The following is a 71,632-nucleotide window of genomic DNA, read 5'->3' as shown; positions in this document are numbered from 1 at the left end:
GAGTCATCTAAACGCATAAATAGCATAAGAAATATTCACTTACCTTTAATAATCTTCATCAGAAGGCACTTCCAGGAATCCCAGGTCCACAATAAATGTTGTTTTGTTCGATAAAGTTCATAATTTATGTCCAAATAACTCCATGTTGTTTGCGCATTCAGTTGGCTACTCAAAATGTAGGGCGCACGACGAAACCTTCACGACGGAAAGTTAAAAAAAGTACTATTTACGTTCGTTCAAACATGTCAAACGTTGTATAGCATTAATCTTTAGGGCCATTTTAAGTTCAAACTTCAATAATATTCCAACCGGACCCATGCATTGTCTTGAAAAACGTTTTGGAACACTGGTCCAAACGTGAACGCGCCCTATGAACTCAAGGGATTTTCTGGTCACCTGCTTACCAGCGTTCTCCTTCGGTCTGTGTTTACCGCAAAAGGCTCAAACAACTTTCTAAGACTGTTGACATCTAGTGGAAGCCTTAGGAAGTGCTAATTGAGTCCTAACTCACTGTGAGTCAGAAAGGCAAGGACTTGAGAAAACTACAGGAACCAGATTTTCATTTCCTGGTTGGATTTCTCTCAGATTTTTGCCTGCCATATGAGTTCTGTTATACTCACAGACATCATTCAAACAGTTTTGGAAACTTTAGAGTGTTTTCTATCCAAATCTACTAATCATTTGCAAATATTTGACTCTGGGCCGGAGTATTAAGCCGTTTACTCTGGGCACGCTTTTCATCCAAAAGTGAAAATACTGCCCCCTAGCCCTAAAAGGTTAAACAACCATCACTAACATTGAGTGGCTGCTGCCAACATACTGACTCAATCTCTAGCCCCTTTAATAATACAAAATTGGATGTAATAAATGTATCACTAGCCAATTTAAACAATGCCACTTTATATAATGTTTACATACCCTATATTACTCATCTCATATGTATATACTGTACTCTATACCATCTACTGCATCTTGCCTATGCTGTTCAGCCATCGCTCATCCATATATTTATATGTACATATTCTTATTCATTCCTTTACACTTGTGTGTATAAGGTAGTTGTTGTGAAATTGTTAGATTACTTGTTAGATATTACTGCACGGTCGGAAACAAGAAGCACAAGCATTTCGCTACACTCGCATTAACATGTGCTAACCATGTGTATGTGACCAATAAAATTTGATTTGATTTGAGGGGATGGATCGGGGGTGTCAGAGGTGAAACGAAGGTAGAACTGGATTGAAGCCATTAAATCTGTGAGCAGCTGCTCTTGCGATCATTGTCATGAAGCCACACCCACCCATTCAGAACAAGAAAATGGAGGCGATATAGAAAGAATTACGCTCAAATTGAAAAATCTATCAACTAAATAGTAAAGATTTCTATCATCCTAGTCGAGGTGTAGATCACATCTCACATTCCAGTGTTTCAACTTGTAAAAAAGGCTGTTAATGCGACTCCGTGCAGCCAATGGCAACGTCCACTTTAGGTGTAATGCCAGGAGCCACTTGTGGATTTGACAGATATAATGCAGTTCCACCTCCGATACCATCCAAACAACTGCTTTACGGATGTTAGCTAAAGCGGATCTGAAGCCATTTTTGTTTCTTTCTGACCATTTTAATGGAAAACTATTACAGTAAGGTATTAGTTGTTTCCTAGAAATGATTTGATATTGAGATAAAAACGGCTGCGTTGGGCCTTTAATATGCTTGACTGCCCTTCACACAGAGATATAAGGCTGGTCTGCTGAGAGGTTCAAACACAGCTGATATTGCGGGCATATGGGACTGGAAATCCCAGAAGGCATTGGGAGGGGGGTGCCATCGTGGTAGTTGAAGGGATGGGGTGGGAGGGTATAGGGAGCTGAGCCTCCTGCATATCTGATGAGAGTGGAGAACAGAAGGTTTGGGGGTTATGGAGAGGGGGAGAGGGTCAGGGAGGGGAGGGGGTCAGGCATGGGGATGATGGAAACCCACAACAAAGAGACACAAAGACAAGCCTCGACCTTGAGCTTACAAATGGCACACGCTCGCCCGCAGGGGGGGAAGCGGGAGTCACCCTGACCCTGACCCTGTCACTGCCAATGACAATGGCCCATAAGTGGTCCTCATTACGTCTCATGTGGTCTCCATTTCATATCACGCCTTTCAAGATCAAAATGTCCTTAGAAGACGACCCTGGAGAAAACAATTTCAAGTTAAAAGGGCTTGCGTGATTCATAAGCTGGTTAGTCAACTGGTCAACTGCTTACGGCTTGTCTCCCAAAAACCATAAACGATATTGAAAAACTATACCCTCAACCTGTTATTGGTTGTTTCTCTATACAGTAGTGTCTACTAACATTTTTGGTGGCAGTCTTCAAAAGCTTCCATTTACTGAGGGAAAGGAGTACACCAAATGTGTCACTTAACCCTCGACCCTGACAGAGCCGCAAAAAATAAACCTAATTTCCAGCTATTTAGACTGGGAGAGCAACCGCTCCAGGGAGATAATAGATGTTGTAATCACCAAGGGATACCAAACTGTTGCTGTGGCAACCAGGCCTGACATGGGAAAACCCGTTACTGAAAATAGAACTTGGAAGAAAAGTAGACATTTTTGTGAGGGCGGTATACATTGTGTGTGTCAAATATGATTTTAAAAGGTTATGAGGTTGAATATCCAATGCGAAGAAATGCACAGCCTTAAGGCTCCCGTGTGGCACAGTGGTCTAAGGCACTGCATCACAGTGCAAGAGGTGTCACTACAGTCTCTGGTTTAAATCCAGAATGTAACACATCTGGCTGTGATTGGGAGTCCCATAGGGTGGGGGCACAATTGGCCCAGTGTAGGCTGTCATTGTAAATAATAATTTGTTCCTAACTGACTTGCCTAGTTAAATGAAGGTAAAAACATTTTTTATTACGTAGGCCTAGTTGTTTGTCAAGGATCAGTTGGAAAACATGGAATTTACCATGTTGTATGTTGCGTTTAGTGTACCATCTTCAACAGGAAGTCATATCATCAACATGTGTTTGCTTGGGTGTTCAGGCAGACCCGGGACTGTGGTTTGTGGTGGCACAGAGGAAGAGGACAGTCTATTACTGAGACAGACAGGCAGGAGACATGCAAATCAGATGACTTTTAAATGGACCATGATGATATCAAAGATAGAAATGACGTAAATGTTTTCCTCTCTCCACTGGAACATCTAACAAGCTTCTGTTATTGATGTGTAACTTAAATTCAGATTTCCATAAAAGGGAAAAACATTCTAGATTAACTGGAGCACTGCACATGAATAACATAATAGTTCAAAATGATAATGAGGTACTGTATACCATGAACATTGGCACAGATATGGCAGTTGATAAGCAGGAGCCAAAAAATGTGCATTGTAACAATTAGTTTTAAATGTTGGATATTAACTTGTGGTGAGTTTAAACTAAATCAAAAGGATTAGCAATGGTTCAACTGTGAGTGTGAGCATACACCACAAACTTTATCTTCCTCGTAGTCCATAGGGTCAAATCAGCTCAACTCTCCTGGGCACCCATCGCCACCATCCAAAAAAAGACATTCCCTTCCACTTCACTTCACTTCACCCTCCCTCCCTCCCTCCATCCCTCCCTCCCTCCCTCCCTCCCTCCCTCCGTATTTCATTCTCTTGGCGGTTGATCCCTAATTGCAGTATTAGCTATATTTAGCCCTGGCTGTCCCCCCAGCACTTAATCTGCCCGTTTCTCTCTCTCTCTCTCTCTCTCTCTCTCTCTCTCTCTCTCTCTCTCTCGGCTAATTGTGGAGTGGGGTATGTGGCCTGACTGTGGCGTGATCCTTTGAGCTCTGTCATGGCTGAGACGAGTCGGAACTCAGAACCTTTATTCAGATCTTGTCATGCCAGAAGCTTGGAACTGGAATGAGTTGTGCAGAAAGTGTTGAGTGACTCTGTCTGCAGAGACTTGTTAGAAGGGGTCAAGAAGGGGTCAAGAGCTGGAGTGGAGGGGTCAATTGGAGGGTGGGGGCACCCCTAATAATAATATAAATAAATCAATAAAAAATTAAGGAAACATTACGAGCTGTATTTGCCAAAAAGATGACATATTGGAAAAACGTCTTGACCCATGGTGTATTGTGCATCAAATTTCGATGGGGTCTATATAAGGCTCAGCCCCAACTCCCAAGCCTCCAGTCATGTTTTTCCTTCCATGACAATGTCCTACACAGTGTCCCTATGACGTGTATTCCTTGAGCTCTTCCTGTCCTTGTTCTCCCGGCTCTGTGTTTTCCTCCTATCAGGTGCCAGGCTTCAGGTGGGGACCCAGGTGACCTGTGGTGGTGTGTAGGGTTTAACTCTGTGACGTCAGAAGCTCAGTATGTCAGAAGAAAAGGAGCCCAGGTTGGATGCAGACAGACGTGCTCTAAATAAAGCTCAGGTCCACCTGCCTGCACGTAGCATTGGTGCTCACATGGTGTCCTTGATAAGTGAAATGTTGGCATACTGCCTTTAGATGTATCTTCTTGCTGTTGAACAGGCTAATTGGAATGTTTGCTGTATATTTTGAGTATTTTCCAAGAAATTCTGTCATTTTGGAGTTGAAGTCTGTCCAGAATTAAGCAAACACTCACAGTGGGAGAGGGTGCTAGCTAGCATAAGCACAATAATATTCTCCCAGTGGGGAATAGGACCAATGCCTGTGAGAGAGGAAAGGAGATGATGAGTCCCGAGAGGCAAGGTGACTCAGATGGACAGCAATACAAAACAAGTTTGCCTGTGTTCCTATTGCTCTGGCTCTCTTTCTCTTACACACACACACACACACACACACACACACACACACACACACACACACACACAGACACACACAGACACACACACACACACACACACACACACACACACACACACACAGCTCCAATTTGGGTCCTTTTCATTCTAAATATACAGGTCTGAGATTGAGACTGAGATCCATCAAAAGAGCTGTTTTCTTCCTCATCACATTCCAATGTGTGATGCAAACCACAAACGCAAAGAACACCTCGACACCAAGAGCACTACACTAACAACATAATTACAGGGCTGTTAATTTGGGTTGCTCGGGTGCGTATACAAAAGACTGTGATAATTGGGCCTTGTGAGCCTGGTATGCTACAGTGGAAGAGTGGAAGACAATGAGGATAGTGTGTGGCCATGTGGGATGGAGAGAAGGAGACAGGCAGGCGGGTGGATGACAGACCTGTGGATCCCCCCCCCCCCAGGTGTGACACACAAAGGGGCTCTTGTGGAGGAGTACAAGAGCTCTGCAGAAGGCTGCAATTACATGGAGGAGAGAGAGAGAAAGAGAGAGTGAGAAAAGGGAGTGAGCGAGTGAGAGAAGGGAGAAGTAGAGACAGAGAAGGAGATAGAAATTGAGGGGGAGAGAGGGACAAGGAGGAAGAGGAGGGAAGCAGAAGTGATTGAGAGATAAGATAGAAGAGGTAGAGGGAGAGAAGGAAGAACGAGAGAAAAGGAGGAAAAGGAGGAGAGGAACAGAGCAATGTAGTGCAGGCTCAGAGATAGAGAGACACAGCTAGGCAGTGAAAGATAAAAATAGGAGAGAATGGTTGAGACAGAGATGGGAAAAGATCTTTTCAAAGATTTGGAGAGATAAATAAGAAGATGAGGGATAGGGGCATATGGGAGAGAAGACAGAGAGAGAATCCACTAGCAGACAAATACTAGGCAGCAGGGGACAATCGTCAGCCAAATGCATAGGACCGAGGACAAACACTGTCAAAAATGCAAAGCTTTGTCATTGTCAATATTAATGATGTTTACCATTTCTTTGATAAATCATTTATCCCTTGTACTTATGGAATCTGTACAAAATGCATTCTCATTTTTATTTATTTATTTATTGTTTAACAAAGCCTTTGCTTATTTGACACATTGACAGGGAGAACACATACAAGGCGACATCTGACAAGTAAACAGTGAGAGAGAGGAGTTACTGTTGACTCAGGCTGTGGTTGTATTTACCCCAGGTAAGGGGACATGTATGCACTGGTCCAGACAGTACAAACACGTCAGCTGTTGGCTTATAGGTCCATACTGTAAGTCCATACTGTAATAATTGTTTTTCTCAGATGAGTCAAGACAATCATGTGATACAGTGATACACAGCAACCAACTGCACATATACCATTTGTCTCAAGTGTCTGTTTATAACCACAGTGTAATCACTACTTAGCTATCTTACTTACCACTGTCCTTTCTGACAAACCAAGTGCTACTGGATACATAACCCCAAAATACCTATAAAGATTTTAGAATACTGCATGCAAGTAAAATGTTTCAAGGATTTTGTGTAAAAGTGTAAGATTTAAATGGACACTGTGTCTAGACTCTTCACCCACTCACTATAGAGATGAGATGTCAGATGCCAGGGTCTCTCTGAGGTTAGATGAATATGTGTTGGTAGAGTTGAGATGGTTTTGAAGTAAAAGGAGAGCCAGTTTGAGGTCCATGTGTCTTAGTACCCCACATACAGACAATTATCCACCAATTGTCAACATATGCATACTGATGCACCTACCTTACTACTCCTTTACTATGTAACACCCCTGCCACACACACACACACACACACACACACACACACACACACACACACACACACACACACACACACACACACACACACACACGCGAGCGCGCGTGCGTGCGTGCGTGCGTGCGGAGAGTGCTCCCTCCGTAATGGCTGCTGAGGGAGCACCGAGGGGTAGTGCAGTCACGCGGGGACTGCAGCTCACACGAGCAACGCTCTCCTCCACATAGCTATTATGGAGGGAGCAGAGGTACACACAGGCCTTTAAGGGGCGGCAGGTAGCCTAGTGGTTAGAATGTTGGGCCAGTAACCATAAGGTTGCTTGATTGAATCCCCAAGCTGACAAGGTAAAAATCTGTCGTTCTGCCCGTTATGGTACCTGGGCACCGATGATGTTGATTAAGGCAGCCCCACGCACCTCTCTGATTCAGAGGGGTTGGGTTAAAAGCAGAAGACTCATTTCAGTTGAAGCCATTCAGTTGTACGACTGACTAGGTATCCCCCTTTCCCTTATACACACAAAATTGAAAATGTTATACTTATCTACCTTTCCATCTTTCTGAGAAACAGATATCTCTCCATCTATGCCTCCATTATCGAGTGGACACCTACTGTACCGCTACTGACACCCTAGACAAAAGTAGACTCAAATCAAATCAAAACAAATGTTATTTGTCACATGCTCCGAATACAACAGGTGTAGACCTTACAGTGAAATGCTTACTTACAAGCCCTTAATAACCCTACCTGCATGTACATAATTACCTCAATTACCTCAACACATTGACTCTGTACCGGTACCCCCTGTATATAGCCCCACTATTGTTATTTACTGCTGCTCCTTAATTATTTGTTTTTCTTATCTCTTACTTTTTTAGGTATTTTCTTAAAACTGCATTGTTGATTAAAGTGGCTATGCATAGATAGTAACAAAGAGTAGCAGCAGTGTGTGGGGAGCGTCTTGGACCTAGACTTGGCGCTCTGGTACCGCTTGACGTGCGGTAGCAGAGACAACAGTCTATGACTAGGGTGGCTGGAGTCTTTGACAATTTTTAGGGCCTTCCTCTGACACCGCCTGGTATAGAGGTCCTGGATGGCCGGAAGCTTGGCCTCGGTGATGTACTGGGCCATACGCATTACCCTCTATAATGCCTTGCAGTCGGAGGCCGAGTAATTGCCATACCAGGCAGTTATGCAACCCGTCAGGATGCTCTCGATGGTGCAGCAATTAAAACCTTTTGAGGATCTGAGGACACATGGCAAATATTTTCAGTCTCCTGAGGGGGAATAGGTTTTGTCGTGCCCTCTTCACAACTATCTTGATGTGCTTGGATCATGTTCGTTTGTTGGGGATGTGGATGCGAAGGAACTTGAAGCTCTCAACCTGCTCCACTACAGCCCCGTCGATAAGAATGGGGGCATACTCGGTCCTCCTTTTCCTGTAATCCACAATCATCTCCTTTGTCTTGATCACATTGAGGGAGAGGTTGTTGTCCTTGCACCACACGGTCATGTCTCTGACCTCCCTATAGGCTGTCTCATCGTTGTTGGTGATCAGGCCTACCACTGTTGTGTCATCAGCAAACTTAATGATGGTGTTGGAGTTGTGCCTGGCCGTGCAGTCATGAGGGAACAGGGAGTACAGGAGGGGACTGAGCACACACCCCTGAGGGGCCTCTGTGTTGAGGGTCAGCGTGGCAGATGTGTTGTTACCTACCCTTACCACCTGGGGGCGGCCCGTCAGGAAGTCTAGGATCCAGTTGCAGAGGGAGGTGTTTAGTCCCAGGGTCCTTAGCTTAGTGATGAGCTTTGAAGGCACTATGGTGTTGAAAGCTATGCATGTACACTTCTATACTACATATCCTCCATAGGCACACACACTGTCATGTGCAGCCGCACATAAATATATACACATACTTTTATGTATACTATAAAGTAGAGCAGGAAGTTGGCTAATGAATAATATATGTGGAGAAGGATAACGTAAGTGGTGGATGTGAGGATGTTCTCAGAAGATACTGCCTGGTTCTAGAATGGACAGGGGGAGAAATATGAATTCTAAAGAGGATTAAATAAATGTCTAAATGAAATGTGTGGAATTCCTATTTTATTACTCTGTTCCACTTTTTCCTGTCTGCACCACTGATCCACAGAGTGGAAAAACCAAAGTCCAAACCGTCTGGATGATCTCTGAAATGGGAAAAACAGATTCACACTTGATAGGCTAACAACCATATGCAAACTAGCTTTGGTAAGGAAGTCAACAAGGCACTCTCTCCTGAGTTTGTCTGTCTGTCTCGGAGAAAATGTTATTTGCAGATTGTCCTAAAAAGAGGGGGCAAAGTACTTAACATCTATCCCCTGACGACCAGTGTGTGGGATAAGAGCCATGGTTTCTGGAGTCCTGTTTTTCCCCCTCAAATCTGTGGTGTGACTCTGGCCATGTGTTCTGACTAGGGCCAGATGGGGTGCTGGGTAATCTTAGGCAAGCGCTAACAAATCTCTCGAGGGGGGAACTAATTCAATGAATTAATCGTATCTACTGTATATCAGTAGCAGCACGATCCCAAAAATAAAGGCAAAGAGTGAATTTCTCACAGGTATATATTTACAGATGGTGGCAGCGTTGGGATTATGTGTAATTGCATTGTTGCACCCTGCACCGCTATTTTTGTCCCAGATCTGGTTCATCTACTCCATTCAAAACTGTAACATTTACAGGTTTATGGGAAAAACCTGGCCATGAGCCTAAATACTTATGGGCAAGTCTTACCTGATCCAACAACCCAACCTTTTAATATCCAAAAAAGGGAAAACAATTGTGTCTCCTTGTCTTCACCAAGCTTATGTGTCTCCTTATGTCTTCACCAAGGTGAATCTACATTAGAAGGAACTTTCATGCCACCCTATTGACACATATAAGGAAGAAAATGTGTGGGTGTGCATACTGTACGTATGTCATCCTATATGTGGAGGCTCGTCTTTACACACATCAGTGCTGGTTCCGTTTCAGTCTAACGTATAATGTTCCACAGAAATATGTGGCCAGTAATATTGACTTTATACAGTGTTTTCTTCGTCTGAAAAAGCTCCTGTGTTCATTGGATTAACATGGTTGTCATAAAATGTGTCTTTTTATCCTGGATAAAAGAATGATTTTGCTAATATAATTTACCAAGGTTATTTTTTTGTGTGTGTATGACAGTCATAATTACGCAGACAACCCGACAGTGATTGGCTTACATTGATTGGCTTACAACAATTGCCCTTTATTTACAGTTCTATGCCAAGCTAAACCAATGTGCAGAAGAACAAATCTTCACATGGTGTTATTATGTGACTATTTCTTGTGTAGTCTCTACTCTATTCTGCCATGTTGTGTTACCATGTCAAGGCTATGACGGTTGTTTTGTCTGGTTCCCCAGCACATCTGGCTGAGCTCAGTTGTTTCAAAGTGAGACAGTCAAATAATAATCCAAGCACTCATTGAACGTATCAATGGTAATCAAACCAATAGGTTGGAATACAGCAGGGCATTTCAGTGGCATTGCTGCTAAACAGTCTGAGACCTTCATTTTCCCTTTGCAAGATAAGCAGATCTGAGGTGAGATCTCCTCTCTACAGGGGCCGACTGATCCATCTCCCCCTCCTCCTCTTCCTCCTCATGCTCCTCCCCCCTCCTCCTGTGCCACACATGGTTCAGTCTCTCCTGCTGGGGCTGTAATAGCTGTGGTGGATTAAATATGGAGGGGGACCGGTCCAAGTGTAAACTGTGCTACATGGCACTCACATCTGAAGGAATATCGGATTTTGAGAGAGGCTATCCACTCTCAAGGTATTGTTCTACTTCAAGTGTTGCAATGTAAAGATTATGATCCACACCATTTTAAAAAAAGAGCCGTAAGACTGTAAAGAAATACATTTTGTCCATGAAGTGTGACTTTGTGCAACAAAGCAACGTTTGAGATTCAATGGACCAAGAACAACCTCTGTGTGATATCCACTTCTCTGTGTCCTTGTACAAAGAGTCCCCAAGGGAAGTGTTTGTCACCAAATCTCATTAAAGTAGTACAGGCACTTGGACAAAGGCAGGACATAAAGTGGAGAATAGGGGTTGCCATTGCTTGATTGGCAGTAACATTTTGTGACCTCCCTATGCAGCAGGGTCCCTCGCTTTACGACCAGGATTTAGGAGCTCAGTGGCGGCCAGGGTGAGGATGAGGTGCAGGTTGGGTGGGAGTGTTGTGGGTGTCGCCCCCTCTGCGGGGGTTGGCGGACTAATTATCCATACCAAAGGATTCACCAACATCGAAGACGTCTGTGGATGTTTAGCCTGTTGTCACCCTTCTCATCCCTGTTATGTCCGGCTTTTGTTCAGGCTGAGGCTCCCCCACACGTTGATTTAAAGCGTGGGTCTACCACCTCACTCTGAAAGAGACAGATATCTTCAAACAGTTCTGTTTATACAATCTGTCTACGCAGCATCTCCGGACACAAACACACAGTGAAAACCTCCAGACTCCCAGACAACCCAACTCAGACATACAGCAACATCAAGGGGGAACCTTTTCAATATCAACCCTGACACTAACGCTGACCGTCACAAGTCTGCAAACACTAACAAGCACACCCTGTATGAAACCAGTAAAGTTGATGTATTTTTCACAGGAGGAAACCTGTGTGTTGTGTGCAGACTAAACGTACAGCAGACAGAACCTTCTGTTGTTGTGAATCAATGTGATAAAATATTCAGCACTGTTGTTTTAATTTTTATTCAAGTTTTTTAGTTTTACCCCTTTCTCTCCCCAATTTTATGGTATCTATCTCTGCAACTCCCGTGCGGACTTGGGAAAGGCGAAGGTCAAGAGCCGTGCGTCCTCCGAAACACAACCCAACCAAGCCGCACTGCTTCTGTGACACAATGCCTGCTTAACCCCGGAAGCCAGCCACACCTATGTGTCAGAGGAAACACCGTACACCTGGCGACAGTGTCAGCGTGCATGCACCCAGCCCACCACAGGAGTCGCTAGAGCACGATGGGACAAGGACATCCCTGTCGGCCAAACCCTCCCCTAACCCGGCCGACGCTGGGCCAATTGTTCACCACCATGGGTCTCCCAGTCATGGCCGGCTGCGACAGAGCCTGGATTCAAACCAGGATCTCTAGTGGCAAAGCTAGCACTGCGATGCAGTGTCTTAGACCACTGTGCCACTCAGGAAGCCAGCACAGTTTTTTTTGTTTAGTCTCAGAGTTATCTTAGATCTGAAGAAAGTCATGTCAGGTCAAAGTCAAACCTTTGATATTACATGGGCAGACATGTTTATTAAAGAGCAAGTGCATTCGGATAGTTTTCAGACCCTTGACTTTTTCCACATTTTCTTATGTGACAGCCTTATTCTTAAAATGATTAAATCTTTCTACACACAATACCCCACAATGACAAAACAAAAACAGGTTTTTAGGAAAATGTGATAATGTATTACAAATAAAAAACTGAAATATCACATTTACATAAGGTTCAGACCCTTTACTCAGTACTTTGTTGAAGCACCTTTGGCAGCGATTACAGCCTCGAGTTTTCTTGGGTCTGTATTTGGGGAGTTTTTCCCCATTCTTCTCTGCAGATCCTCTCAAGCTCTGTCAGGTTGGATGGGGAGCGTTGCTGCACAGCTATTTTCAGGTCTCTCCAGAGATGTTCGATCGGGTTCAAGTCCGGGCTCTGGCTGGGCCACTCAAGGATATCCGAAAGCCACTCCTGCATTGTCTTGGCTGTGTGCTTAAGGCCGTTGTCCTGTTGGAAAGTAAACCTTCACACCAGTCTGAGGTCCCGAGAACTCTGGAGCAGGTTTTCATCAAGGATCTCTCTATACTTTGCTCCGTTCATCTTTCCCTCGATGCTGACTAGTCTCCCAGTCCCTGCCGCTGAAAACATTCCCACAGCATGATGCTGCTACCACCATGCTTCACCGTAGCGATGGTGCCAGGTTTCCTCCAGATGTGACGCTTGGCACTCAGGCCAAAGAGTTCAATCTTGGTTTCATCAGACCAGAAAATCTTGTTTCTCATGGTCTGAGAGTCTTTGGCAAAATCCAAGCGGGCTGTCATGTGCCTTTTACTGGCTTCCGTCTGGCCACTCTACCATAAAGGCCTGATTGGTGGAGTGCTGCAGAGATGGTTGTCCTTCTGGAAGTTTCTCCTATCCACACAGAGGAACTCCGGAGCTTTGTCAGAGTGACCATCAGGTTCTTGATCACCTCTCTGACCAAGGGCCTTCTCCCCGATTGCTCAGTTTGTGGGACCTTATATACACCAAAAGTCAGATTTCGTAACCTAATAAACTCAGCAAAAAAATAAACGTCCCTTTTTCAGGACCCTGTCTTTCAAAGATAATTCCCATGCTTGTTCAATGAACCATAAACAACGTGCACCTGTAGAACGGTCATTAGGACACTAACAGCTTGCTGAGTAGGCAATTAAGGTCACAGTTCTGAAAACTTAGGACACTAAAAAGGCCTTTCTACTGACTCTGAAAAACACCAAAAGAAAGATGCCCAGGGTCCCTGCTCATTTGCATGAACGTGCCTTAGGTATGCTGCAAGGAGGCATGAGGACTGCAGATGTGGCCAGGGCAATAAATTGCAATGTCCGTACTGTGAGCTGCCTAAGACAGCGCTACAGGGAGACAGGACGGACAGCTGATCATCCTCGCAGTGGCAGACCAGGTGTAACAACACCTGCACAGGATCTGTACATCCGAACATCACACCTGTAGGACAGGTACAGAATGGCAACAACAACTGCCGGAGTTACACCAGAAATGCACAATCCCTCCATCAGTGCTCAGACTGTCCGCAATAGGCTGAGAGAGGCTGGACTGAGGGTTTGTAGGCCTGTTGTAAGGCACGTCCTCACAAGACATCACCTGCAACAATGTCACCTATGGGCACAAACCCACCGTTACTCGACCAGACGGGACCGGCAAAAAGTGCTCTTCACTGACGAGTCGCGGTTTTGTCTCACCAGGGGTGATGGTCGGATTAGTGTTTATCGTCGAAGGAATGAGCGTTACACCGAGGCCTGTACTCTGGAGCGGGATCGATTTGGAGGTGGAGGGTCCGTCATGGTCTGGGGCAGTGTGTCACAGCATCATCGAACTGAGCTTGTTGTCATTGCAGGCAATCTCAACGCTGTGCGTTACAGGGAAGACATCCTTCTCCCTCATGTGGTACCCTTCCTGCAGGCTCATCCTGACATGACCCTCCAGCATGACAATGCCACCAGCCATACTGCTCGTTCTGTGCATGATTTCCTGCAAGACAGGAATGTCAGTGTTCTGCCACGGCCAGCGAGGGCCCGGATCTCAATCCCATTGAGCACGTCTGGGACCTGTTGGATCGGATGGTGAGGGCTAGGGTTATTCCCCCCAGATATGTCCGGGATCTTGCAGGTGCCTTGGTGGAAGAGTGGGGTAACATCTCACAGCAAGAACTGGCAAATCTGGTGCAGTCCATGAGGAGGAGATGCACTTCAGTGCTTTATGCAACTGGTTGCCACACCAGATACTGACTGTTACTTTTGATTTTGACCCCCCCTCTGTTCAGGGACACATTATTCCATTTCTGTTAGTCACATGTCTGTGGAACTTGTTCAGTTTATGTCTCAGTTGTTGAATCCTGTTATGTTCATACAAATATTTACACATGTAAAGTTTGCTGAAAATAAACACAGTTGACAGTGAGAGGACTTTTCTTTTTTGCTGAGTTTACATCTGATAATAAGCACCGAGCTCTGTTGACAGAGCTGTGAAGTTTTATCGCCAAAACTTTTGAGGATTTTACATTTAGTTGACATAGTCTTCTAAGTTGTTTCCGCAGGTTGCAAATAGCAAAATTAGAATGACACAAGCTGAATTAAATGTAAAAGGATTTGAAAATAAAAAGCTTGGGGTATCCTATGTGCTCTGTTGACATTTCACAGAAACCAAGGTCCATCCAACCTTTTTATGCAAGTAAAGTGCGTGTCGGATAAAAGAATCTCATGACAGGCCCGATGGAAACAGAATTTGTTTTGGAAAACTTTCCAAATGTTGACAAAACAAAATACGGTAGATGCTCCTTTCCAATAAATATCGAGGGTCTTATTCTGGTGACATGATCATCGATGCTTGTCTGCTGTTTGACGAATAAAAATAATCTTGCTTTTTTGTTCATAATAGTCTTATCATGTCGGCTATGCGTGCTCTCTAGCCAACAGCACGCGCACATGCCAATACCAGAGTGGGCACACTTGCTATATCGCAATTTTTTTTGGTGAGAAAACCATCAGTAGAGTAAAAAATGTGATGGAACACATGGGAATTTAACTGCAAAAAGTATTTTTATGTGCACTATGTCATCACGCACAGCCTTTTATCCGCAACAAGTCAATTTGATGGAAACATCTCTGGTAGGAAAAAGTGCATATTGTTTTAAGAATTGTTGCATGAAAATCTGTCGCCAATTGGATGGAAACCTAACTATTGATACACTTGTTTTTGTGAGAAGTTTTTGAAAAAGAACAGGAACTTCGCAATAATATGAACAGCGTATACTAAAATATGAATAAATGTCATGTCTCAAAATCGATATCTATCTTACCTTTATACTGTTTTTATGTCCTCCAGATTTGAGGAGAAAGATGACGAGTTCAGTGGTAGCCCTTAATTCTCACAAAGCATCTGACCTAGCTAGCGCCATGCTATTTTCCTAATTTTGACCACCCTACCAGGGTAAAAACTTCATTAAGTTTTGAACAGATTATGATAGAGACGAGGTTTGGACCATTGGTTTTCTTAGAGGATCATCATCACAATTAACATCTTATTTTACCCATTGGTCAAAATCTGCATTTTTTATTGGACACTCTAAAAAGTAGCAACAGTTTAATCCAAGAGAGGACAAACATTATTATGAGCTAATGACCTAGGTCTACCCTTAATCACTTATTTTGAACAAAATCTTTTCGTAACCAGGAGCTACTACCAATAATCTATTGTGTTATCATATTGGTTAGTCAAACAGTGCAGAGCGTGAGCACAATGCTGAACATGACAAAATCCCACCAATGAACCCAGCCCCCACATTAAAGGTCATGACCTCTGATGGTATACAGCCCTGCCTCACAAAAGCAGTAAATGTTTGATGCTTCCAGAGGGTTACTCATGGTAACCTGCCAGTGGTTCTGTTCTGTGGCTACCGAAAGGGAGGATGGTCAGCATTTCTGTGCGTTGTCATCCAGAGAGAAACTCCAATGCATCCATTGCATCCATTGTGAATTTAAGTATGCTCTCTCTAATTCTCTCTCTCTCTCTTTCTTTCTTTCTCTCTCTCAGAGGACCTGAGCCCTAGGACCATACCTCAGGACTACCTGACATGATGACTCCTTGCTGTCCCCAGTCCACCTGGCCGTGCTGCTGCTCCAGTTTCAACTGTTCTGCCTGCGGCTATGGAACCCTGACCTGTTCACCGGACATGCTACCTGTCCCAGACCTGCTGTTTTCAACTCTCTAGAGACAGCAGGAGCGGTAGAGATACTCTCAATGATCGGCTATGAAAAGCCAACTGACATTTACTCTTGAGGTGCTGACTTGTTACACCCTCGACAACTGTGATTATTATTATTTGACCATGCTGGTCATTTATGAGCATTTGAACATCTTGGCCATGTTCTGTTATAATCTCCACCCGGCACAGCCAGAAGAGGACTGGCCACCCCTCATAGCCTGGTTCCTCTCTAGGTTTCTTCCTAGGTTTTGGCCTTTCTAGGGAGTTTTTCCTAGCCACCGTGCTTCTACACTTGCATTGCTTGCTGTTTGGAGTTTTAGGCTGGGTTACTGTACAGCACTTTGAGATATCAGCTGATGTAAGAAGGGCTATATAAATACATTTGATTTGATTAGATTTGTTCCATCCTCTCTGGCTGCATCTGTCTGTGTCAGTTCAGTGTGTTGGCTATCTTTGTCCTTTACATTTTTCCACAGGTTTTCAACACCCCCTTATAAAGCAATGAAGGCATGTCTTGGGTGTTTATTTAAATGTCTATTTCCATTTCACATTCCTAAAAAGGTCCTAATGATTAAAGACCAAAATAGAGGAGACAAGCGGGGACCAACGCAGCTGCAATTACTCATGATGTTAGTAATTAAGCATGTAAGCCTGTTGGGAGGTTAAGTTTACACTGAGTGTACAAAACATTAGGAATACCTTCCTAATATTGAGTAGCGCCCCCTTTTGCCCTCAGAACAGCTTCAATTGGTCGGGGCATGGACTCTACAAGGTGTCAAAAGCATTCCACAGGGATGCTGGCCAATGTTGACTCCAATGCTTCCCCACAATTGTGTCAAGTTGGCTGGATGTCCTTTGGGTGGTGGACCAGTCTTGATACCAGTGGCGGTCGGTGCTGTTTAGAATGAGGGAGCAAGATTATTATTTTTTTATGACCATGGCCTTATTTCTATTACAGCATATTGGATGACTGTCACTCATATTCCATTCACCCAGCTCAATGTAACAGCGATAGGTTTAGGCTACTACATGATACTCACATTTTCCCTATACCCATCATGAGGTTGCTACAACCTAGTCTATGAATGTAGTTTACAACGTAGGTGCACAGGTCAAGAGAAAATTTGAGTAATCAATGTGACAGTGACACATTCAATACCGCCTTACACACTCTTGCTTGCGTCTAGCTGATCTAGGGTGTAATTATTAGTTGCAAATTAATGTATTTTTATCCCTGTTTAGTTCCGTTTGCTTCAACAGAATTGGAGAAATGAATACACACCTGATCAACCGCAAACACAGTTCACTTTCATAGCAGCCACATACAAACAGCATGATCACTTCACTCGTTATATAATTCCTTCTTGCATCTATGCGCTCTCCCCCTCTCACCATTTCCCTTCGCTAGTGGACTTCATTGCACAACACAACAGCTCTTTGTGACCAGGTGAAGAAACCTTTCCAAGCCAAACCTTTATATCATAACCGCTAACCGCTACACACAGCCTACTACGTTGTCACCATTATTAGCTAACTTCATAGTCAACATAGTTACTAAAACTAACGCATTAGTAAACCCGCTACAATCATGCAGTACAGTGTACAGTCAGCCAGCAGTTAAGCAGTTACACCGGCGGCAATAAATTAATAAAATCAAAAGCTTACCTTGACTTGGAATAGTTCCAGTGTTGGACAGCCATAGTCAGCTAGCTAACATAACATCCCCCTCTGTTTTGAGCCGGGTGTTTGAGTAGCTAAACTAGCTAGCTGCATTTGCTAGCTAAGTGGAAGAAAAAAATACAACAAAATATAGCTAGCTCTCTCTCTATCTCTCTTGCATTTTTTAAACAATTAATTTGTTCAAAACTGTTCAACTGTTGTCTTTCTCTCTCTCTTGAGTCAACTGCTCACCACAATATATGCACTGCAGTGCTAGTTGTAGCTTATGCTTTCAGTACTAGATTCATTCTCTGATCCTTTGATTAGGTGGACAGCATGTCAGTTCATGTTGCAAGAGCTCTGATAGGTTGGAGGACGTCCTCCGAAAGTTGTCATAATTACTGTGTCATTCTGTGGAAGGTAGTGAGAACTCTGAGCTTCCTAGGTTTTGTAGTGAAGTCAATGTGACCAGAGGAGGACAGAAACTAGCTGTCCTCTGGCTACACCATGGTGCTATCCTACAGAGTGCTGTTGAGGCTACTGTAGACCATTGCAAAACAGTGTGTTTTAATTAATTATTTGATGACGTGAATATATTTAGTATAGATTTATCTAAAAAGGATAACTTTTTAAAAAATGTTTCACTATTCCTCCTCTGAGGAACCTCCACTGCTTGATACACACGGGAAACTGTTGAGCGTGAAAAAAATTGCAGCGTCGCAGTTCTTGACACACTCAAACCAGAGCGCCTGGCAGCTACTACCATACCCCGTTCAATGGCACTTAAATCTTTAAATATTTTGTCTTGCCCATTCATCCTCTGAAAGGCACACATACACAATCCATGTCTCAACTGTCTCAACGCTTAAAAATCCTTCTTTAACCTGTTTCCTCCCCTTAATCTACACTGATTAAAGTGGATTTAACAAGTGACATCAATAAGGGATCATAGCTTTCACCTGGATTCACTTGGTCAGTCAATGTTTTGTACACTCAGTGTATATGTTAGAGAATACCCAATGAGGACGGAAACTTCAATTTAGGAGAAATAAGCCAACAAAATGTTTTATGCATTCATATAGTAGAATAGTGTTCTGTAGCTTTCATCGTGCTCTATTCAATCCATATCGCGGAAGTTCAGCATTACGACGTAATTGAAATTTAAAGGCAACATTACCGCATTAGTGGAGACTGCATTCACGGTAACCGCTGCATATGTTGGGTTAATCGGACGTTACCTTTAAATGTCTATCGCGCAATCTGTAATGCTTCAGCGATACAGATTGAATAGAGCCCATAGCCTTCATATTTCCGGTAATCATTTCAGATATTGGTATGTAGCTGGTATTTTGAAGGCCGTCAATACTCTTCAATAATATTACAAAACCAAAAACTTTAAAGGGGAATTTTAAATAGGCTGTATGAATTTGTATGTAGAGGAAGAGGGTTTACCAGATGGTTGCATGTTAAAATCCCAAGCGGTGCATATTTCCGCAGTGCCCTTGAGCAGGGCACTTAACTTGGATTGCTTCATTGTGTGCATCATGCCTGTAAAATGTATGAATATCTGAACTGAACAGAACAGAGGTAAAATGGAAAGAGAAGAAGGATTTGAAGCTTTAAGGGTTATTGGGTCCTTTATAATCAACAACAGTCTCAGACAGACTTGATTATCTTCACATGGAGCGTTTATCACACCCATATTGTTATTTTAAAGCCTGACTGATATTGGTAATGGTATTATAGCAGGTGTTAGTTTGCATGGTTGACAGTAAGTACCTTTGATACTGCACGTCAGCCATTGTTTTAGATTAACTGTGGTAACAGAATGTTTTGTTCAGATGGGGGAACTAAACTAAACATTTTGACTGATATACTGTATTTAGCCAACAAATGGTGACAAACTGGTGATACATTCTTTGAATGTCTGGCATAGAATGGCACCTTGCTGAGTTATCAAACAGGAGTCAACCTCTACATGCAGGACTGGTGGTGAGGCCTGAAAACTGAGTTTTACAGCTGAGGCTATGAAGTGGAAAATACTAAAACCAAATATTGACTAGAATTTGTGATTACCTTGACATGAAAGTCTGTATGTAGTGATTACTCTTCTCTGTATGTTTCACAGGTCAAAGGGCACAGCTCACGCAAAGATGTGGAAAACCAATACTCATTTTCACATGTCCTCTCTCATTCAGAAATGACTCAAACTTTCCCTGGCATGATAGTGTGCCGTAGACTCCATAATGGCGCAAATCGAGAGATAGAGTGCCCAGGGCCCGTAGTGGTAAACTAATCATCAGTCTACCTGACAGGCTTCACCACACTATGACCCATCATATAAAATCCCTGAATCATTTCAAAACAACAACGGCTGTTTCTCAGGTGAAGTCATCAACTGGAGGGTTTAACAGCTGCTATGGCCCAGCTGAGATCCAGACTGTAACTGTTTGCCCTGCAGTGCTGTGTCCCTATGTGGTGCTCTGACAGTCTGTTTCCTGAGAGCAGCAAAGCTAAAGGCCAAGGAGAGCCAAGCAGAGCAGATTCCAATTACAGCTTTGCTGGACTGTTCAGGCAGACATCCAAGCCCCAGAGAGTAAAACAACCAGTTTTGTGTCCTAATACCATCCTCTTCTCCCTTGCTCTCCCCTATCCCGACACCCATCTTGGCTGTTAGATAATCCTTACTCCCCTGGGCCAGTACTTTATAGTGAAAACAAACTGTGATCAGCTGACTGCCGGGGCTGTGAGGAGCGACGGGGAGAAAAAGCAGAAATACTGTGACTAACAACTGTAAACAGTTACAATCACAGTGACACTGTGGGCTCTGTTAACTTACATCATGTCACTTGTCTGTCATGAGGTACATGGTCAGTGATAAAGAGAAACAATACAGACTTTATCAGTAATTACAAATTGGATACACATAAAGAAATACTTCATAACAGTACTACAAGTGATGTAACCGCCCCACATGTAATTCTTCATTTTCTATGGGCTTTTCACAAAAAGCACAATTCCATTTAGTTAAACTCTCCAAATAGTTCCAGAACTGTACTTCCCGCTTGTGTCAGACCACCACCAAAAGACGGCAATTAATTCAATTAGCCACTGGCATGGCAAAATTGTAGAATGATCTGGACGGAGTTCCCAAAGCGTTTCATGAGAACATTCCTGAGTGTAATAGTGGATGATGTATCCTGGGAGCTCACAGCTTGGGCTGAGGCTAGAGAGAGATGTTTCACTGGTAGAGAGAGAGAGAGAGAGAGGTAGAGAGAGGTATAGAGGTAGAGAGAGAGAGAGGTAGAGAGAGAGGTAGAGAGAGAGAGAGGCCACTGTGGTAAACACCAAGTCAGTCTCTCACTGTCTCCCCCACACACATTGACTAACATAGACCACACACTTGTCCTCCACTGTACACTAACCTATGGATTTCTGACAGTTTTAGGTCTCTACTACCTACATCGAAAATAACATTGTCCGGAGGCGGATAGGAACATTTTGCAATATGAGTGATAAGCAAGCAAGGACATCTACCCAGAACTAACTGTCAGCATGGAGTGTCTTCACATTGAGAGAGGAACTTTATGGGCCAAACAAGATATCACAGAGGAAGAGAAACAATAACATAAGATTGGTTTGTAAGTGCAAATATAAGACCTATGGCAGAGTGGTCTATTAATTTAAAAACATTTGTTTGACCTCTTGTTTTTAACGGAAAACTTTGGTACAGAAAAATACATACTTACCTGAGAAACAAAGTAGATTTGTGCTTTACTGTCCAAATCATTTCATTGTACCCTGGGGTTGTGGGTTACAACAAGACTCATGCTGATTCAGAGCAAGCCCTGAGGCCTGGTGCTAAATGACTACGTTTGTAGCAGATAAGTTACACAGAATCTAGATGAAGTTACACATAGATGCTGATGAGAGCTAGTTTTTACAATTCCCTTTGATGCCTAACACCAGAAGTAGGGGGGGGTAAGCTGATCCTAGATCTGTGTCTATGGGAAAACTTCTACCTGAAGATCGCAACACAGTGCTAAATTAACAGAATCTGAGTGATGACCATGTGAGGCAGAAACAAATCTCTTTAATTGCCTCCTTAACGCCTGAGAGAACAATGTCTCACAAGGCACTGTGCTTGTTTCCCGAGCGACCATGTTTGTTGACAGGTCTTAGTTGGGTTTGCTCTGTTCACGTTCGAACATGGAGTAACTGGTTGAAGGCACAAGGGTGCAATAAACACAAACACCATGTTTCCACTCATGATTCATCAGTTGTCCTCACTGTCACACAGTATTTAACAGTTAACCTGACTTCTAATAATAATGTGATGTTAGCCTTTCAACGTATCACATCTCCTTGCAAGACACCACACCTGGGTTCAAATTACTCAATTATTTAAATTATATTCACATACATATCAAAGTAAATATTCAGATATTTTTTTCTTTTAAAAAAACAAATAGTTGAATTTTGGAATGTATTTGGAAATACACTTGGAAAGTATTGGCATGTATTTTCAAACACAAAAATGCTATTATTTAAAAACTCCCATGCATTTGAACTCGGGTCTGTTTGGTCCTAGGGTTATTTGAAATATCGTATTTGGAAACAAGTATTTTAAAATATTTTCAAGCAGTAGGCTATTCATAGGAAGCTATTTCAAAACATGCTTTCAAATACTTGAAATATAAATAGTTGATTCGGCACCACATTATTTGAAAATACTCTAAAATACAGAATATAAGTATTTAAATGACAAATACTAAACCCAGGACTGCAAGACACACAGATATGTGACCAAGGCCAATCCCTGTATGAATATTCACATTCACCATTCACCATTCATTATTCCCAATAGCAGGAGGCAGATCACCTTCCAGACACCAGAGCAGGAGCTGACTGCACAGTAACCCATTTCAGGTCACATCGTTATAGAGTCATTCATTGGAATTGGCACTTATCTATTGCTCAGTGGTGGTGGGTGTTATTGAAAGTATTATCTGTGTTCCGCCAGCCTGGCTAAGGTCAGAGATAGTAATGGAGCCAGGTTGACCTCTATGGATGGGCCAGAACAGAAGACATAATTTACCTCCTGGCCCTCAGTGTCAAATACAGTATTAGGATGTCCAATGCAGAGACCCCTGGATCTTCCTATTAACCCCAATAACCCATTAAGGTACAGAGGGAAGATAGGATGTTATGTATGCAAAGAGTGGTTCGTACAGGCAGAATGAGAGATAGTGATTTTTCTTTCACTATGGTTTCAGTTAGATTTGCTTTCATAAAATTGAAGATTTCAGATGCTGTCTTCTGTCACTTTCATCAAAAATGGACTACGGTTTAATAGAGAAGCTACATTTATCGTACATCATCACATCTTCAAAGATTAATATCAAAAACATAACAGATGGCTTTATTTGAGATCACACGTGAAGCTGAACTTGCAAGTGGCGCTAAATCTCCCTTTGTGCACACAAGCACAACCTCAGGTCATTGGAGAGAAACAGAAACACACTAAGAGAGCACTCAACTGATGGCCCATCTGTCAACCAGCTGTATTCATGCAAAAGCAGGGACTACCTCATGTGGAAAAGATAGAAGAATTTTACACGATTCTTGAATTTGTAAGCAATACATATGGCAGCAAATATACTTACAAGATTCATAGAAGATTCTTGTAATATCTGACTTATATGTTGCATGTATTATATAAACCATACAAGAGACATGTAAGCTAAGCCTTCTAAGGTCTCATACATGGGACATACTCATTTCAAAGCACTTGCATACCACTGTCTGATGTCACTGACGCGTGCAATGTGACACTTATTGGAAAAAATAAGCAAAGTTCGCTGCGAGGATGAGTGGAAGGAGGAGGAGAGGGTGAAGAGGAGGAGGAAGAGAGGAGGAGAGGAGGAAATTGATGAATGACTTTAATAGCAGCAGTTAATCCATTTAGTTATTAAGTGGAGATCTCCAACAACCATTCTCATGATAGCACATTAGTAATGTGACAAATATCATAGCTAAGCTGGGCTTGGTTAGAACCCTGGATGGGAGACCAAAGGCATAGCTGTAGATACATCAACTGTCTAGCAAGAGGTGCTGCCCAGCCTTAACCATAGAAACTCACACCAGAAAATGTTTATAAAAGTATTATATTTTTCTTATAATAATTGTGATATTTTTTTATATGTCGACTTAAAAAAAACAATGTGAAACTTATAAGGAAAGCATTTATTTTGTTGCATTCTCAGCACATACACATTCCTTATAATATTCGTAGATGACTCATATAATTCATATATACTGCTCAAAAAAATAAAGGGAACACTTAAACAACACAATGTAACTCCAAGTCAATCACACTTCTGTGAAATCAAACTGTCCACTTAGGAAGCAACACTGATTGACAATAAATTTCACATGCTGTTGTGCAAATTGAATAGACAACAGGTGGAAATTATAGGCAATTAGCAAGACACCCCCAATAAAGGAGTGGTTCTGCAGGTGGTAACCACAGACCACTTCTCAGTTCCTATGCTTCCTGGCTGATGTTTTCGTCACTTTTGAATGCTGGCGGTGCTTTCACTCTAGTGGTAGCATGAGACGGAGTCTACAACCCACACAAGTGGCTCAGGTAGTGCAGCTCATCCAGGATGGCACATCAATGCGAGCTGTGGCAAGAAGGTTTGCTGTGTCTGTCAGCGTAGTGTCCAGAGCATGGAGGCGCTACCAAGAGACAGGCCAGTACATCAGGAGACGTGGAGGAGGCCGTAGGAGGGCAACAACCCAGCAGCAGGACCGCTACCTCCGCCTTTGTGCAAGGAGGAGCAGGAGGAGCACTGCCAGAGACCTGCAAAATGACCTCCAGCAGGCCACAAATGTGCATGTGTCTGCTCAAACGGTCAGAAACAGACTCCATCAGGGTGGTATGAGGACCCGACGTCCACAGGTGGGGGTTGTGCTTACAGCCCAACACCGTGCAGGACGTTTGGAATTTTCCAGATAACACCAAGATTGGCAAATTTGCCACTGGCGCCCTGTGCTCTTCACAGATGAAAGCAGGTTCACACTGAGCACGTGACAGACGTGACAGTCTGGAGACGCTGTGGAGAACGTTTTGCTGCCTGCAACATCCTCCAGCATGACCGGTTTGGCGGTGGGTCAGTCATGGTGTGGGGTGGCATTTCTTTGGGGGGTCGCACAGCCCTCCATGTGCTCGCCAGAGGTAGCCTGACTACCATTAGGTACCGAGATGAGATCCTCAGACCCCTTGTGAGACCATATGCTGGTGTTTTGGCCCTGGGTTCCTCCTAATGCAAGACAATGCTAGACCTCATGTGGCTGGAGTGTGTCAGCAGTTCCTGCAAAAGGAAGGCATTGATGCTATGGACTGGCCCGCCCATTCCCCAGACCTGAATCCAATTGAGCACATCTGGGACATCATGTCTCGCTCCATCCACCAACGCCACGTTGCACCACAGACTGTCCAGGAGTTGGCGGATGCTTTAGTCCAGGTCTGGGAGGAGATCCCTCAGGAGACCATCCGCCACCTCATCAGGAGCATGCCCAGGCGTTGTAGGGAGGTCATACAGGCACGTGGAGGCCACACACACTACTGAGACTCATTTTGACTTGTTTTAAGGACATTACATCAAAGTTGGATCAGCCTGTAGTGTGGTTTTCCACTTTAATTTTGAGTGTGACTCCAAATCCAGACCTCCATGGGTTGATAAATTGGATTTCCATTGATTATTTATGTGTGATTTTGTTGTCAGCACATTCAACTATGTAAAGAAAAAAGTATTTAATAAGATTATTTCATTCATTCAGATCTAGGATGTGTTATTTTAGTGTTCCCTTTATTTTTTGGAGCAGTGTATTTTGTCTCAAATACTACCATATCTTTGTAGGAAATGCACCACATCATGTACTCAATTGTGTATGTCATATAAGGCATATACATGAACACATTTACACCACTGCCATACAAGATTCGTATTTGATTTTCAGGATTATTTTCCATATGGGGTGTAGTTGGTATCACTACTGTTGGGCTGGCTTAAAAATCACTGACGTTGACATCAAGCTTGGGGTTGACCACGTGTTCTCTTGATAAGTGCCATTTTCCTGTCCTTCTAAGCATTCAACATGTAACGAGTACTTTTGGGTGTCAGGGAAAATGGATGGAGTAAAAAGTACATTATTTTCTTTAGGAATGTAGTGAAGTAAAAGTTGTCAAAAATATAAATAGTAAAGTTTCTTTTTTTACATTTGTTTTCTGACCTTTATTTAACCAGGTAGGCCAGTTGAGAACAAGTTATCATTTACAACTGCGACCTGGCCAAGATAAAGCAAAGCAGTGCGACAAAAAACAACAAAACAGAGTTACACATGGGATAAACAAAAGTACAGTCAATAACACAATAGACAAATCTATATACAGTGTGTGCAAACGGAGTAAGGAGGTAAGGCAATTAATAGGCCATAGAAGCAAATAATTACAATTTAGCAAATTAACACTGGAGTGATAGATGTGCAGATGATGATGTGCATGTAGAAATACTAGTGTGCAAAAGAACAAAAAAGTTAATAAAAACAATATGGGGATGAGGTAGGTAGTTGGATGGGCTATTTACAGATGGGCTATGTACAGCTGCAGAGATCGGTAAACTGCTCAGATAGCTGATGCTTAAAGTTAGTGAGGGAGATATAAGTCTCCAACTTCAGCGATTTTTGCAATTCATTCGTCATTGGCAGCAGAGAACTGGAAGGAAAGGCGGCCAAAGGAGGTGTTGGCTTTGGGGATGACCAGTGAGATATACCTGCTGGAGCGCGTGCTACGGGTGAGTGTTGTTATGGTGACCAGTGAGCTGAGATAAGGCTGAGCTTTATCTAGCAAAGACTTATAGATGACCTGGAGCCAGTGGGTCTGGTGACAAATATGTAGTGAGTAAAGTACAGACACCCAAAAAAACAAATGAAGTTGTACTTTCAGCTCATTGGCTGTCAGACTGGGTATCTCCTGTAGTGCCTGGGGGACAGAGCATTGCCATGCCTGTGTCACTGCTCAGCTATTCTTTAGAGAGTGGGTGTGGATCACAGGGTTGGTTTGATATAATAGAGCTTTACGCAAGCTTGGTAGCTTGCCTCTGCACACCCTTCACTGCTCTGACGCACTAGCGGCAAGCTATACTATGGGAGCAACAATGCAGAGGGAGAACCTGTCAAATTCTTCTGCTCTTTCTGCTTGACTTGTACCCACCCTTACAAAGCGTTCCCTGTGAAGTATGTCAAAGTAAACTACTAGACCCACACTTCAGTTCAAGTACTTTTTCTCAAGGGTAAAAAATTCCCTTAGCACAGACAAATTTCCCTGCCTTATTACCTGGTCAGTGCTCACAGCTGCTTGGGGAGTGAGAGGTAATGTTCTATTCTGGAAGCACTATCTGTGAGCCAACTTAAATTACCCATAAAGCTGGAGCCTCCCATAGAATGTGGAAATACACATCAGAAACACCCTAAATTACAGCACTGGTCAGGGGGGTGAAATGTAGTGTGCAGGGCATATTTAGACATCAGGCATCAGGCCAACAATGTTAGCAGCAAAGCTGGATGACTGTTATTGGCAAAACCAAATGGTGTGGTCAAAGCTCTATAAAGCCTAACTTCTAGTGAAAGATGTTTCCTTAACTTCAATTAATGTAGACCTGCTTTACTTGGTTTTGGTCTTGTGCCTTGGGAGAGCAGAGCACTTTGATGATGAAATCGCAAAAACACGCTAATCAAATAAAAGTTGAATTGCATTAAACATGGCTACTGTGTTTTCTGTGCTGGTTTGAGTCAATACTGCTGACTAATCCAGCTCAAGCTGCTGAGACACACAGGGAGGTTCTAATCAAGGTAATTGGATTTGGTATCAGTAGAAGTGTATGGTTGGTGGCGAGACTGTGACGGGGGATGGCTGGGTATTGATGGGTCCTTCTTACATTCCTGCATGACTTGTCTTCCCAGATCGGCCTGCAGGCAAGTAGAGTGAATAAAGGCGTCCGCACACCAGGTTCGGTTTGCTCTTAGCAGAACTCGGCTAGGCGAAGTGAACATCTGTGTCTCACATACACCCTTAAAAGACCATTGGTTGAAAAACTAGAAAAAAATATGGCAATATTACTTTGTCCCTCTTGAGACGCCGTAGCAACAAATAGACAAAATACACAACGTCAAAATAGTCTGAATTAAACTAAAGAAAAATCAAGAAATCTGTAATCAATTTTGACGATTTTGCCGAGTAGGAGTTTGTCACGTAATTTTACATCTAGGATGCTTGGTGCAGTATTTCTCAAGTGAAAAAATGTGCATTAAAATTGGTCTCTCAATGAATGACAAACACTTAATTGAAGAATCCTTACTTTTGACCAATCACAGACGAAGGGGCGTAAACGTCGACTAGCCTCTATAAAAAAAAATAGTGTATTGAACAGCCCAACAAAAAAAACTGCCGAACACCAAAACGAACAGAAAGTCATAATATTTGCACAAGCTGTTTTGACTGGGAAGTATACAGTAAGTTTATGGGTTAAATTGCCTCTAAAACCTAGGTGATGCTATTGGAATATAACAGCATGGACACAAAACCTAAAAAAAAAGGTAGCAATATACATAGCCCCAAAAATGTGTGAAGTGTGAGAGACAATTCAAAGACACCGTGACATTGTACTAATCCCATTACCTGATAAATAGAATGGCCAAAAATAGACTAAAGTGAAGGTTTTCGTGTGCTGGTGTAGGCTCCTAGCCTCCATTATTGATTTGAATTATGCGGTACGTTTGAAGTCAGTCCTGCCCACAGCTTTCCTTTCATATGGCTTTCAAATATTTATACAGGCCAAACTCTGTAGATCCTTGATCCTGTTTCTTAGTATTCTGTGAACACATACAAAATCAAATAACTTCTACTAAATCCACTATACAAGTAATATGGGTCACTTGTTCAAACCTGTAGATTTTCTCTGATGAAATACAATATATCTGAGAAACCAGTTACATATTAGCACCTGGCAAGAACTAGGTTATTTAGGTTGTGGTACTATTGCCAAGTGGCGCACTGTGTCAGAAAGAGAAACTTAACAGTCTCGGGTTTAGAATTGCCTGTGGTTTTTGGCCTACTATAACACTGCCCTTTCTCTCACTGGAAGGTGAGATGCCCTTCAAGAAAACACATTCCTCACAACTATTCCCAATTATCTTTGTGAGCTAATTATACCATTTGTCTGACTAATAAATTAACTGATCAATTAATGGAGCTACCATAGATATAAAATGACTGGAAAACTGACAATGAATGTCCTCTAGGTGACTTTTGATGTGCAAATCGCTAATTAAATGTCATTGAAGAATACAGGTAAGCAGTTCCTCTTGTGATTGATGCAAAAGCTATAATGAGAAGCCAAAGAGATTGTTTGTTCTTTAAATGATCTCTGCCAGGATGGGATCAAGCAGGCAGATGTTAAAGGAAAGATTAGTAATTGAAATAGGAGACAACAGCTTAGGATTCTGACTCGAAAGGACACTTTTTCAATGAGGTTCTTAAGGGGGAAAAAAACACAACAAAAAAGAAAAATGGGAAACTCGACCGAGGACTTTGGACCTATAAGTTATAGGGACCCTTGGAGTTCTGTTGAGAATACCATAAACTGCGCGATCATTTTGATATAACAAGGGCAAACTATAGCGCATGGTCAAATAAACAGAAGGAAAGAAGGGGACTTCCAGATAGTGTCTTCAATAATTTATTCATTTCTAAGTATTACAAAAAAAATATGTACAGAACGAAAAAACATATTGGTTGTAACAACTTCACATATTTAAGTCTACCATGAAAAGAAAGCTGTGGTGAAAAGTTGCATCATGGCTAGCAGCCTCAGGCCTCCTGCCAGCAGGCATTTCAGTTCCAATGCCATCCGAACAGTGGGATGAAATACAGTCCCTCTTTTGATCTACAAAAGCGGCGTCTTTTCCAACGGTGAACCACCTCCATGAAACAAAGTGAACTACAAGGTAAACAATTAGAACTACCATACGTCACTGGACGTTTGGACTAGACCGTGTCGGCACGACAACTTGATAAAAAAAGATGGGAATGTTTATCGAAAAAAAGAGCCACTGTAAAGAGCTGAACGTAGTCCGTGCTGTGTCCAATGTATAGTATAACAGGTCCATTTCTCTGTCCTCTGGACTGACCGTCACTGGGAAACCAGAAGCAGATCCTCCGGGGCACAAAATTCCCATAAAATTCCAAGGAACACCAACAAGGTCCATTCTGCGGGTGAAGCGCCTTTCGGAAGCTCAGACGCACAGCTCATCTCTTCTTCTTACTGTGTCTGAGCAGCTTCTTCCTCTTTAGGATCATTTCATATAGTTTCTCCAGGCCGGGTTGGAGCCCCTGGCCGTTCAGCGCGCTGCATCCCTGGGTGTGGTGCAGTGTGGAGTTGCTAAGCTCGTGGAGGGCCAAGGCCTTCTCCACCTCCACAGCAGAGACTGCAGAGTCCAAGTCCTGCTTGTTGGCAAGCACCAGAATTGGTACTCCCTGGTTCTCTGCCGAGCGACTGATGCGGTGGAGCTCCACCTTGGCCTCCTCCATGCGCTCAGTCTCTGCAGCATCCACAACGAACACCAGGCCATCGGTGCGACGCGTGTATGACTTCCACAGGGGCCGCAGCTTCTCCTGACCGCCCACGTCCCACACCTGGAAGGTGGTGGTGGCCCGCGAGCTTCCAACTGCTACTTTAATCCGTTCAGTGTTGAAGCCCTTTGTGGGGATAGTCTCCACAAATTCCCGGAGCTTTAGTCTGTACAGCAGGGAGGTCTTTCCTGCAGAGTCCAGGCCGATGACGACCACATGCAGAGACTGGAAGTTGGGGAGGAAAGGAGTGTTGGGGGCTATCTCTGTTAGCTGGTTGCCCATTTTGGCTGGTTGTCTGGACCTGATAGTGAGGTGGCAGACTCTAGTAGGGGAGGTGGTGGGCGTCTCCAGAGAGATGAAGCATTCACACCTACTTCAAAGGCAGCGGTTGCAGACCAGAAGGCAGACGACTAAACTCACCGATGACCTTGTAAAATGAAGGAAACAGGCAAGATTAGTTAGGTTTTATAGATGGCACCACGGATGACAACCATTTATATGTTTAGTCTACTGACTATGCTTCGAAGAAAAAGGGGAAAAAAGGCCATTTCAGTTAGCCAAAAAAAAAAAAAAAACTGTTCCAATATGTAATTGTATGGAACTGCAGTTGAATTGCCATTACTGTTTGACAACACTGGCTAAAATCCTGTACTTTTTTTTACATGGCAATACGAATAGGAGTGTACAGTACGCATTGTCAATGTAGTTTATCGCGCTATCTGCAGAAAAATCAATTTACCACATTGAAATGTGTTTTGTCAACAAGGCACAGAATATTCTGGTCCCATGTATGTAACGTTACTTCAGCAAACTTCTGTCCTGTTGGTTCGTTGCATATGCGGCTGCATAGTAACACTGGTGTCGCTAACGTTAGCTAGCTAGTTAACGCGAAAAAATTAACAAGTAGTAGAACACTTTAGTTTAAGTGTTGGCCGTCTAGGTAGATAGTTGGGTAACAATTATTTAGTTGAACGTAATTTCAGTGGCCAGTGAGGTTAACACACATTGGCTAGTTACTGTGCTGCACTTGCAATGCTGGCTCTGTCGGTGCGAGAAACAATATCTAACCGAGTCGGGACACTTAGCGTTAACGTTTATTAGTTACACCAAACAAACGATGTTCGTTAGTTAGAACATTACACTTAATCTTACCTTTATAGCGTTTCTGTATTGAGTCAGACAACATAATTCCAACACAGATAAGCACAAATCCACACTGAAGAAGAATAAATCCTAAAGAAACTGTGCTACAACCACTAAAGTCCCTCTACTTGAATCTCCAGGCTAGGAATGGAACCAGTGGTGAGCGCGACTGAAGAACACAACCACCAGAGTCCCTCTCCTTGAATCTCCAGGCTAGGAATGGAACCAGCGGTGAGCGCGACTGAAGAACACAACCACCAGAGTCCCTCTACTTGAATCTCCAGGCTAGGAATGGAACCAGCGGTGAGCGCGACTGAAGAACACAACCACCAGAGTCCCTCTACTTGAATCTCCAGGCTAGGAATGGAACCAGTGGTGAGCGCGACTGAAGAACACAACCACCACGAGTGACGTAACGAAAACACTCCCAGTCCGCGCCTCCCCCCTAATGTAATGACTTTTAAATGGAAAGTGAAGTGACCTCTGACTTTTGAGATCTTATCGACAGTTATCAGTCTATTGCTATGGAATTGTCAAACTAAAGGAATAAACAAAGTAGGATATTGATTATGTGGGTATGCTTAGCTTGGTTGGCTGTCTTGGCTGTTTTGCCTTTTTATTTAATCAGTACATAATCGTAAACCACTAAACAGTAACCTATTTCATATTTTGACATGAGACATCATGTTCAGTAGCCTATGAGAAATGTATACCAGCAAAAATCATAGAAATATGTGTATAAAGTAGTTGGGGTAGCTGCTTGAGGTCTTTCTGCTCTGAACAAAGTTGGGGGCAGCAAGAGGACAATGGGTCGACTGTGGCAATTTGAATGCTAATGCCTTTGTAGTCTTTTCCTTGAACAGCACCATGATAACATTTCAGCAAATGACCCGCTGGAGTTGGAGTGCCCTGTATTCATAGGGCATGTGTTATGAAACCAGCCAGATCATATCAGCATATCTGGGAGGAATCCAGTTACTACTCTCAGCACAACACTTGCTGGTTGTAGCTTGTCATGAGGGGAGGATGCAAAACTGTGTGCAGATTTGAAAATAGAGTGGTTATCAGATGTACCCACAGTGCAGCAAATGGAGGGCAGATATCACACATGGGAGTTAAATGAAAACTCACAGGGGAATTGAGATTGAGAAATTGTGTCAGCATGCGCAACAATAATTGTCTTTCCCGCCGAGCAGAATTCAATGCCGAGGGGTCTGCCTTGGAGCAGAACTCAGTAATTACACACAGTCAACGTTCAAATCACTGACAAATTAGCTTTCCAGTGAAGCAAATCAAATAATATAGAGAAAAGGCGTGTTATACTGTGCTTCTTCTCTCATCTTAAATTCACTCAACCTTCGCACACACACACACAACACAGACATTTTACTGTCATTATCACAAGGGAACAACCTCAATATACAATGGACAATTATTCATTGGCGCTACATTTATAGAGCAGTTGCTATCTTAACAAACAATTGGAAAATTATTAATTGGGTACCAATTAACTTTTAGGACTGAATATATCATGCAGAATATATGTTTCTAAGTAGACTGTCTATGCATCTACTTATGTATTCTCATTGGCAAATACTGTGCTTGCTTTGTATGAAAAAAAAGGCTAGAAAAACAAATAGGCCTATGTTTTTTAAAGCTTTGATTAATTGGAATTTGAATGCAAGAAAAACTGCCTCCAGACTGTATTAAGCCAAAGGAGCAGATAGCCTAGTGGTTAGAGCATTGGACCAGTTACTGAAAGGTTGCTAGATCGAATCCCTGAGCTGACAAGGTAAAATCTGTCGTTCTGCCCCTGAACAAGGCTGTCGTAAATAAGAATTTGTTCTTAACTGACTTGCGAAGTTAAATCAACAAAAGGGGTATGTTTTACTAAACATGACAGTAGCGTCCTCTACCGAATAATATGGGAAATACATCCATATATTGTGAAGCTTACACCTGAAAGATTCACAGGTGCAAAACTATTGCAGAACGACAATGCATTTGGTAAGTTACCAAACGTGCATTGCACATATAACATGATCAAATGGGTTGGAGATTTCCAGACTCTTCAGCTGAGAATGGTATCTCCAGAGGGTCAACTACTGGGGTGTAATTATTTACCTTTATCTCTGACGCCACCAAATCAAGGAAGCGTTCAGTTGCTAGGTAACTTGCGAGGCAGGTGGGAAATACTTATTTTTATTTTTATTAACAACAAATCAATACAGGAAGTACATGAGAGAACACAAGTATATATGGATAATATACAATGGACAATTGAGCTAGGGGGTACAATATCACATTACACAAAGACCTTAAGGGACATACATACACATAATTCTAACAGCTTTTTTGTTAGTAGAGTATTTCATTGTCTTAAAATACAGTTCAATTTCTTTTTGTAGGGTAAGAAAATGTGTTTTTTTGTTTGTAAATTTACATTTGTAAATACGAAATTTGGCCAAAAGAATAATGAAATGAATTACATAAAAATGTTTCAGCTTATTTCTATCGTAGGTAAAGAATCCAAGCAGTACATCTCTCCACAATAGTGTTAAACCTTCATAAATGTGTTCAATTATAAATCTACTGATGTCTTGCCATTGTTTTCTTACATGAATACAATGCCAAAAAAGATGTAACACTGTTTCTGGGTGGTCATTACAAAATGAGCAATTTTAGTTGATGTTTTCCTTAAACTTCTTCATATAGTGGTTGGCAGGATAATATTTATGAATAATTTTAAAGGAAACGTCCTTAATTTTGTTAACAAGTAGGCATGTGTGTGGCAACATCCAAACTTTTTTCCAACAGATATGATCAATAAATCCATTCCAATAAGGCATGACATAAGGTATACATACAACATCCTGCTGAAACAAGGTTCATATCGCTTTGTTGTTGAATGGACCAAAAGAGAAACAAATCTTTCCTACTGATGAGTTAACAGGGTCAATAGAAGGTAGGCTCTGAGGGTCAGGTCTTGACACGTTCCTGAATAATAAAGCAACACCTGAGGGAATGGCATCTAAAACAATTGCAAAATCTTTAGGTGTTACCGAGACCTTGTAAAGTGATAAGAATTCCTTATAACTGAGTAAAATACCCTCTGCATTTACCAGTTGGCTCACCAATAGGATATTATTTACCAGTTGGCTCACCAATAGGATAATATTTACCAGTTGGCTCACCAATAGGATATTACTTCGGAACCAATATTCTAAAAACAAAGAAGTATTTTTATATAATATATCCCAATTATTCCATATATAATATCTGTGTGGAGAAAAATTATGTTTATAAATTAAGGACCATGACAAGAAAACCTGCCGATGAAAAGCAGAAAGTTTCACCGGAACTTTGTCAATATTATAATTGCAAAACAACATGAAGTTAAGGCCACCAAAAGAGGAGAAGACATGATGAGGAATAAAATTCCACATAGAAGTGGGTCTTCTTAGGAATTGTTTTATCCAATTGATCTTAAAAGTATTATTTAAGGTAGTAAAGTCCAGAAAATTCAGCCCACCATTCTCATAAGTGTTCATTACAACAGTAGGCGGGAAATACTTGAAGCTGGAAAATTGAGGTACTCAACGTCATCTACAAGACCCTGCTAGGTAAAGTCCCCCCTTATCTCCGCTCACTGGTCACCATAGCAGCACCCACCTGTAGCACGCGCTCCAGCAGGTATATCTCTCTGGTCACCCCTAAAGCCAACTCCTCCTTTGGTCGTCTCTCCTTCCAGTTCTCAGCTGCCAATGATTGGAACGAACTACAAAAATCTCTAAAACTGGAAACACTTATCTCCCTCACTAGCTTTAAGCACCTGCTGTCAGAGCAGCTCACAGATCTCTGCACCTGTACATAGCCCATCTTTAATTGAGCCCAAACTACTACCTTTTCCCCTACTGTATTTATTTATTTTATTTATTTTGCTCCTTTGCACCATATTATTTATATTTATATTTTAACTTTTAACTTTCTTCAAACTACAAATCTACCATTCCAGTGTTTTTTTCTTGCCATACTTTATTTACTTTGCCACCATGGCATTTTTTTGCCTTTACCTCCATTATCTCACATCATTTGCTCACATTGTATATAGTCTTATTTTTTTTCTACTGCATCATTGATTGTATGTTGTTTTACTCCATGTGTAACTCTGTGTTTTTGTATGTTGTCGAACTGCTTTGCTTTATCTTGGCCAGGTCGCAATTGTAAATGAGAACTTGTTCTCAACTTGCCTACCTGGTTAAATAAAGGTGAAATAAAAAAATAAAATTAAAAATTAGCTAACTGTTTTAGGCTGCTGAAGTACACTTTGCCTCTGAGGGCAAAACAGATTTTTTTCTCCAGGGATTGTTGTAAGTAAAAGATCCAATAATTCTTTGTCATTTTTGCTTTATTTAACTAGGTAAGTCAGTAAAGAACAAATTCTTATTTTCAATGACAGCCTAGGAATAGTGGGTTACATGCCTTGATCAGAACGACAGATTTTTACCTTGTCAGCTCAAGGATTTGATCTTGCAACCTTTCGGTCGCAAAGCCAACACTCTAACCACTGGGCTACCCTGCCGCCCTTGCTGAATTTAACAGGGTAGATATGTTTTTCATTATCAACTTAATATTTTAAAGTAGCTGCACTTGCAAATCATTTTATTTTGCTACATTCCTCATTGTATATCTTATTTCAATTGGTTAACCTAGATTAAAAATCAACATAGCAGATCCAGTACATCAAGGGGTTCATTTTAATGTCTTACATGATTTTTTTTAAATTATTGGCTGTTAGTGTGGTTACTCTAGGTTAGATTTATACTATCCAGGGATAGCTATTGCCTTTTTTTTACACACATTCATTGAAACTCCTAATGCAGCAGTGTGGAGACAGAGGGAATAACATCAGTGGCCCCTGTTTATATTAAGACAAAGACAAGACATTGTGTTGGGCTGTCATTAATCAGAATTGGTGAAACAGTGATACAGGGGCTTGTCTGTCTATCAGGTTACAGCACTGGCACTGTGGTTTAATGATCGTTAGCTCCACTCTCCCACAGATGCTGGTGTAGAATGTCTGCTATGCATTGGGAAGCCCGGTGCCGGCAGACCATGGTGGACCGCAGGATGTCCAGGGCTAAGCAGCAGGCAGGCTACCATCAGTAGACTTGTTCCATAATTGATTAACACCAGAGGTGGAAACCAAAGTCGAACATGCGACACCCATGTGAGGGATCAACCTCATTTCCTATTATTCATTTTGAAGGTTGTGTCCCTCTGGACATACCTTACGCCTCGGCTGAATGTTTCATGTGTGCCAGCACTGACCGAGAGCCAATGAATAGCCTTGAAATTCAGGAAAACATCCGAATCCCTCACTCCCATCATAAGGTGGCATTAAATGTCATTGGCTTACTGGCAAATACATATTCAAGCACCTCTTGAAACAGCAGAGCAAGGTGCTACTGTGTTCTTATTCAAAGTTAATTGCTGCAACACAGTCCATTATCACTTACAAATAAGTTTGCAAATTCCTGGTGGTAATTTGGTATTGAGAACAGGGATCATTGTATAGGATCTCAACTCCACCACATTTTGGATGTTCAACATTGACAGGTATTCAGAACTTGAAGGCCATTAACACCTGTCTAAATGGTGTAAAACTGACCTGTCACTTGGGGTGAACCCCTCCCTGTCTGAGGTGTGCAACTATTTACAAAACTGTGAAGTAATGTACAACACCCCTAGTTATATGCAAAATATCTCAGGTGCATTTGGTGTTTCTGCTGCATGTCAAGGTGCCTCAAGTAAACAGCATTTACAAGTACCTCTTTTGTTTGTGCAGATGACAAAGGACCCTTCCGAGCCAAGCTCAAAGCCACTGGCAGAGTCTAACGCACCAGCTCAGCAGCCAGGTAATATCTAAATGTTTAATTTGCACCATTTTTGTTGTGCCTAAAAGGGTGACATACTAACAAAACCATATTCATTATAAGCCAGACATGCTCATGTTATGTCTAGGCCTTTCAGAAAAGGGCCTTTTGCATACTTATTTCTAAATCTCTGACCCTGCAGCCACAACCATCTTCTGACTGTAATTCAGGCAAAGAAGGTAATCAAATCTCACAAGCAAACAATTCCATGCCCAGAGGCTTCTGTTTAAGGAGTTATATCTGTGCTCATGTTCCAACATGACTTTGCTGTGTCGTCCAGCAAGTAGCCCACAATACCAGAGCCATTAATCCCCAGTTGACTCCAACACTTTGAGAACAATGGAATTACAATTTACGCTCCAAAGCCTTCTATTGGCTCATGAATATCTCTGTAATCTGGTAGCTTCTCGCTTGCAGGCACATCAATGTTTCCATTAACTGAGTCAACAGCCTATCCCCCAGAGGTGACATGAACACACATCCTCACCACAAACAGAAAACCTCCCACTTAGGAGGAATGCTCAGATTGGAGTTGTCTACACTAGTCACGTTTCCCAACTCCAGTCCTGGGGAAAACACAGGACCACAGCACAAGCACAACAGACATTTATGATCTAAACATCAATACTTGAATCAGGTGTGTTACTGCTGGTACTGAACAAAAATGTGCGGTCACTTGGGATCCCACGTGATGAAAATAGAACCAAGTGTCTATACAGTTTGGTAATTTTAATGGCTCTAGTCTGGCCAAACCAAGTCTCCAAAGTAGCAGAGGGTGTCACGCTCTACCATCCTCTCATTAGAATGGGGTCTGTTAAATAATATATGGGGCCATGCTCTGCACTCCTATTGTGTAGTTGCTCAAATATCACAGATGAGGAGTTATGGGGATTGGAAACCTGAGGTTTGTGGCAGGCAGCCAAGTCTTGGGTTGTGTTCAGTAGAAACCGCTTGGTTAAGAGTACAGGTAGTGGTAATAATATTCTGTCTGAAAAATACTTTCCCCTGTTTAATTCTTACTGGATGCAACCCCCAGTGAGTGCCTGTCATGGGTGAGAAAGGACTAGAAGTAGTTGCCAGCCCGTTGACATGGGTCACGTACAGTTCTTTGGCATGGCCACCTGCATTGTGCTATTTTGCCAAATTTGTAGTCCACTCAAGTCTTTCAGTTTCTTTGAAGACAAAACAGAGTAGCTTTCAGTAGGATGTAGTGGCAAAAAAGTAAAAAAGCTACAGAGGTGCATAAAAAAGACAAACAGAACATTTCAGAGCTTTCATTTTAATTTCAAGCTCCACATTTTTGTGGTTTCTTTCTTCCCCATAACTTGAGGGACATTTGCATTTTTCAAGAAAAAACAACTATTGCTTTTGACCACACAGTTCTCCACAGTTCACCTCATGGCCTACTCCTCAGTCATCCTACCCCTCATGGAGCCCTTGGTCTCAGGGTGTAGGGTTGATGAGGTGGGGTGTTGTGGTGTTAGACCCACAGTCGATGTATTCAAACGTGTCCAGGGAAAGCTGCTCAAAGTGGGCCAGGTAGTAAACAGTCATTGACATCCTGAGGGAGGAGGTGGTTACAGATTATACAATTTTTCATCTATTATTTATCAAATGTAATGATAATTTATGTAATTGTACCAGATTTAGGTCAGCCAGCTATCAAGGTTTCCTAACCATAGCCATGAAATAAACTCTCCCTTGAGCCATCACTGTAAAAACTGGGCCAAGTTAACAAGCAATAATACAGCCCTCAGATTTTAACCACTGATAAGAAATAAATAGGTTAGTCTCTGACCCCATTGGTTTACTAGGTGGGTGACGTTGTGTCAGTTTATCATCAAAACATTTAATCAGGAATTATGGTATGACATTTTTTCCACTGAACACAGATTCAACATGATTCTGGTTCATTGTTGAATATATGCATTATAATCTAAAATGGCTAATCTGTGGGAGCAAAGCTACATTTGGGGGGCGTTTTACCCATACTGACTGACTGGGCACATACTCACTGAAGATGGACAAATAACGTGTGGATCTTGATCGTAGATTTCTTGCAGTAATTGCTGGGAAGAATAAATAGGAGAAAATAATGAATACCTACAGGATTTCCTTATGAAAGATATGATTTCAAAAACAACCCACTGGGCACAAACTAGTTGAATTAGCGCTGTTTCAACGTAATTTGACAACGTATTGTGACGTGGAATCTGTGGAAAATACATTGATTTGAAAAAAAGTAATCAACTGTTGTTTTGAGGATGAAATTTCGACCACAGGATTATGCATGTCATCATGGTAATCACATTTGAAACATTGTATAAAAATGTTGAACTTGTACCTTTAAAACAACGTCAGAACTTCAACGTTATATCCACTATCAGAAAAAAAAAAAACAATAGGCTGGGCAGCACCTCCTACTGAAGAATTCATCCATCTACAGCTACCCTTGAGTCTCCCATCCAGGGTTTTAACCAAGCCCAGCACGGCCCGGCCCAGCCCAGCTATGAGATTTGTCATTGACTATTACCAAATGTGCTATCGTCACAATTATTATTTAGAAATCTCCACTTTAAAACTAAATAAATTCCCTATTGCTATCTAAGTCATTCCAAAAGGTAGGTTTAACAAAGTAAATTCAAATGTGATCATACTTTATCACTTATCTTGAATGATGCTATTTAGGCCTATATAGCATTTGCAAAGTCATCAACAGCTGTTTTAATTCAACCCAGAATTAATCTAAAAATAGACAACACAATAGGCCTAGCGTTTCAAGCTCTGGTTGACTTCAAATTGAAATGAGGAGATGCACCTTCTGCTTGATAGTTCCATCTGTGCCAATGACTTAGTCTGGCTTTAATTCCAAATGTATAATTTGTGTTGGATTCACATCTCCATCTTATCCAAAAAGTTCAAGTTTGATTTTATTTAGTCCTATACTTTATTTAAAGTTGAATTTAATTTTATCGCATTCTTTCATTTCGATTTTTGGTTGCGATGGCTTCATGAATACAACATATAAAATTGTTAATTTGTAGACAAACTGTCATAATACCCATAAAACCTATGAATGGGAAAAATGAATGGTGGGAAAACCACAGGGAATTTTTAGAAACACTTAAAATAAGGGCTGTTTCTTGTGTAGGCTTACCCTGGCGTGATGTTTTGGAACCATGTAAATCTCTTGGACAGGTGACTTTAATCAATATAGTCAGTCGCCTCTATTTACTCAGATTCGAAAAAGCTAATTAGCATCAAAGTAAACATCTCTAGCTGACACCTTTGCTAACAGGTAGTGTCAATTTCAAACTTGCACAAGAAAGTTCAAAGAATTCAGGTTTAAAAAATGTAGCCAATATATTAATTACTACATTTAGATGGTAAGAATCTCTGGATTAACCTTTGCCTCGATTTGGCAGTCTCATCCAGATCATCATGGCATTTGTAGTTCTGTATGATAGCCACATTAGCATTTCATTTTTTAGGGGTAAATACAGGCGAATATATTGATATGTCACCTAGTCCTAGAGCCTACACAGTTATCAAAAAGATCATGCCAGGGTAAGCCTACATGAAACACAGCCCTTATTTTAAGTGCTTCTAAAATCCCCTATGGGGAAAATGAATGGTGGAAAACGATTGGAACCATTTCCTTGCTAGGTTTTCTGGGTATTATGACTCATACTGTGGTACTCTATTGGACTAAGCCAGTGGCTCAGATGGAACTAGCCAAGCAGTAGATCCAGGTATCTGCCAAAATAATGGAAACACTTGCGTAAACGAGGGATAAAAAGTATATTGAAAGCAGGTGCTTGGCAGGCCACTATTTTGACTACCATGGCTATCTATGCCCAATAGGATGACAAGTCCCCCATCCACAGGGCACGAGTGGTCACTGAATGGTTTGATGAGCATGAAAACGAGGTGAACCATATGCCATGGCCGTATCAGTAAGCAGATCTCAGCCCAATTAAAACACTTACGGGAAATTCTGGAGCGCGCCTGAGACTGTGTTTTCCATCATCAACAACACACCAAATTATGGAATTTCTCATGGAAGAATGGTGTCGCATTCCCATAGAGTTTCAGACACTTGTAGAATCTATGCCAAGGTGCATTGAAGCTGTTCTGGCCCAACACCCTATTAAGACACTTTAGGTTGGCGGTTCATTTATTTTGGCAGTTACCCATACCTCTCCTTTAAAATGTTGATATTTGGTTGCGTTGTCAACCAAACAATTCAATATTACTTTTGTAATACAGTAAATTGCTTAAAGTTAAGGCTATCTTACAAGCGAATGTAACATTCAACCCTAAAATGAGTAACATATCCAAGGCCACATTGAGGATACTGTAACTATACATTTATTATGTAACCATATAAAGTCTGCATGTTCAAAAAGCATGCATAGGTCCTCACAGGTCTGTGGAGATCTTCACAATTTCTGTAATCTGGGCAGAATATCAATTGCACCATATACTTTTAATGTAATCTCAACTGCAATCTAGGCCATTTGGTTCTGCTTTTAAAAGAAGTGCAGTGAAAACAATCTTTTTAATAAATAAACAAAATATGACATTGCATTCCCACTTGAACTTTGCTGGGCTTTTAAAATGGTTGAAAGCACAGTGATAGACATTTGGGGTGACGACGCCAACCAAAAATCTGATTGTTTTTCCATTGGAATTTGGTTGTGCTTTAAGATGGTTGAAAGCATAGTGATAACACATTGGAAATTCATCTAACTTTTGGCTGTCTTTTTGAGTGGGTGAATATAGGTTGTAATCTCATTGATCAACATGTTAACCAAATTTTAACCAAGTATCCACATTGAAATGACATGGTGTGCCCAGTGGGAATGCTTTTGACTTCTTTCAGTCCAGAGGCCCTTTCATTTTGTGAATAGGAATTGCTACTGCTAGTGACAATTAGCCTGCAACACATGGAGGAAATGGAGATGGATTGTGCATGCCAGTGCTCCCAGCTAAGCAGGTTATGCTAGTTTATGTATGCTTATGTACTTTTGTAAGACAAATACTTTATCAATCTGTTCAAACATTTGACAGTCATGCCTCAGACTTGCTCTAAATACAAAAAAACAAAACACATTTACAGTTTTGCTTTGTCTTAATACATTATTCAAAACAACTAGCCAAGAAAATGGTAGGGAATAACTGTCTGTAGAGCACACAAAATAAATTCTCACATTTACAGCAAATTAGTTACATTACTTTCACATGACAACATGCCACAATCAAAATAAGCTTAGCTTTACAGCACAACTAAATTAAAAGGACTCCGTCACTATATTGTAAGTGTGTTGCCATGGCACTTTGAATAACCAAACAGCCACAAAAGCAGCTTTATGTCTCACTACTGACTCGATGAAAGATTCAGCACCAGACATAATTTAACCAAGGTTATACTTGTACTTACTTCAGACCCTCCTCCACTAACGTGACAGGAATCTCAAAGGCAAACTGTCAGGGGAAATAAGGAAGAGCATTAGTGAGTCAAGTAACAATATTTAGAGGCTTACAGAAGCTAACATCTCTGCAGTATAGCAGTTGGTAATGAGGGGAGGTGCTCACCGTTTTGTCCGCGAGTGGTTTGACAGTGGTGACATTTTTCATATCAGCCTTGCCCACAACCGTTTTATCAAAAAGAGCCTGCACTGTCAAGTTGTAGGCCTGAACTGGAAAAAAGTTGTCATTGGTAATATTCAGGATGTTCTGTGATGGGAGAGAGACCAATGCGATTATTACATTCACCTCCAAAAACACTCCAGTGACGCAGAGGAAGAGACAAGAGGCCAATAATTTTATGGCATAGTCGGTTTCTATCTGGGCTGTGTGGTATATGAATGAATAAGTCCAATGAGGTCTCACCGTGATGTTCATTTGGACAGTGGTCGGGGTGAAGTAAACATAGACAGACTCGACAGCCACAGGTGAGAGGATGACACTGCGAGGAAACAAGAAGAAGAGGACCAGCGAGCTGACCAGCAGGCACAGCGTCACCGACACAGTGACATACAACTTCCTGTAAGGGGACATGATATGTACAAGTTCAGTATTGATTGAAGGCCCAGTGCAGTCAATGGTTTTTTTCTGTGTTTAATATCATATTGTACAAAAGCTGATGAAATTAACACTGTAAAAGTGTGCTTTTTTTTTGCTGGTTGAAAATGCAATCTACACAGGACCTTCTAATCAGCAGGTTTGCATGGGCAGGAGTTTTAGATTTCCATGGTGACATCACCATGTGGTTAGTAGACCAATAACAAAAAGCTCCAAACCTCTGCAAATAACAGCTAGTTTTCCTCTCTCCGGTCATGCTGCATTCAACTACTAGTCGGAATTAGAAAACTCTGAAATGTACAACTTGCTAACTGGTTGTTATACACGTGCTGCGTTCAAGGAATCAGCAAGTCGGGAGTTCGGACTAGCATGTGAACGTGGCATACGACCACGTTGCTAGAGAAAGTTAGCTAAAAAGCTTGTTAATGGAACTCTTTACAGTAAGTTAATTCATTGTTACCCAGAAATTATTTGGGAAAAAATGGCTGCAATGCATTGGCCATTTTAACATACCTCATTAACATACCACAAGCGTTTTCATGCAGTATACACAAGCACACCTAGATACAGATGCCCACTCACAGAACGCAATAATACTTCGCACACACACTGAACATCTCTACACACCATAGACTTAAAGGTTCCTTCTAAATGATGCATGTGGGAAATAAAACAATTGTTGCTGTAAATCTCAACATGGTCTTACGTGTGTCGTGGTTTCAGCCTCTGATCGGAGCAGGGGATCACTGCCACCAATTTGCTCTCCTGACCTCGTGGGATGCGGCCCGTGCCCTGGCAGGTTGGGCAGTCCAGTGTTTCCTCAGAGTGTCTCCTGTTAGAGGTCTTCCTCCTGTCCTGCTGGGGTACAATGGCCTGCTCTTCATTCTCACTGAGTTGACTTGAACCAGCTCCCATGCCTGCTAAAGAGAGTCATATATACAGGTAACTGCCAAAATAATGGAAACGCCAATATCAGGTGTCTTAATAGGGCGTTGGGCCACTACGAATCATCAGAACAGCTTCAATGCTCCTCGGCATAGATTCTACAAGTGTCTGGAACTCTATTGGAGGGATGCAACACCATTCTTCCACAAGAAATGTCATAATTTGGTGTTCTGTTGTTGGAAAACACTATCAGGCACTGTTCCAGAATCTCCCATAAGTGTTCAATTGTGTTGAGATTTGGTTACTGACACACCTGTGGGGACACATTTGACTCCCATTCAATCCAATTTTCCTTAACCTCAACCCCCCTAGAAATAGCCTTTTTATTTGTGGTGACCTGCAAATAGTCCACAGTTGGTCAAATTTTTGTTTGTTTACAATTCTTGTGGGGACTTCTGGTTCCAACATGTATCGTTAAGCGTGCACTCCTTTGAGACCCCAATTTCTCTTCTTCTAGCCAACTGGGGACCTTTTATATGACCCTAAGTATGATGGGATGTTAATTGCTCAATTAACTCAGGAATCACACCTGTGTGGAAGCATCTGCTTTCAATAAACTTTGTATCCCTCTTTTACTCAAGTTTTTCCTTTATTTTGGAAGTTACCTGTAACGTTAGTTGCTTCACATCAATATAATGATACTTTACTATTTGATATTTGTGACGACAAAGGATTATATTCTGTGTATGTATGTGCTTTGCTGTCTTGATGGATTTCACAATGGAGATGATCTTAAATGCATACAATTATACGATGTTTCATTCAATAAGCAGACACCGAACCAATTAGATCGAAGTAGGCTTTGTCGAGACATCAGACATTTTATGTGAATTAAGACTACAATTTAGCAAATAACCGATGGCGAACGTTAGTTTTAATCTAAACAGAAATTTGACTACGCATTTACAACACTCCGCATACAAGTTTTGTGATGAGTTTCGTTTCCCTGCCACCCCTGAAGAAAACACAGTGCAACAAGTTTACTTGCCTTGTTTATGGGGTGTTACGATTTATAAAGACGGTGCCGTCATCAAGATTATCTGTAATCTAACTCCACACCATATGCCTCACAGCAGTCGTGAAAATTGTCTAATATTCTTCTTATGTTGGTCACGTTCCCACTTCACTGAGCAGTGGAGCAATTTCCTACCCAGATGAGGGTGACGCAGCGTAATTCTGCTGCCACCCACAGGAAAGAAAGAATTAAAGCGGCTATATATAACTTTTTGGGGAACTAGACCAAATTCACATAGAAAGGTGAGTTCTAGAATCTGTAATTTTCATTGAAAAACAATCTAAGAAGCGGTAGATGTGTTCTATTTTTATGCTTCCCGTGATTACGATTTATTTGTGAGTCTTACTTTGTTTTGTACACCAGCTTCAAACAGCTAAAAATACACTATTTTTGGTTATGGAAAATATTTCAGTGGTTTAGATGGTACAATTATTATTTTACACTGCACTTGCTCGTTTAGTCACAAACTGAAATTAGGCAGATGTTAGCAACCAGAATTGTTTCTGGCGAAACAATTTCTGCATAGTGAATCTTTAATAGGTTGCCTACTCAATGTTTTTTAAACAAAGTCAAATAAATACATTGATTCCTGGTTATGTTTTTGTGTATGTGAGCATTTTAAATATTTTTATTTAGCCTTATTCAAAAAAGAAGTGATATCTAAGTGTAGTGACTTTTATTAGATACAGATATTTGTACATCACAGGTAGCCTATGTATTTTAATTGCCTGGAAAACCAACATTGACTTGCATTGAATTCTAGGTAGGCAGAAATGAGCGTTTGAATCAGGAAAGTTTGCTTTCACTATCTCTACAAGCCAGAATGTTGAATAAAATTATGTTTTTACGTACTTTACCGGTTGTCTGTGTGGTTGGTCCTTTTGGTGTAAAGAATGTGAGACAATATCCACAGGAAAGTAGAATTACATTGATTTCTATCACCTGAAGCGTGCGCAAAACCATGTAAACACGTGGACGAGCTCGGCAAGTAATGCATGTATTTGTATCATGTGTGCATGCCGGTAAAGTACAATAAAATATAATTTCTTTCAACATTCTGTCTTGTAGAGGTCGTGAGTATGAACTTTTCCTGATTCAAATGCTAAATTCTGCCCGACCTAGAATTCAATGGAATTCAACGTCGGGGTTCCAGGCACGTTTTTTAAGTGCAACACAGAAAGAGTTCAGACAAACTGCACATTATCCCTCCCCAAAAACTTTTTGGAGTTCTCATTCTTCACCCTCTATGAAAATATCCTGCCCATATATGAAGGTATGAATGTTTCAAGTACATGTATGTAGAAATGTATGAATCACACTGTTTCTGACCTCCATTAACCGGCCATCATTTCTGACATGTAGTTTTCCACGGTGGGAAAAGCTTACTTTAATTCAAAAGACCACAATCCTTATTGTCCTTGAATTCAGTTTCTCCTTGACACCCTAAAAGTTGACTCATAAGTGGCAATAAATCAGATACCATCACCTGGTAGGAGTGTACATTTTAGTCATTTAGCAGACACTTATCCTTTGGTAAGACAAACCCTAAGAACCATTAAGACTAAACTATACCAAAATAGGGTTGATTCAAAGTTTTTTTTTGTATTAATGATTTTTACCAATATCCATTTGCTACATTATGACTGACCACTAAGTGTTAATTCTTTTTCACAATGCTCACAACCCTGTCAAGTTCCCCTTAGTGTACAAGACATAAGCAAACCTTTCCAGTATCTTTTCTTCAAATATAAACATATTAGAACAGTGGAAATTCAAAGATTACCTCCTAGGATTACCTGAAACACATTAGCATCTCCATATTGGAAAATAATAAAAGCATTTCAAACTTGTTACATACTGCTTGATTTCAGTTTAAGTTTTGAAAGAACTTGACGTACATTTTTTTAAAAGAATGATACCAAGTGGAAAAAATGATACCAAGTTTAAAGAATGATACCAAGTGGAAAAAATGATACCAAGTGGAAAAAATGATACCAAGTTTAAAGAATAAAACCAAGTGGAAAAAATGATACCAAGTTTAAAGAATAAAACCAAGTGGAAAAAATGATACCAAGTTTAAAGAATGATACCAAGTGGAAAAAAATGATACCAAGTTTAAAGAATGATACCAAGTGGAAAAAAATGATACCAAGTTTAAAGAATAAAACCAAGTGGAAAAAAAATGATACCAAGTTTAAAGAATAAAACCAAGTGGAAAAAATGATACCAAGTTTAAAGAATGATACCAAGTGGAAAAAAATGATACCAAGTTTAAAGAATGATACCAAGTTTAAAGAATGATACCAAGTGGAAAAAAATGATACCAAGTTTAAAGAATGATACCAAGTGGAAAAAAATGATACCAAATTTAAAGAATGATACCAAGTGGAAAAAAATCATACCAAGTTTAAAGAATAAAACCAAGTGGAAAAAAATGATACCAAGTTTAAAGAATAAAACCAAGTGGAAAAAATGATACCAAGTTTAAAGAATGATACCAAGTGGAACGAGTCAATGCTTTTGATATTTCATGATCACCAGGCCCCCTGTATGGTTCTGTATGGTCCCTCTGAGGACAATATAGAGCAGATTGAAGACATTTTGTAAAAGAGGCTAATTCATTTCTTGATAAAATCCCTTCAACAGGATCTTAAAAATTATAATGTCCTTCACTTCTTAAGCAGCTAGTATTTTGGGTTTGCATCAATATTTATGTCTTCCATGTGCAACAACAACAAAACACATTTGTATATTATATTTACATGATTTTTCTTTTTAAACCCAAATATACTCCTAGTTAAGAATGGTGATTAATATACCCTATCAAAATGGAATTAAATGGAGTGCATCAATGTAATGGTCCTCATTTCAAAAATACTTAATGTGTACACAATTACGCACAAATATACATAGCATGTTGTCAGCCATGGCGCGACATCACAGAAAGTAGGGGAATGATTATCTTCAATCAATAAGACACACATATGTCTACAGTACGCCGATACTTTGAACAGTTAAGCTGAGAAAGGTTTAAGCATGTGGGCGTGTGTGTGTGTTTAATTGCTGTGATCTGAAAGAAGCATAGCATTCTCCAACACTGACAGTCATTCACACTTGGAACGAGGACCTGACGTATCCACTATTCAAACACTCTATGAAGTTGATTAACTTCATACAATGTTGACTATTGCCACAGCTTATCATATCGTAAGACCTATATGGTTCTGGCTCTCTGTGATAAATATTACACCCAACACCCCTTCAGCTAAACTTACACATACTGTAACTCTTGTTGAATATACCTGGTCTATGGCTGCATATTCAGCCTGTATTCCAATCTATGACTATACTGTTTAACAGGAATGGCTCGGCGATAGCAACTTGTGATATGTTTGCCATTTGTTACCACAGCAATGAAGGTGTTCTCCTGGAAAGAGTAGCCCACCTCATCCACCCCCCTTCAGTCTCCCCCTTTCCTATGCAAAAGCTAACAGCCAGAAACGGCCATGTTAAATGATTCTACATACATACATACATACATACATACATACATACATACATACATACATACATACATACATACATACATACATACATACATACATACATACAGTAGCTATTTGATAGTCTAAATATCCCAAAGTCCGTGGGAATGTCTCTTTAGGTCATAATCAGGATACCTCCTGTCAACTTGGACCAAATCTAAAAGAGAGGAAGAAGAGACAAGAGGTCAAAGCGGCAGAGGTTACACCCATGACGCCACCCCAGCTCCTCCTCCTCCTCCTCCTCCCTCTCCTCAGTAGCGGGTGGAGTACCAGTCATTGTCGGTCATCTGGACCAGTTCATTGACCACGTCCAGCAGGTTGTAGTTGTGTTTCTTCAGCAGCCGCTGGTTGAGCGGCCGGTCACCAAAGCCCATCTCCACCAGCACCCCCATCATGGTGTCCTGGGTGGCTCCATCCACTGGGGGCTGCAGGAAGGACAGCATACTGTTTAAAATACACCTCCTAGATACTAACTTGTCAGTAATGACATGCTAAAGTAGCCTTACAATGGTGGCATTCCAGTTCGATGTCTCAACCACCACGATATAGCAATCTTCTGAGATTGCAAAAAGGATGACCTTGAATTCTATCATTAACAGCACTGTAGGAAGTGAATGTAGGACTGACCTGCACTGGGCCAGGCTGCCCAGTGAACAGAGCCTTGTAGGCGGATGCTGCGACAGACAGGGCTCCTTTCACCAGGCCTCCAGTGATGCCTGGGTGGCTAGAAGGAACAAGACCGACAGAGAGGGCCAGGGAGTGAGTCTTACGGACACCATTTTGGTTCTGGTCAGCCAACACTAATATCATTAAAATTGACATTCCACTTTAACAATCTCTTTAACAAGAGAGATCTCGGAAAATATTAGCATCTGAACTGACTGAGTTGCACATCAGGGTCCCACCTAGGGTCTTCGGAGTTGTCTTCTGAGTCACCAGAAGCAGATGGACTGTCTGGTTGGCTGTCTGGCTGCTTGGAACCTTTCAGACACAACCACAGAGATGACTGGTTGGTTATGTTCTGGGAAAAGGATATACCGTATGCTCATATGGATAAGTTGTAGAGCTCTAGAGGGGAGTGTATAGAAGGTGCTCTTTGACAAGAATGACTACAAGCAGACCTCTACTCCATAGCCACTGATCTAGTGCTTAGCACTTGTGTTTGTTAGAACCAAGAAGACATTGTACTTTTGATATTACCACTGAATGATCAGATGGCAAAAAGGCACTGCAGCAAGCAGAAAACATTATTACTGTTAGGGCATTGTCGTCAGTTAGGCCCAACTGCCTTTATGTGACGAGCAAAAACACTTTGTTTCCTTTAGTTGCTAGAACTACTGTTCAGTATGTGACCGTGTGTGTTCCTTACCATCCTCTGACTCCCCCTGCTGGTAGACCTCAGTCCTGTCCAGGGACTCTGCTACTGCCTCGGTCTGATCATTGCGGTCTAGGCTGAAGACAACACCAACAATATATGTCTACATTTTGGAACATCTCAGGAATTTGGCACTGTCAAAATGTGTAATAGCACTGTAAACCTATTTCCAAGCACAGCTGGCCCATGGTTTCTCACCTGGGTGTAAGAGCTGAGTTGAGCCGAGGGGGTGCCACCACCACAGGGGTTAGGGGCACAGCGTCCAACGTCTGGGAGGTGCACAGCATATCGTTAGCGCTGCTGGAGCCTGAAACCGTCTCTTCTGCTTCATCTTGCTCCCCCTCGGGAGTGGTACGGCCCTGGTGGTCGGGGTCTGTGGGCGTGTCGGGGGCGTCGCCAGGCTGGGAGAGGGCGGAGCTGTACATGGACTCACCCAGCGGGCGGCTGGTGTCAAAGCAGTCAGGGAGGATGATGATGTAATCCTCGGATGAGGCTGAGGAGGAACGGCTGCGGGCGACTCTGTTCCCCTCTGTCAACTCTCCTTTATCTTCGCCCTTGTCTTCGTCCGCTCTGGCGTCCACGCAGATGCTCTCGATGTCTGACTCCAGTCCCTCATCTGCAAACGGTCAAACTATTTAATTGTTGTTTTTTACCTGACAACAGGGCCCAGATTTGAGCTCAAGTAGTTTTTATCAACCAATCAACTAATTAAAAACAGGAGGATAAGTTGGGCCAATCACCTGGCATCATCAGCTCTGGTATAGCCAACTGGGGTGGTGCTAGGGCTGGGGCCATGGGGGATATGTCCCGGGATTTCTCCGACCTCACCTCCAAACGCTTCTCAACACCTTTCCCTTTAAGAGAAGAGGAGGCGGAGCCACCTTGGGCTGCTGGGCGGACCACTGTGAAGATCAGGGAAAGGAATTTTGGTTACACAATGTTATGGCCCTTAATCTGGTATTAACATAGGCTTAATATGGAACTAATTAATAAAAACTCACCTTTGCAGGGGCAGTTCCCACGCAGGGGTGTGTGGTCTGGGGCCTCCTCCAGTGTGAGCGAGCGCATCACCGTCTCACACACAAACTGAGTCCCGCTGATATCCTCCTCTCCCTCCTCCTGGGCTGGAACCCGGCCCCCCTCCGCCCCTGGCCCCAGGCCCTGATGGGCCTCTGCTTCCTCCTGGATCAACCCCAGGGTGGGCTTCTCCTGCAGGGGACCGTCATGAGGCAGTGGGGATATGCACGGGGTCATATCTGTGTGGAAGAGAGAGAAAATGAGAGAGAAATTCAGAAAAGAGACGGAGAGACCCTAAGTGCAGTCAACTGATTAGGAACACCCTGCAGATTTAGCATGTGAATAGCAATGGAAGGCTTACCTGCCGGGGTGTTGTTGGGCACACTCTCTAGTTCCTGAACAATGTTGATGTCCAGCAGCTCAAAGGAGAGTAAGTCCTGGGCTGTGAGCAGGTCCACAGAGGGAATGTAGTATTCTCGTTCGTCTTGGTCCACTGACATGAGTGCTTGGTCCCTAGAGGCTGCAGCACAAGACTTACCACCCTTATCTGTGGAGAGGGGGTTCTTCCCCTGTAGAGCACCAGCAGATCAAAATAAATGTTACCCAGACAGAATACATACTTAACTGAGATTACTACCATCTTTTCCAAAGAACTACAGCATTGTATAGCAGTTTGGGATTGGCCACTGAGAACCAAAGTCAAGAGGGTGGGTGGACTTGCCTGAGGGGTGACGCAGGGCGACACCAGCACGCCATCTGCCATCACGGCTGCAGGGGCCAGGGGGTCCACCACAATGCTGCACCAGACGCGAGGGCCAAACTGCTCCCCACCGTGTGCCAGACGCCAGTGGGAGGTGTATGAGCCTTCCAGGGCCGGGGCGCATAGTGCCACGCTTACCACGCCCACCTGACCTGGCTGCAGGAAAGGCACAGCCACCTCACGCCAGCGGTCGCTCGACGCCACCGCCAGATTCCCCCACATGAACTTCAGCTGAGAAGGAGATGGGGTAGAGAGAGAGAGAGGGGAGGGAGAGAAAGGCATAATATTGACAGTCTAACTCTCATCGTCGTGTCCTCTCTTTCTGCTAAGATTACTGTGGCTGTCAATGGTAACCTCATAATGTGCATATCCCAGGTGCATCCTCATCCCATAATAGTACCTTGGTCTCAGAGCTCCAGCTAACGCTGCCAGTGTTTCTCATCTTCCAGTACTTGATGAACTTGGTGCCCGGGCGAAGACGAGTCCCATCAGGCAGGTTCTCGTCCAGGAACAGGGCCGTCATGGCTGGCACCACCAGAGGGCAGGGCCGCTTGGGACGCCTGGGGAACAAAGCGCCAAAATACACTATTAAACCACAGAACATCTCTCTCCAAAGCACAACTCTCTCTGTCCCTCCTTTTGACAGCAGTCGAACTACAGAGACAAGACCTGTGCCTCTCACTGATTTGACCTCAAGATACACTGAATAACAAGCCTTGCAAGCAGTATCTACTTTCATCTAATTTTGGTGAACTGTCCCTTTAAGACGTACTCTGGGCTGTTGGCCTGGGTGGCCCTAGGTTGGAGTAGGACGGGGGAGGAGCTCCCGTCGCCAGCGGCACTCCACTGCAGGCCCCTCCTTTCCATCTTCAGCTGCTTCCTGATCTCCTTTACCTCCGCCTTCAGCTGACGCTTCTCAGCCTTCAGACGCTGCTTCTCTGCCTTACGGAAGCTCCGGTCCCCTCGCCGGTAGAACCTGGGGACGAGGTAGGGAAGGGGAGAATGCAAGGGTTTCTGATTGGCCATCATAGGACAGATACAGTTCTGACAACTTTCTGATGACAATGATCATTGTAGGATTGAAAATTACAAACACAAAACAACCCCCAAAATGGAGAGTAATTTCTCATATCAAACCATAGCAGCCCCATAAACAAGAATTCATTAACATTGACACCCCATAAGCATTAAAGGAGGTTCCAAAAAGTGAATATGTAACTGTTACAATATGTAATATTTTCCAACCCTGGTCTTACCTGCTGTGGTCTGGGGCTGGTGAGCCGTGCTCAGGGATGGAGAGGGGTGTTCTGGCTCTCACCAGGTTGTGGCTGGGGTCATGGGAGAAGCTGCAGGGCTCACACAGTGTGCAGGATGTACACACACTGGGAAAAAGAAACCAGACATTCAGGGAGCGGCACACCAAACAAAGGGCCTTCTGATTATTTTAAACTGATCTTAGGTGTCGCATACTGAAGAAATGGAAACGACAACTGATCGAAGGAATTCGTTTGTTTTGGAGCAACACAATGCATGTTGGAGGCACTAAATTAAAAGTATGTGGGAGTAGGCTATTTACAAAAACATGTAAGAAATATCTGATTACATTGGTGTTTATTTACCTTGACGCACATTTTAACTAATTCACATTTGTCAATGTCCTCCCTAGTCTCTCTCTGAGCCACCTCTCTTCTCCTCCTCCTCCCCTTCTCACCTGCACTGGTATCCTCCCCCAGCGGTCTGGCCCCGGCAGCTGCTGCAGGCAGGGGTGGAACTAGGACCCCCAGGCAGGGTGGAGGAGGTCACCTCAGGGATCTGGGCCTCAGCCCCAATGGGCTTGTGGATGCAGCACTGGCCTGAGAACTCCCGACAGATTTTCTCCACTGCCTCCCTCACTACTTGGTCTTTGAACTGGATGACAAGAGTTTGGGTTACTGGTTAGCTAGTTAGCTTAATTTCATCTATAAAATATACACATACAACCATAAATTTCAAGGTTAAGTGGTATGATTCTAAATAGTACATTCATTGAAGATAAAACCACAGTAATTTCCAAATCATGTCCTCACCTTCTCCATGTAAGATGTAAACCATGCTGGAGGTGTCTTATCTTCCTCTTTGGTCCCCTTTAGTTCTTTCATGATCACCTTGGAAACCAAAGTAGAAACACATCGGTGAGAAATCAGACAAATAAGCCATATTTATTTTAGGACACGCAATGACTTAGTTTGGTCTTTACTTGTATTAAATGAATACCTAATGACACAAAGGCTCATTCAATTTGAAAGAATTAGCTATATAAAGTAATCGTGCTGAGCGATTAGTAATTCGAGGTCGATTCGATTGTGGTTCGATTATAAAAACAACAACATGAAATACACTATGCATTATGTGGGTTGAATGCTGTAACACAGAATAAAGCAATTAATACAAATCCCATGAAGGTAGTGACTGTCCATTACTGCTTATCAACCATCATTTATTCACCGAACTTTAATAAAATATTGCAGTTGTTGTGTATATTACATTTGTTTTATTTGATTACTTTTATTTCATTCCAAGTCATCTCTTCTCTATATAGCTGCTGCCTATGCAGTCTGACAAAATCTAAAACTGTAGTTCTTCAAAGTAAATAAAGCATAATTTTATGACTTCTGAATAGCAACTACCACTCACTTTGTGTATTTTCTGGTAGAGATACCTCACGAAGCAACAGCTGCTCTCTATATCACCTCACGCAATCGATTATGGTCATTGTAGTTAATTACCACATTTTATGCGCTAAACTATGTAGAGCATTGGCCTGTTGGAATGTACAACTGCCTACTACATCACACAGTTCAGGCTGGATCTAATTTATCTCTAGAGAAACTGTGAGATGTGCGCACTGAGCGAAATGGATTTCAAATAAATAACTAAATAAATATAAGGTACAAAACATATATATTTTTTTGTACCTTTATTTAACTAGGCAAGTCAGTTAAGAACAAATTCTTATATTACAATGATGGCCTACCCCGGCCAAACCCTCCCCTAACCCGGACGACACTGGGCCAATTGTGCACCGCCCTATGGGACTCACGAACACGGCCAGTTGTGATACAGCCCGGGATCGAACCTGGGTCTGTAGTGACACCTCTAGCACTGCGAGGCAGTGCCTTGGACCTCTGCACCACTCGGTCCCTATAATTTAACCAACATCGGTCAATTAGTTGTTTAAAAACCGAAACATAACCAAAATGTTGGTTAATCGCTCAGCACTATTAAGTAGGAAGTATACAGTAGTGTGTATATCTATAGCTCTGTCCTTACCATGCTCTGTTCGGGGACAGCAGCCTGGACCTTCCGGCTCACCACTTGAGCCAGGGTTGGGCAGTGCTGTGGGGGACGGAACCCTCTCTTGGGCTCCCCTCCACTGGCCTTGGCCGGCACACGCGTGGGCTGACCCCTGGTCTCATACACATTCATGTGCAGCCGGTTCCCTTGCCTGGATGCACTCTGATAAAATCAACATAGAGGAATGATGGTTCATGTATTGCTTTGTTACTTGAAGGCGTATTTTGAATCCTGCCTCAGGTAACAGTCATCATAAGGCCTAAATAGGGACAGGAGTCAGATAGAAGTTACCACCTACCTTTAATGCCTCCTCATACTCCACTAGAAGAGGAAAAATATCATTATTGAACATGTTACATTGAACAACTAACTCATATTATGTTTGGTACAAAACATAATACAATATTATGTTTGGTGCTTTACTACTCACTTTGGCTGTTTATGGACACCTGAAACACAAAACGGAAATGTATTGCAACAACATTGTAATAGCATTATATTACCATTCCCAACAAATTAACTCTTTGCTCTCACTCACCTCTTCATTCTCCTCATCAAAATAAGTAACTTGTAGATTACACAGGCCAAAGGACCGTTTCACCTGTAGACAAAAGACACAATCTAAAAACCAACCAGTGTATTACATGACTTAGCAAGTTGTTTCTCAGACAAAGGACAGGCGCCTCCAAATGACATAAAAGTGATCATTTTAAGGAGCCAAAAATCAATCATGTTATCACGGTTATATTTATGCTATGCCGTAGTATCCCATATTTGCTAATTGAATGAACAATCAGGGCTATGATGTGGCATATGATGCCTGAAAGGAAAATTGACTGGTCTCCTTGAAGGCAATGCCATGGCAACATAGAGACACAATGGCAATACCAATGAGGATGAACTCTGTGACTGGTGACTGGACAGCGGAGTGACAATGGAGTCTGAGCTTGCTGCTGCCAGGAGATTCAGAGGAAAACAGTCTCATAAGCTCTCCTTATAGGAAAAACAACAACTGGCATCCACCATTCACCTTGCACTCACTGAAATTAAGATTTCCCATTTTACTGTGGGAAGAGAGAGAATTCAGCCCATTGCAAGATATTTTATTGGCTTGCTTTGGAAAGTGACACATCTTCGCATAAGGGGACGTTGTCAGATGAGGTGGCTTGGCTCAAATGTTTATTTTGACATCATATGGCAGGGCTGTTAAATCCTGGATTGAGAGACGGAAGCCTCAAGTGTCATAAGCCAGACTCGCCCTCGAATCAATACCCTCCACATACTGACGTCAAAAAGAGAATAGTACTAACATGAACCAAGCTATCATAGGCGAGTAATATGTTCTGTTATTGTATTTATGAAAAGGAAATGAGAACCGCAGAGAACTAGCAACATTAACTGTAGCATGCAGTGTAGCCCTCCATCTCAATAGGCTGACTTTTGTCAATAAAGTGTAACTGGGTTAAATATGAATTAATCCCAAAATGATGCAACTGAATAATAGATGATAATGGGGCATTTTTTACCTTTATTTAACTAGGCAAGTCAGTTAAGAACAAATTATTATTTACAATGATGGCCTACCAAAAGGCCTCCTGTGGGGATGGGGCTGGGATTATTTAATTGTTTTAATATAGGACAAAACACACATCACGACGAGACAACACAACACTACATAAAGAGAGACCTAAGACAACAACATAGCATGGTAGCAACACAACATGACAACAACATGGTAGCAGCACAAAACAGGGTACAAACATTATTGGGCACAGACAACAGCACAAAGGGCAAGAAGGTAGAGACAACAATACATCACGCAAAGCAGCCACAAACACCAGTAAGATTGTCCATGAGTAGATAGGTTCTGCTTGTAGTCTATTTCGACAGCCACGGCTTCAAGCGCTCATTTCAAGAATTTCACTCATTTCACTGGTCGTCCTTACTGTTGTTGTTACCATTGACATGTCATATGGAACAAACTGCAAAAATCACTAAAGCTGGAGACTCTTACCTCCCTCACTAGCTTTAAGCACCAGCTGTCAGAGCAGCTCACAGATCACTGCACCTGTACATAGCTCATCTGTAAATAGCCCATCCAATCAACCTCATCCCCATACTGTATTTATTTATCTTGCTCTTTTGCACCCCAGTATCTCTACTTTCACATTCATCTTCTGCATATTCTACCATTCCAGTGTTTAATTGCTATATTGGAATTACTTGGCCACCATGGCCTATTTATTGCCTTACCTCTCTTATCCTACCTCATTTGCACATACTGTATATAGACTTTTCTACTGTATTATTGATTGTATGTCTGTTTATTCCATGTGTAACTCTGTGTTGTTGTATGTGTCGAACTGCTTTTCTTTATCTTGGCCAGGTCGCAGTTGTAAATGAGAACTTGTTCTCAACTAGCCTACCTGGTTAAATAAAGGTGAAGTAAAAATGTATACTCATCTACGTGGATGCCCTCTGCAGGGCAGGCAATACATTCATGTCTAATGTATCTTCAGCAAAATGTAGGCCTATTGTAATATATACACTTTTATAAATATCAGCGCCTCTTATTTTAGCATTGCTCGATATTATGTTGTTGCGACTGGGATGTTGTTGTGGTATTGATATTCTGTTCTTTTAGATCGCTAGCTACTGTAACTACTAGCTAACATTAGGCCCTAATTGTTCAATACTGGATTGTCATAGCTAGAACAATGTTCTTAACTACAGGGTATCATTCATTTATACAAGGTATACAACATTTAGCAAATAAGCGACCGGCGATCGATGGTTGATAGCTTTAGTTTCAGTAACAGCCTACCGTAAACGTATGCCAAGATGAATGCTGCTATGAAAACACCAGCGTCGTTATCCTTGCTTACCATGGCCTCCATTGACTCCCAACTCTTCGTCTCCGAACCTGACAGGAGAAAATTCTTCGCATTCCCCCTGAAATTCACCTTCAAATTGATGTAGAAGTCCATTGCTCCTTGTTTCTATGAATTAAAACATATCAAGGAAAACAAAAATGAATCACTATTGCTGCGATAAATACAGATAGTGTGCCTTTATGGTATGTGACTTATCCGGATGAGGCGTATTTTCTGTTTACATCATCAGCTATGTAAACACACCCATATGATCACGTGACAGAAACGCATATTTGAATCAATGCTGCGCAAAAATAAACACGGACACACCGTTAATGTAATACACGGACGTAACTTTTTTTTGGATCAGTATATTATCTTGTATTTTAAAAATAATCCACGAGAAAAATAGCTAGTGATACTTTTTCTTTGGTCCACGTGGTTGTTTTACGAGTCGCATCTTGTCTACGTCATAACTTGATTTCGAAGCAGTGTGCGGCAAAAGCAACGAGCCACTTAAAACCTTTTTTGTTTGTTTATATCAGTTAATTTGATTTATTTCAAATTATGTCTTCAAAAGGCATTAAGGTAGACAATGACCTCAAAACGAAGGTAATTTTTTCACAATTACTTTGACGCAGAAGTTGAATAATTGAGAATCCTTGCCAGGCCTAGCTAGGGAGGTTAGCTACATTTTGCTCATTGCTTATAGTAGCTAGCTACGTTATTAGCACAACATCATCTATGAATGTTCTATTAGAAAATCTGAGCTCAGTCAAGTGGTGTTTATCTATCCTGTTGAGACTGGACAGTACCGGTTTGTTTGTCTACAGTATCCCGCATCACACTTATGCACGAGGTATGTCTTTTTCTGCAGAAACAGCAACGTTAGTTAGTACGTTAGTAACTAAATATTTCCCACTTCATCCACTGTAACACTACCAGTTCTTGGGGAGAAAAATTAGCATATGTACAAATTTAACTAGATAGGTCGCCTGCTAGCTACAGATAAAGACACGACGGGAAAAAACGTATTGTGTTAAGGACAGCTGCTTCCATCAAATGACACGTGGTGTGATTGTACTGTTATTCAGCATGGTTTTTCTTTCACATGTCACAAGATGTGTTCGAAAAGGGTTATTATTATTATTTTCTAATAGGTGGACGCCTTCAGAGAGCGGATCACGGGTGAGGTGAGTATCAATATTATGTCAATATGTTCTTATTTTAGATGGTTCTAGTCTTCTATTTCACAAATTTGACCAACAACCACAAATAACTATAAATCAAAAACCACAAATAACTGTTTGGAGGCATCATGTATATACTGATGCTGGTGCACACGTGATCATTGATAAAAAAAAATAACTTTGTTCTTTACTAGGCTGAAAACCTGGTCGCAGACTTTTTCCCCAAAAAGTTGCTGGAACTTGACAGCTTTCTGAAGGTAATCATATTCTAATAACAGGGATTCTATTGTTGTACATTTCATTGTCAAAATAGAACATAGGTTAACCCAGAGCCCCTTAAGTACTCTGTCACAGCTGACATGATGTGTTGTCAGCTGTGATGTGTTGCCCTTGTTGTCCTGGCACCACCCTTGTTGTCCTGGCACCACCCTTGTTGTCCTGGCACCACCCTTGTTGTCCTGGCACCACCCTTGTTGTCCTGGCAGTGTGATGCCAGGACAACAACTTCTCCCTCATCTGCGAGGCAAAGGAGCTGATCATGGACTACATGAAAGGAGGGCCGAGCACGCTTCCATCGATGTGGCTGTAGTGGAGCGGGTTGAGAGCCTGAAGTTCCTGTGTCCATATCACTAATTAACATGGTCCACACTTGAGCTGGGACAATAAACTGAAAATGATCAACACCAATCACAAGAATTTTGCTGATATCAATCATTATGATAAGTAGCCTATAATAGAGAAATTTGAAGTTAAATGCATTTGCTAATATGGGGGATTGTTAATGGGACAGTTGATGGCTACAACCATCAAACCAGTAGTAGATAATAAAAAATAAACTAGTGCACATTATAACTTATCGTTATTGCATCAATTCAGGCAATTTATTGTACTATGGATTTTTGTCAATATCACCCAGCTCTACTCCACACACACCAACACATTCGTGAGGAAGGCATGACAATGCCTCTTCCCCATTTAGGAGGCTGAAAATATTTGGCATGGACCCTCGGATACTCAAAGTTCTACAGCTGCACTATTGAGAGCATCTTGGCTGGCTGCCTCACTGCTTGGTATGGCAATGGCTAGGCATCCAACCCAAGCACTGGGTCATACGCACTACCTTTCAGGGCCTCAATACCAGGCGGTGTCAGAGGAAGGCCCTAAAAAATTGTCAAGTGCTCCAGCCACCCAAGTCAGACTGTTCTCTCAGCTACCACACGGCAAGCGGTACCGATGCACCAAGTCTGGAACCAATAGGACCCTGAACAGATTCTACCACCAAGCCATAAGATTGTTAAATAGTTAACCAAATAGCTACCTGGACTATATGCATTGAACCTTTTTCACTCTCTTTTGACTCATCACATACACTGCTGCTACTGTTTATCTATCTTGTTGCCTAGTCACTTTACCCCTACGTATATGTACATATCTACCGCAATTACCTCGTAACCCTGCACATCCAGTCAGTGTAGCCAAGTTATCGTTACTCATTGTGTAATTATTCCACGCTGTATTATTTTTCAATTTCTCTCTGCATTGTTGGGAAGGGCCCGTAAGCATTTCACTGTTAGTCTACACCTTGTTTACGAAGCATGTGACAAATACACTTTGATTTAATTTCTTCATCCTTTCCAGGAGCCCATTTTGAATGTCGCAGACCTGAAAGAGATCCACTCAGAGATAAATGTCAAAGTACCAGACCCAATCATTCTCAACAATAGCCATGATGGAGTAGATGTGGTAAGTTCATGGATTTTCATTTGCATCAAATCAGTATCATGAAAGTGTATACATTCAATACCAAACATGATTTTGTCAATTACATGTTTAATTTTTTTTATTTAACTAGGCAAGTCAGTTAAATAAGATTTTTTTTCTTACAATGGCGGCCTAGTGGGTTAACTGCCTTGTTCAGGGGCAGAATAATAGATTTTTACCTTGTCAGCTCAGGGATTCAATCTAGCAACCTTTCGGTTACTGGCCCAATGCTCTAACCACTAGGCTACCTGCCTTCCCCATGGTTACAGGTAACACACCTGATTTAGCAAATCAGATCTTGATTGAAGACTATGAAAAGTAGAATCAGGAGTGTTACTGCTTGGCTGGAACAAAAACCTGCAACCACAGTTAGCTAGCATTTGTTTATATTGGTGCTGCCTAACAACTTCATTAGTCTGATCACAAGGGTATGTTCCACATCTGAAAAGAGACTACCCTGAACAAAGTGGAGGAGAGCCAACACCAGTAGTCTCTCACTCACTTTAACATAACACTGTGAAGGAATGTTAATGAGACACAAACAGAATGGCTCATTGACTCTCAGCAGGTCACTGTGCTCAAAGCACTTGACCATTACTGTTGAGGTAGAACAATGTCGAACCCCTTTGATCAAGGGAGACCTCTAACAGACATAATGCCTATGTTAACCCGAGGTTAATGTTTATAGCAAAATTCCAGAAAACGGAAAATGGAAGATGGACTAGAAGATGATAACTGTCAAGGTAAACCCTACTGCCTGTTGTCATGCCATTTAATACTTGCATAATAAGTCTGATGGCATTGCTGTACTGTAAAATACGCTTGTTAATATCTCAATGTCTGTCAATGCCGACTTATGCCAGAACCATTCATCTTCAATACATTTCTTGATAGAAGAGAATAGTAGACTACACTTGACTGATTTGCAGTATTCTATATTAGCTAGAAGCTGCTTGGATGTTTGACCTCTCAATCCCACCTCTCTAGATGGCCCCAAGGTGTTTGCCATGCCAGGGGGGATGATAAAAAGCAATGGCCAGCTGGTGGACCTGATCGAAAGAGTCAAGCCAGAAATAAGAACCCTCATAGAGAAATGCAACACAGTATGTACACACAAACACAGCCATTTTTCTTTGAGGGATTTATTTGATTGCTTTTTGAGTGTTCTCCAACTCTGAATTGCTTAGTGGAGATCTACTGTTAAGAAATGACTGTCTCATCTGTATGTCTCACTCTCAGGTCAAAATGTGGGTCCAGCTCTTAATCCCCAGAATAGAGGATGGTAACAACTTTGGTGTATCCATCCAGGTATTATACTTTCCCATCAATATGAGTGCAGAGACATGCACATTCACATGTCTAGCTTCTGGTCTACTTTTCCAAACATTAACAAATCTCCAACACTAGGGGGCAGTACTTGAGCTCTTTTGCCTTTCTGTCAGATGATGCTGGCCTTGTTTCTGTTTACAGGAGGAAACTGTTGCTGAGCTCAGGACTGTGGAAGGAGAGGCAGCCTCTTACCTGGACCAAATTTCCAGGTATGCCACAGTATACACTACCTTGTGTTTTTATTTACTTCACAAAAATCCCTTATGAATCTAAAACGGTTCCTTGGACTGTCTCAAACATTTGTTTTCAACAGGTATTACATCACCAGAGCGAAGCTAGTCTCAAAAATTACAAAGTACCCTCATGTGGTAAGTGTTAAGTGCATACTGTTTACATCCACATCCAATCTGCTGCCCTGAGTCCTCTTGTTGCTGACCATCTGTCTGTCTGCAGGAGGACTACCAGCGCACGGTGACTGAAATAGACGAGAAGGAATACATCAGCCTCAAGATCATTGTGTCAGAGCTGAGGAATCAATATGTGAGCAATACATGCACACAGTTCTGGCTCTGTTCAACCATGTTGTATTAACGTTATGTTGTTAGCCTGTCATGTTCTGGTGCAGATATTTGTTTACCGTAATAACCAAACCCCATCCGCTTGCAGGTGACATTACATGACATGATCCTGAAAAACATAGAGAAGATCAAGAGGCCACGAAGCAGCAACAATGAAGCCCTCTACTGAACACTCCACTTCTCCTTATCCTCTTCTCACCAACTCCTAGTAACAGCCACATTGGCAGCATTTAGATATATCAGAATTGGGCTGCCTTTTTTTCTCACTATTTATTCTTTTGACCAATCAGATAAGCTCTGAAAAGATCTGATGTGATTGGTCAAAAGACCAATTAATTAGTGGTAAAAAGCTCCAAATTGGATTGCCTGTGTGAATGCAGCCATTGACTGTAACAGGCTTTGTTCTGGACTATTATCATCAATTCCCTCAAGGTGGACTTCGAAAGAACCTACTTAGACATGTTCTGAAACATCCATGTTTCCAGGACTTGTGAGAAGGTTGTACCTTGATTATGGATTTTTCTCCATGTCGACCAATCAAGCGGGCTTGAACTGAACTCAAACATGGCCGGCCTCCACAAGGTTGGTAGGAGGTCAGATGAAACTTTTTGTGTCCTTGTTGTCCATGTCTGTGTGCTTGTAGTTTGTATGTCTTGTCAGGAAACCATCCTGGGAGTTTCACAGGTCTACTTTGTCTGTTTTTATCTTTAGTTTTGTTTTTAAGGAATTATTTTTAGGATTCTGAAGTGCTTGGTTGTAACTATAATTAGCTGTATGTGAGATTGTTGCTCTGGATAAGAGCGTCTGCTAAATGACTGAAATGAAATGAATTGTCAAGGTGAGTGTGTGGGAATGCTCAGTCTGCATTTTAGCTGTAGTGTAGCTTGCAGTCCTGTCAGTTATTTTAGTTATTTTGACTTAAGGGACTACTCACAAGTACATTGTGAAGGACTATAGTCTGTTTCCAGCACAATATGTAATGGCCATCTACTCCCACTCTGATCTTAAGAGTTTCAATTGTGTTAAAAGCCAGATCTGTAATGTCCTCATATCCCAGATGCTATGTGATAAGTGTCTTTACTGTATCTCTCCCTTAATTGTCATTTTGTTTTAAGAATAAATATTTTTACTTAATACAAATTCTTGAGAGAATGACATGGTTTCTCACCTATTGTATATGCTGAAACTGTTGGTGTGTCTCAAAGAGCTTGTGTAGTTGAATTCAAAATGATTAACCTCAGGATGAGGGGGCAAAATACTTATTAATAGCTAGGTTTCTATCTAATATGCCACAGATATTCATAGAAATGTGATCAAATCTGCATTTAAGAAAAAATGCATTTCCCCACTAGAGGTGTTTCCATCAGACACTTTTTTGGGGGGGATAAAAGGCTGCGTGATGGTTTCATGTACTGAATAAAGGTCAATGTGTTTCCGTGGCATTTTCCGCTCTACCGATAGTTTTGTCACGCAGTGTTGCGATAAATGACAAATTTGCTCAATCTGGTTCGCATGCTCTCTAGACAAGTTTGCTGATAGTGTACACTGGATAGGTTAGGTTATATGATAAGAGCAAGATAATTTGTTAATTGGCAGCTAAGCACCAATCATGTCACTAGCATACAAGTTAAGACCCTTGATTTTATTGGAAAGGTGCATCAAGTTAATCACTGTGCATTTTCAGCACCCTGTAGTGTAGACAACTGCATGCTTTACCAAGTTGCAGTGGGAGGACCACACATCATAGCAACGTGTGACTGCAAATTTACCTCAACATGATGATTATTCTATCAAATTGTGTAAGAAATCATTTCCACCGCAATTTGTCGCACAATAAATTTTACCGACACAAAGATCCCACCATGTCGTACAAAGAAATTGTTAATATTTACAAAATTGTAAGGACACATCCTGTTTCGATCACACTTGTGATGTATTTTTATACGGCAGGCCTTTACTCACATAAAAACTGTTGGATACATGGTTATAGGGTAACTTTAATCTACTACAGCGGTATTCAACTCTTACCCTAAGAGGTCTAGAGCCTGCTGGTTTTCTGTTATACTTGATCATTAATTGCACCCACCTGGTGTCCCAGGTCTAAATCGGTCCCTGATTAGAGGGGAACAATGGAAGAAAAGGGGGGGAAAAGCATTGGTATTGGCTTCGAGGTCCAGGGTTGAGTTTGAGGGCACTACACTACGCACTCAAGTAGTGGTGGTATTGAGATAGGGAAGTGCACCCAAGAGATAATGTATAACAGGCTAAATAATGGGAAATAATTTAGAATTGGCTGCTGGTTGGTCAAGGGCAGGGTTGTGTAGGTTACTTTCTAAATATAATCTGTTAAGTAATGTAATTTTGGGATTACCCAACCTCAGTAACGTAGTATGATTAATTTCAGTTTATTTTGGATTACTTTCCCCTTAGGGCATTAGAAGACGAAAAGGACACATCAAACGCATTTGGTGTGTCATCATTGTGGTCTCTGACTTGTGGTTAGACACTCAGGTGGAACAAATTTAAACTGGAGCATCGGTGTACACATCACTGACAAACTGAAATGGTCCACCCACACAGACAGTGTGGTGAAGAAGACGTGACAGCGCCTCTTCAACCTCAGGAGGCTAAAGAAATTTGCCTTAACACATAAAACCCTCACAAACTTTTATAGATGCACATTTGAGAGCATCCTGTCGGGCTGTATCACCGCCCACAACCGCAAAGCTCTCTAGAGGGTGGTGCGGTCTGCTAAACGCATTACCGGGGGAAACTTCCCGCACTCCTGGACACCTACAGCACTCGATGCCATAGGAAGGTCAAAAAGATCATCAAGGACACCAACTACCCGAGCCACTGCCTGTTCACCCCGCTATCATCCAGAAGGCGAGGTCAGTACAGGTGCATCAAAGCTGGGCCTGAGAGACTGAAAAACAGCTTCTATCTCAAGGCCATCAGACTACTAAACAGCCATCACTAGCACATCAGAGGTGGCTGCCTAAAGACATAGATTAGGAATCACTGGCCACTTTAACAATTTTCCGTATCTAGCATTACTCATCTCATATGCATAAACTGCACTCCACAATATTCTATGGTATCTTAGTCACTTTTAAATAGTTTACATATTGAATCACCCATTTCATATGTATATATTGTATTGTATATTACACCACTGACTGTTAAACAGCCATCTCCAGCACACCAGAGGCTGCTGCCTATAGACAGATTAGGAATCACTGGCCACTTTAATGTCTCCATATCTTGCATTACTCATCTCATATGTGTAAACTGTACTCTATACTATTCTACAGTATCTTAGTCACTTTAATTGTTTAAATATTGCATCACCCATCTCATATGTATATACTGTACTCTATACTATGCCACAGTATTTTAGTGCAATGCTGCTCTGACTTGTATATATATTCTTAATACATTCCTTACTTAGATGTACGTGTATTTTCGGAATATGTTGTGAAACTGTTAGATATTACTTGTTAGATATTACTGCACTGTCAGAGCTAGAAGCACAAGCATTTCTTTACACCCGCAATAACATCTGTTAAACACGTGTATGTGACCAATAAAATTAGATTTTAAGTAATAATCTCATTTTTTAAAAGTATCTAACCTGTTTACAATATTTTTGCTGGTAAAATAACTGATTAGTTACTTTTTTTTTGTATATAGTGAGAGTTTAGAGAGACATTGAGTCATCGGCACATGACATTACTGTATACAGAACAGTGGTTGTGTAGAGTAGCATTCGTGCCTGCTGAGATTTATTGTGCTCTTATATTTGATACAGTTGGTTCTTAAAGGCAAGCCTTGTCAGTGTGGTGTCGGGGTTACATCTGATCCTGACCTAAACACTGGTCCAATACATCCAATACAGCTGTAAATGCAATCCTTTGATGTGAATGTTGTTAATGAACTCTTAAAGGGAATGGTTGGTGTGGCTGGTCATCGCAGATAAAATGTGCACCTCTCACAATCGTTCCTATACCACTTTCTTCAGACCTTCCCTGCAAAGTGGTCGCTCAAGGAATGTATTCGTTAGTCAAATGGATATTGATAGTCCTTGGCATTGCCTCAGTGATGGGGAACATTGTTCTAGTATGGCTTAATACGAGAGATGTGACAGCAGTGCAACAATTCCCTGCTCAACCTCTCCATCCTATAATGGGTGAACACAACGAGCGCAGCGTTGTTTTTTCTGACCTATCTGCTGAGGAATATCGTTAAGTACGCGTTAAGTACGACTACATGGGCACAATTCCGGGCTTAAACATTTCGTACGATCCACAAACTATGCCTTTTGATGATTACTTTAATCGACTTTTCTCTGCCAAAGAAAGTGGATACGCTGCTCTACCTGGATGGCAATGGACCCAAGCCGGTGAGAGAGCCGAGGAGGGAGGTTTTCCATGGCACCATTGGATACATTAAAGACAGTGGTGGCAAAGTACCCAATTGTCATACTTGAGTAAAGGTATAGATACTGTACCTTAATGGAAAATTACTCAAGGAAAAGTGAGTCCCCAGTAAAATACTACTTGAGTCAAAGTCTAAAAGTATTTGGTTTTAAATATAATTAAGTATCGAAAGTACATGTAATTGCTAAAATATACGTAAGTATCAAAAGTACAAGTATAAATAATTTCACATTCCTTATATTAAGCAAACCAGACTGCACCATTTTGTTTTGTTTTTTAATTTACGGATAGCCAGGGGCACACAGCCCTGGAGCGTTTGTGTTTAGAGTCTGCCCGGGATGTTCTCTTGAGAAGTGCGTGAATTGGACCACTTTCCTATTCTGCTTAGCATTCAAAATGTAACGAGTATTTTTCGATGTCAGGGAAAATGTATAGAGTAAAAAGTACATGATTTTCTTTAGGAATATAGTGAAGTAAAAGTTGTCAAATACCCACCAAAAAAACGACTTAAGTAGTACTTTAACGTATTTTTACTGAAGTACTTTACACCACTGATTAAATAATATTTGGTGGGACCTCTTCTCAACCCTACTTACCATCGAGATGTCATGTTTGAGAGGTATAAAAGCGAGTTACACCTTACCGCCCGCCAATTTACACTGGGGAGTACACACTTTCACTCTCAATTGTTTATTTAGTTATTTTTACTGTTTGGTAAATTGCTAAATTAGAATTTTGGTGTTGAGCCCCTTGCCTCTTTCGAGATTATGCCTCGTGGAGTCAAGTCAGGGCAAAGGGTTCTGTCGTAATTATGAGGGGTTGTATGTTCACCCTATAGGATTTGAATTTCAACTCAATCAGAGAGCACAAATCCGTTTCAATGGCGTGTGATGAAGTTGCTTCATAATGGCCGGTACTTCAATAGTGTGCTAGATCTTAAACAACAATATGATGCTGGGACAGGCTCCCAACTATATTATGTTCAAGGTAAACGCCTCAGTGTCAAAACTAATAATGTCATATACACTACATGACAAAGTATGTGGACACCTGCTCGTGGAACATCTCATTCCAAAATCATGGGTATTAATATGGAGTTGGTCCCCCTTTGCTGCTATAACAGCCTCCACTCTTCTGGGAAGGCTTTCCACTAGATGTTGGAACATTGCTGCAGGGATTTTCTTCCATTCAGTGCATTAGTGAGGTCGGGCACAGATGTTGGGTGATTAGGACTGGCTCGCAGTTGGCATTCCAATTCATCCCAAAGGTGTTCGATGGGGTTGATGTCAGGGCTCTGTGCAGACAAGTCAAGTTCTTCCACACTGATCTCAATAAACCATTTTTATATGGACTTCGCTTTGTGCACAGGGGCATTGTCATGCTGAAACAGAAAAAGGCCTTCCCCAAACTGTTGCCACAAAGTTGGAAGCACAGAATCGTCTAGAATGTCATTGTATGCTGTCGCATTTAGATTTCCCTTGACTGGAACTAAGGGAACTAGCACGAACCATGAAAAACAGTCTCAGACCATTATTCCTCCACCAAACTTTACAGTCGGCACTATGTATTCGGGCACGTAGCTTTCTCCTGGCATCCGTCAAACCCAGATTCATCCGTCAGACGGTGAAGCGTGATTCATCACTCCAGAGAACGCGTTTCCACTGCTCCAGAGTCCAATGGTGGCAAGCTTTACGCCACTCCAGCCGAGGCTTGGCATTGCGCATGGTGATCATAATCTTGGTGCAGCTGCACGACCATGGAAACCCATTTCATGAAGCTCCTGACGAACAGTTATTGTGCTGACGTTGCTTCCAGAGGCAGTTTGGAACTCGGTAGTGAGTGTTGCAACCGAGGACAGAAAACGTTTATGTGCTATGCACTTCAGCACTCGGCAGTCCTGTTCTGTGAACTTGTGTAGCCTACCACTTTGCACCTGAGCTGTTGTTGCTCCTAGACGTTTCCACTTCACAATAACGGCACTTACAGTTGACCGGGGAAGCTTTAGCAGGGCAGAAATCTGACAAACTGACTTGTTGGAAAGGTGGCATCCTATGATGGTGGCACGTTGAAAGCCACTGAGCTCAGTAAGGCCATTCTACTGCCAATGTTTGTCTAACGCAATTGCATGGCTGTGTGCTCAATTACACCTGTCAGCAACGGGTGTGGCTGAAATAGCCAAATCCACTTATTGTCCACATACTTATGTATGTGTATCAAACCGCCTAGTGGAGCACATTTTTATAAAATTTGTGCTTTTTAGCCTTTTTACATTTTAACTATTTATTTTCATATCCCTGCTCTTCATGGTCTCTACTAACAGGAATGGTGCAATATTTATGCCTCACCAACTGAGTGTCTGCCTTTTATCCCATATCTTTGGTGACTGATTTTAGTTTTCTTACAGCCGTCTGAGTGGTCAAAGTTAGTGCCACTACTGATGCAGGAGGGCTAAGGGAGTTGACCAATTAGGTTCAAGTGAAGATTTTTTTTCATATCCATTTCTAAATCGACTGTTAGTACATGCTCTACCAGCCGGTTGATAATATGGTTAAAGGGATAAAAATCTGTGTGCATAGGCCAATTATCTAATTGGAAACATTTTGAACTGGGAACATTTTCACGCTGTTAGAAATTTTATAACATGACATCACAATCAGAACAATTGGGAACTATCTCATTTTGGGAATATTTTTACATGACACCGTGGCCTACACCTTAAGCTCCTTTACCATGGAAATATACACTGAACAAAAATATAAACGCAACATGTAAAGTGTTGGTCCCATGTTTTATGAGTTGAAATAATCATTTGTGTGCACAAATTACTGATGTCAACGTTGTGAACAGAGTGCTGCCCCATGGTGGCGGTGTGGTTATGGTATGGGCAGGCATAAGCTACGGACAACGAACACAATTGCATTTTATCGATGGTCATTTGAATGCACAGAAATGCTGTGACGAGATCCTGAGGCCCATTGCGTGGCCCATTTCTTTTAAGAGATCTGTGACTAACGGATGCATATCTGTATTCCCACTCATGTGAAATCCATAGATTGGCGCCTAAGGAAATCAATCAATTTAAATAAATTCATTATGTGAACTGTAACTCAGTAAAATCTTTGAAATTGTCTATGTGGCTTTTATATTTTTGTTCTGTCTATCTACTACTGTGAAGCATAATTGCCATGGTGATTTGGAATGTCCAGTCAATTAGCATTGCTAGTCATTCTACAGATTAAAAATTGGCCTACAAATGGTTACATAATTTGCATTATGACAGCTGGGTCTACCGTGCCATTCCCCAAAAACTGGAAAATAAACTAAAATATAAAACACAGCGGTCATGCAGAGAACGGAATCCGAAAATCTACCCCTAAACTTTGTCAAGTCAAAATACGTTTCTATTTACTCCTCAGATACCCGCAAACATGAATTTCCAAGACTGTGTCCCTGTACTAAAACGCATGTTTCTTATTCGTTTTTGAAGTTACAAGCCTGAAACCTTGAACATAGACTGCTGACACCCTGTGGAAGCCATTGGATTGCATCCAGGGAGCTAATTTTCAATATGATCTTATACTTGCCATTCTAAGAGGATGGTCTCTCTCAAAAAATTCTGGTTGGTTTTTCTTTGGATTTTCTCCTACCATATCTATTGTGTTATATTCTCCTACATTATTTTAATATTTTTACAAACTTCAAAGTGTTTTCTTTCCAATGGTGCCAATTATATGCATATCCTGGCGTCAGGGCCTGAGCAACAGGCAGTTTACTTAACTTTGGGCACGTCATTCAGGCGGAAATTGAGAAAAAAGGGGCCTAGCCCTAAGAAGTTAAAGGGAAAC

At 41.8% G+C, this 71,632-nt stretch overlaps 4 protein-coding genes across 11 annotated transcripts; 1 reads left to right on the top strand and 3 right to left on the bottom strand.

Annotated features, from left to right (window-relative positions):
* Nucleotides 1-29,552: 29,552 nt before the first annotated feature.
* On the bottom strand, nt 29,553-32,069 carry LOC115171264 (ADP-ribosylation factor-like protein 4D). The gene is made up of 2 exons (XM_029727908.1): nt 31,614-32,069; nt 29,553-30,888 (listed from the first exon to the last, which is right to left on the bottom strand). Exon 2 carries the CDS (start codon nt 30,741-30,743, stop codon nt 30,138-30,140), a length of 606 nt encoding a protein of 201 aa, XP_029583768.1. The 5' UTR covers nt 30,744-30,888; nt 31,614-32,069; the 3' UTR covers nt 29,553-30,137.
* A 6,730-nt stretch (nt 32,070-38,799) lies between these two features.
* On the bottom strand, nt 38,800-46,690 carry LOC115171263 (transmembrane protein 106B-like). Of its 5 annotated transcripts, XM_029727907.1 has the most exons (8): nt 45,561-45,763; nt 44,334-44,544; nt 43,436-43,589; nt 43,139-43,279; nt 42,984-43,027; nt 39,556-39,609; nt 38,968-39,101; nt 38,800-38,885 (listed from the first exon to the last, which is right to left on the bottom strand). In XM_029727907.1, exons 2-7 carry the CDS (start codon nt 44,540-44,542, stop codon nt 38,984-38,986), a joined length of 720 nt encoding a protein of 239 aa, XP_029583767.1. In that variant the 5' UTR covers nt 44,543-44,544; nt 45,561-45,763; the 3' UTR covers nt 38,800-38,885; nt 38,968-38,983. The 5 variants fall into 5 exon arrangements, with proteins under 5 accessions (XP_029583767.1, XP_029583764.1, XP_029583763.1 ...); XM_029727904.1 differs by having other exon boundaries at nt 38,800-39,101; nt 44,334-44,547; XM_029727903.1 differs by having other exon boundaries at nt 38,800-39,101.
* A 245-nt stretch (nt 46,691-46,935) lies between these two features.
* Nucleotides 46,936-58,746, bottom strand: LOC115171261 (next to BRCA1 gene 1 protein). Of its 3 annotated transcripts, XM_029727899.1 has the most exons (20): nt 58,503-58,745; nt 56,156-56,218; nt 56,048-56,066; nt 55,916-55,938; nt 55,594-55,779; nt 54,351-54,428; nt 53,996-54,192; nt 53,541-53,666; nt 53,057-53,260; nt 52,685-52,844; nt 52,246-52,515; nt 51,886-52,093; nt 51,509-51,763; nt 51,248-51,409; nt 50,706-51,123; nt 50,502-50,584; nt 50,038-50,113; nt 49,760-49,856; nt 49,403-49,557; nt 46,936-49,289 (listed from the first exon to the last, which is right to left on the bottom strand). In XM_029727899.1, coding segments are annotated over exons 1-20 (2,883 nt in total). In that variant the 5' UTR covers nt 58,605-58,745; the 3' UTR covers nt 46,936-49,288. The 3 variants fall into 3 exon arrangements, 2 of the variants coding, with proteins under 2 accessions (XP_029583759.1, XP_029583758.1); XM_029727898.1 differs by having other exon boundaries at nt 46,936-49,557; XR_003871166.1 differs by lacking the exon at nt 46,936-49,289 and having other exon boundaries at nt 49,418-49,557; nt 50,015-50,113; nt 58,503-58,746.
* A 62-nt stretch (nt 58,747-58,808) lies between these two features.
* On the top strand, nt 58,809-64,488 carry LOC115171262 (proteasome activator complex subunit 3). 2 transcript variants are annotated; one of them, XM_029727901.1, is made up of 11 exons: nt 58,809-59,102; nt 59,651-59,683; nt 59,875-59,937; nt 61,319-61,423; nt 62,130-62,184; nt 62,429-62,544; nt 62,681-62,749; nt 62,912-62,979; nt 63,084-63,138; nt 63,224-63,310; nt 63,437-64,488. In XM_029727901.1, the coding sequence occupies exons 1-11, from the start codon at nt 59,058-59,060 to the stop codon at nt 63,515-63,517; spliced, it is 777 nt and encodes a 258-aa protein (XP_029583761.1). In that variant the 5' UTR covers nt 58,809-59,057; the 3' UTR covers nt 63,518-64,488. The 2 variants fall into 2 exon arrangements, with proteins under 2 accessions (XP_029583761.1, XP_029583762.1); XM_029727902.1 differs by lacking the exon at nt 58,809-59,102 and adding an exon at nt 59,200-59,349.
* The last annotated feature ends 7,144 nt before the right edge of the window (nt 64,489-71,632 follow it).

Source organism: Salmo trutta, chromosome 32 (genome assembly GCF_901001165.1).
Source record: "Salmo trutta chromosome 32, fSalTru1.1, whole genome shotgun sequence".
Lineage (NCBI taxonomy): Eukaryota > Metazoa > Chordata > Actinopteri > Salmoniformes > Salmonidae > Salmo > Salmo trutta.
This window is presented reverse-complemented; position numbering and strand designations above follow the sequence as displayed.

Bases quoted from the DNA above. Each gene is read 5' to 3' on its own strand.
- LOC115171264 (XM_029727908.1), bottom strand. From the start codon at position 30,743: ATGGGCAACCAGCTAACAGAGATAGCCCCCAACACTCCTTTCCTCCCC.
- LOC115171263 (XM_029727906.1), bottom strand. From the start codon at position 44,542: ATGGGAGCTGGTTCAAGTCAACTCAGTGAGAATGAAGAGCAGGCCATT. The intron at 43,280-43,435 runs GTGAGACCTCAT...CTCCCATCACAG, and splicing joins CTGTCCAAATGAACATCACG to AACATCCTGAATATTACCAA. The intron at 43,028-43,138 runs GTGAGCACCTCC...TTCCCCTGACAG, and splicing joins AACCACTCGCGGACAAAACG to TTTGCCTTTGAGATTCCTGT.
- LOC115171262 (XM_029727901.1), top strand. From the start codon at position 59,058: ATGTCTTCAAAAGGCATTAAGGTAGACAATGACCTCAAAACGAAG. The intron at 62,545-62,680 runs GTATGTACACAC...TCTCACTCTCAG, and splicing joins TCATAGAGAAATGCAACACA to GTCAAAATGTGGGTCCAGCT. The intron at 63,311-63,436 runs GTGAGCAATACA...ATCCGCTTGCAG, and splicing joins CAGAGCTGAGGAATCAATAT to GTGACATTACATGACATGAT.
- LOC115171261 (XM_029727898.1), bottom strand. From the start codon at position 58,604: ATGGACTTCTACATCAATTTGAAGGTGAATTTCAGGGGGAATGCGAAG. The intron at 51,764-51,885 runs GTAAGCCTTCCA...TCTTCCACACAG, and splicing joins GCCCAACAACACCCCGGCAG to ATATGACCCCGTGCATATCC. The intron at 49,558-49,759 runs GTCAGTCCTACA...TCCTTCCTGCAG, and splicing joins GGCAGCCTGGCCCAGTGCAG to CCCCCAGTGGATGGAGCCAC.